Source organism: Lonchura striata, chromosome 1 (genome assembly GCF_046129695.1).
Source record: "Lonchura striata isolate bLonStr1 chromosome 1, bLonStr1.mat, whole genome shotgun sequence".
NCBI classification, from domain to species: domain Eukaryota; kingdom Metazoa; phylum Chordata; class Aves; order Passeriformes; family Estrildidae; genus Lonchura; species Lonchura striata.
In genome coordinates this window covers 74,551,697-74,618,072 of record NC_134603.1, presented here as the reverse complement: position 1 = coordinate 74,618,072, position 66,376 = coordinate 74,551,697, and the positions used below count along the sequence as shown (strand labels likewise).

Genomic DNA, 66,376 nt, shown 5'->3' with positions numbered 1-66,376 from the left:
AATAAGCTGTGGACAGGATGGAGAGGGTCCAGAGAAGGTCCTTGTGTGCCATGTGAGGAAAGACTGAGTTGGGTTTGTTCAGCCTTGAGGAAAGAAGGCTCAGGGGAGACTTTATCACCATGTTTCAGTATTTACAGGGTGCCTACAGAGAAGATAGAGACTCCCTTTCTTACAAGTAGTTATATGGAAAACACAAAAAATAATGGGTACAAGTCACTCCTGGAGAAATTCCAATTGGACACAAACATTTTTCATTATGATAAAAATCAACCATTGGAAATCATCCCCCCCAGGAAAGTAGTGGATTTCCCAGCACTGGACACTTTTAAGATCCAGCTTGACAAGGTGCTGGGCTATCTTGTCTAGACTGTGCTTTTGACAAGAAAGTTTGGACCAACCTGGTATTTTATTCTGTGAAGATGCTGATGTTTTCCTGGAGCTGAAACAGTTAATGAATCTTCAGCTTTAAGGAGCAGCTAAGGAACAGACCCTACTCTCTTCTCTCCCTATCTCCATGCCCTCCCAAAGCTCTAACAACTGACTGCATCAGTTTTGCCAGCTTTCCTCCTCCATCCTAAAGTTTATAACTGGAAATGACATAATCTGTAAGGTAAGGATAGATTTCACAAGACATTGAAGGAGAGAACAGAATTAATGGAAAACCTTTTAAAAGCCTCAAGGCTCTAAACTCTGGCAGCACTGCTCCGTGGGTACCACAAAAAAGCTGAGCAGCTGTTTGTATAAACAGCATGTAATCTTTGTATATCACTTTGACTCATTTTTCCTTATCCTACTCCCAAATTAGCATTGTCAGATTCTCACCAGCCTTCTTTCCCTAGTGTCTCACAAGACTTGAGTATCACTAGTCTCCAGTTGTCTTTGACTACAGCTTCTTAAGTTTACTTCATATACTTTTCTTGTTTTGTTTTCAAGAAAGCGAATTCCCCTGTAGCTGCTTAGCAGAGATGTCCCTTCTCTGAGCCCAGTAGTTTAGGCTGTATCTTATAAGCAAGTTGCATCTCCAAGGACAATTTTTTTGAGGTTTCTAAGGCTGGCTTTCTAAGGCCAACTGTTTGTGCTAGAGTACAGCACCTGTGTTGCTTCCTGCTGTGTCTTGTTTTAGACTCCTGCTTATTAAGGTGAAGAAGTAATTTAGTTCACATTCTGTAATGCAGACCAGACCTGTGAGTCTGGTTCCTCTTTCCCTTCCTCAGCACCTTACCTCAGTGTCCAAAGTTTGTATTAGAAGCAGTTGAATAATAATCCTCAGGCAGAGGATGCAGGTGTTACAGCCTCTGTTGTCTGACTATGGTCGAGTTGAGCTTGACTCTGCAGGCTCCTTCATAAAGCTGGGACAATTGTTTTAATCCACTGCTGGGTTTTTTGAATATATCCTCCAACCTAGCTTTACTCAGTGAGGTTGACTGTAGAATTAGTGTCTTGCAAACAAACAGTGCACATTCTCCTCTGCTGAGTTTTTCTTCAGCTCCTCATCTCCTCAGAGCAGTAAATCACAGCATTTCTTTCTGGGAGTCCTCAGAAAGAAGCCATTAGATTTTTTCAGATCTATCTTACCTGGATAGGTCTTTTTACATGTTTTACATGTTTTTTCTTGATTTTCCAGCTCTCTAGGAACATGAGAATATCTGTACTGGGTCTTATGAAAAGATACTTAGTCTAATATCCTGTTTCCAGTAACAGCCACAATGCTGTGGAAAATCCACTTGAACAAATGGCCCATAGAGCCAGCAAAGGCAAAAGGAAAAACTATCAGGAGTCTGTGAACCTGGCCTTTTTCATTATCCCTCCTCACCTATCCTCAGCAGTCATACCTCTTTTAATAGCAGCACTGAAGATGCATTCCTGCTTATTTCCTTCAGCATCTCTCCATGGTCAATGAGTTTGTCCTTGAGCCTACTGATCCAGTGTGCCTCCAAAAGCTGCCTGAGTTCCAGAGGTTACCTGGGAATAACCTCCACATCTCCAAACTGAAGATCCAGGCTCTGTAATTGTCTTCTTACAAAGGCAGGTGCTTATTCATTTGACTTTTTACTAAACCTTCTCCAGCTTTACTCCCTTTTTTAGATGCAATGAACAGGACTGTAGACAGTACTTAAGATCACTGTGGTTGTGCAGTCTTTTTAGGCCCAAAAGTCTTGTTCTTTCATGATGATTCCCCACATTTTGTTGGTTAAATGTGCAGCAGTCAGTGAAAAACAGTTTCAGTGACCAGTCAGTGGTAACTTCAAAACCCCTCTTTCTTCATAACTGCAGGTTCTAATTTCAGGATCATGCACATGTAGGATTAAATTTTTTCCCTCCAAAATGCATAACATATATTTTCTGATCCTGGAGCTCATCTATCCCTACTCCCACCACACGGACACACGTTTTTACAAGTTCTTTGACATCAGGTGGGCACTTTGCTTCTGGAAAGATTCCAACTACCTCCACCATTCCAATCTCCATTGTGGAGATGTCAGTGTTCCTTTTCCAGGGAATTGATGAAGACATTGACAACTACTGATCTCAGGACCAACTACTGATCTTAGGTGAGCCCTTCAGTAGTCCACATCCTAAGAAGTCACCATTAAGGCAACCATCTGCCTTCTAGCCTTTAAATCCAAAGAAGGAGCTTTTCTTCAGGACACCCCTAAATACACACCACATGGAACGTTATGAAACAATTTTTGAAAACCCAGGTGAATGAGGCCGACTGGTTCTTCTGTATTCATGTATTTATTGACACCCCCACATAAGTCCAGAAGGCTGGACCAGAGGTTTTCCTTGGAAAGCTTATTTTATGGACACTTATTAATTATGTAAGCTTTTCTAGTTCTTACCCAGCTGGTTGTGTTCATCCTGTACTCTAAGAATTTATTTTATAAAGCAGAGTCCTTCTTACCAGGGGTGGGAAGGAGGGTCAGAAGTCTAGTTCCCTGAACCTCCTCTGAGCTGTACTTTGGGGTGGAACCAGCCCTGGCAGGCAGCTCTGTGTATATGCTGCTGTAGTGTTGCAGCATGGCTGGCCAAGATATGGGATATGTTGCAAAGCCACATTTCCACTGGGTTGGGAGCAGATGTCTCCTCATCAGCTTCATGGGCAAAAAGAAAATAAAAGCTCTAACTGAGCTTCTCTGCCATGACTTTTTTATTCTTGAATGTGCTTTCTACACCTTGGTCATCCAACCATCTCACAATTCCTACTGCTTCGCACCTTTGAGTATACATACTTTCTGTCAGCATAAGCATCCATTCAAAAGTGCTCCTCTAGTTCTTATTTTGCCCTCTTAATTTCTTGTTTACAATTGACCCAAATTACTTTATGGCCATTCTTGTTCTTATTTGAGCATTACCATTTTTAAACATAGGCTTTTGTTCATATACATTGCATCCATTCTTTACAGATTATTCCTGTCTCCTAATCTTAACAGGCATAAGTCCCTCCTTTCTACCCCAAGACTCATTCACCTACTGGCATTCAGGATGTCTACTTGCATCCATGGTTTCTCACAAGAAACTGGAAATAGTCTGAAAAAGTCAGGATAGAGGTCTTGGACTACATTCCCATTCTTAGCAGCAGACCTTATCTTAAGCTTAGCATCCTACCCTTCTCTACCATTTAGAGCCAGCATTCCTGCACACCTGGGGTCTCATTCTGGTACCCTTAAGTACCTTCCCTAGGCATCAAACCTCACTGCCTTGGTGCCCAGCAAGCAAGTGTGCATGCTGCCCTCTCATGCAGCCACCACAAACCCAGCTGCTTGTTTTCAGTCAGAAACCCACTATCACCACCTTCTTGTTCTTGAAGGTCCCCTTTACAAATGGATTGTATTTGGTGCAAGAAGACACTAATACGAGCTGAAAGTCAAATCTTGTCAGTGACAATAGCACTTTCCTTCCACTAGGACACTGGTCTTCTTGGAAAAATTTCTAAAAATCCTGACCAGACCATCTTTATCTGTCCTACAATTAACAAACAACCAGCACAGATAACCCATTGTCTTTCATGTCCAGGTGATGAGAGCTGACTCTCTTCAAATAAAGGGCTCTGTGCAGGCTTTCTGGTTTGGATGGAAACACCACGGTGTACCTGCACAGCTCAGCAGCACCTGGGGCCTACTTCAGAGGAGGTTTCATTTTACTAACACAGTACATACAAAGTACTCTTTGACTGATAGTTTATTAAATGCTTTTCCTGTGATCATTGTCCTTGATATCCTGCTCATGCAGAGGAGTGTTGACAGGAGTTTTGTGGGTTTTGTACTGCAGCTATAGATTTTAGAGATATTAATCTGGCAAATAAAACAAGGAATAAGAGTAATTGGGCTTCACAGTGAGACTGTGAAATAAAAATATGTTCTTGCACTTTGTAAGTGTTTTAATAGTATGGAACTTTCATTTTCCCTTCTTTAAAGAGTTCTGATTTCTCATCTGATAACAAAATAATGTTTAATCCTCTCTGTGCATTCATCACCATGGTACCAAAGTGCCTTACAGAGAAATAAGGCAGGTTGTTGGCAGTCTTTTCCTTGAGTCTTTCAACAGAAGTGGCCCTTGAAGGATTTTGACACCCTGTCTGTGTTCAACCTATTAGCATTATTTATTACATTGGCATATACGCATCAATTAAACAAACCCAAGGATTTCTAAGCTGCCTGGATGCCACTGTAACAGATGGATGGGAATAGGAAAATAGCCCAGAAAGCATTTCTGCATGCAGTAGTGCTGCTAGCCGAAACAAACCTCAAAGCATTTGTTCACCCTGAAGACATTATCAGATGCTTTAGTGGATTCAGCTATCACTGACAATGTGGCCAAGTTAGTGAAGCACTAAATTATTGGCAGTTTCAGAGGTGGGTTTCAAATGTCTTGAGTTGAGCTTGTTACTTACTGAAGAGATTAGCATAGACCTATTGGAGTCTCCCTGAGACTGCCCATCATCCCTGAGGGAACAAGTTCCTTTGGACTGACAGGACACTCAGCAACATGTGAAAGTATATATCTACATTCATGAAATCCAGTAACAACAGGCCAGAAATGGAGCCTCCAACAATAGATAGGAACATTTTTAATCAATAATAACTTTTCTAGTTCTCTTTTTCCTTTACCACATTTCCCCACCCTCCACCCCCACCCTCTGCCAGCTTTTCTACCCCAGTGGCTTCTGGGGTGCTGTGCAATCAGTACACAGAATTTATGTAACTCTTCCCATTCTGCTAATTCTAGTTGATGGCAGATAAATGTAACAACCACATTCAAAGAGAGGATTCCGTAATTTATTTTCTGAAAAACATTTTCTTTCTGCCCATCTGATTGAAGGTAGACCTTGAGTTTATAAGTATTTTTATTTATCATTGTACTCTCCTTTCCACCCTACAGCTGTTTTTTCCTCCCAGAAGCCATAGATTAAGTGTCACAATATGAAATCTAATTACAGTTCAGTTTCCAGAAGGTGGAAACAGTTCCGTTTTCAAAAGAAGGTGGATATACTGCTCTGGTGGAAACAACAGTTACTGAGAGAAGAAATATGCACGTGTTCATCTGCAAGGTGCCTTTTTTTAGCTAAGCAACATCAACACAGATGTAAGCAGATACAAGGGAGCAAATACTGTGGATAAAGTTGAGCAACTGATCTGCTATGAAACATGGTGAGAAAAGAATTAGGAGAACAGAAAAGCATCATCTTAAATTTTCAGAGGATTCCTTAAAACCTTGACACCATGTCAGGCAGTGTGTGGTATATATTACAGATAGCTGAGTTGCATCTCACAAACATGTCTTAAGGTTTCATTTTTCCACATGCCACATCACAACAGCTGGCATGTTGGATTTTTTCTTTTTTCCCCCCTTACTAGTACAAAATTTTTAAGTGGGTTGGCTGTGAATTCCCATCTTTCTAAATTAAAAGCATCCAATTCTGCTTTTCTTCCCACATTTTGAAGAGCTAGACCTGAGACACAGTGGGGAACTGAGCTGAGAGAATTACTTTCTGTATCTGATTTTACAGTGAATCTGAGTGTCCCTGTGCAGAGATGAGCATCATCAATATTCCTTCATTAAGTGCTGCTTCTCCTTTTGTGAAAGGAAAGATAGATTAATGGGCATAAAATTTACTCTGGATCTCAGGACACTGAGAATCAGGCATTTCCATTCTTGCCATGCCTACCAACAAAGAGGTTGACACAGAAACTGTACAGAAGAACAATGAGAAATTAGACAGGTTTCTAGCAGAATTCCTAACAAATTCTAGTGGAATCATCTGCAGAAATTATTTCTATCTGAAAGAATAGACAAATCTGATAAAATCATGTCTTTTTTCTGAGCACACCTAGTTGGACTTGTTTATGATCTAGCAGCTCTTAATTGTCTCCCATCCCTGCCACTATCTTGCACATAACAGCATATCTCCTCCTTTTATTAACTTGCCAATAATTTTGTTGTTCTTGTTTCAGCTCTGTGGGCACCTTGCAAATGATGGAAATCAGACTGGAAATCCCAACCTTACCTGAATAAAGACTTACAGGGGAAAAGTGAAGATGGTAAATTGGCTTCAATGGGGACATACAAGCTGGGCACCACCTCAGGTAGAGCAATTGTAAAAACCAGCATTCCAGATCCTGAGGAAGAAATTACAAATACATTAACTGATCCAAAATACTAAGGAATGAAACCAATACTTGGAAAGGGTGGGATGGGGAGAAGAAGAGATCCTGCTCCAATACCCAATCTAGATTGACTTTGACAAGTGCTAATCTGGTGAGTAGTAAACACAATCATATTTCTAAAGTAGAACTTGAAAAGGTCAATGAACATCACAGAAATGTAAGTTTGGTTACTTAGAAACAGAGCTCAGTGATTTACAGCTAATTCTTAAACCAATCTTTGTTTTATACAATCCCTCCTATGCAGGTAATAGAAGAGTGATTCAGTCTGTCTGACACAGACTATCAAGGTCTGTACCCCCGTTCCTCCCCAGAGCCTTAATTTCCTTCTCTGAAGCAATGCTATTTGTGAATTGTGGATTGGATCTCAGCCAGGAATATCTGAAAATGCAGTCTCATATTGCCTAAATCCATAAAGAGGAAACTATTCAGACAACTGATTCACCTTCAGGGCAGAACATTAAATTGATCCTTTGGCAAGAAACACCATGTGTAACTTTACACAGCAATTCCCATAAATACTATGCTTTATACCAAAGCATAGATTATCTTGAGCTGTGGTTGTCTTTAAGGAGTAGCTACGAGAGCAGTTTGTATTGTGTGTAAGTACTTGTCCAGTCTATATGCCCCCCCCCCACCTATCACCCCAAAATCTGTGCCTTGAGAAAAGCTGGTGACAGTGCCTCATCCTGTACAGCCAAGGTGACTGCTTTACTGGAGTATGACAAATCACCCAGGGGAAATAGCACTGTTGGGTAGTCAGAAGGGAACAGCTCAGATATTCTTCTGCCATAATTGAGTGGAAGGGAAGTAGCTGTTGCTTCCTATATCTCCCATTATTTTCTTCCATGTGTTGAGAGATCTCAGGGTAAGTTTTGTGGGGTCTTTCTGGGGCAGACAGAGCCTTGATGTGCTTCTTGCATTTTTTAAGCTGAGGGAGTGGCCTCCACTGGAACACTGTATGTTCCAGCTCCCCCTTTTCAGTCCCTAAAGGTTTTCAGTCAGTTTACATCTCTACATCTCTGGGCCAGCATTATATGCAGCTGTGTGTACATGTAGAGTTGCATGTGTATTCCCATGCACATTCCAGGTCTGATTTACAGTTTGAACTACAGAACAAACTAGGCTATTTTCTGAGTTGTCTCCATCATTCTGCAGAAAGTTACTGCTCCCAAACCATTTTGCTTGGAATTTAAATGTAGTGTATACAAGATTTAAAAAGAGCATTTTCCATAATTTTTTAAAGAAAGTCTTCAAAAATTAGCATATAATCCTGAGAACCCTTCTGGCTGCCACTATACATGATTTTATGGAATGAGATTTTCCTCTCTGAGAGACATAAACAAGACTCTTCAGGTTTTTCAGCCTAATATTTGTGACCCTCTTTTCTAATGCACGTTTTTACCTCTTGGCCCCTCTTTGGTAACCGGTTACCTGTTAAGCAATAGAGTAACCCTAAGAAATTTAGTCTGATGGAACATTCTTTGTGATCAGGATGAGTTAAGTGTTTGTTTTAACTCTGGATGCAGGGTACATTTTTGTATATGCTTGGCTATTTCTTCACTTGTTTTTAAGTTATTTACCAGGCAACAATGACACACAATGTCATCACCCATAACAACATCAGCTGGTATTGAAAAACTCCTCTCAGCAGATGCCTCCAAACTGGTATATGATGACAGTGAAATTCTTAAGATTCAGTGACTTCAGAAGGCAGTTAATTGGGTTTCCTCAGTTCATGTGTATCCCTTCCATGTTCATCGCTCTACCCCAAGAAATGTAGAGATTTGGATCAATTCAGCATGGCAACTGACACTCTTGTGATCAGGAATCTAACTGGCACATTACAAAATCTTTCAACACAGGCTTTCCATTTTGAATGGGCTGGTGATATCTGCATTTTGAAATTCCTGCCAGCATTTGAAATCAGGAATAACATTGCTATGAGATTCCACCTCCAGAGAGCTATCAGATTTCTCCACAAGAACAGCATGAAGGATGAGGATGCCTCTCCTATTTAGATTCATTCATCCTTCCTTAACACAAGGTTCTTAAGGAGTTGAATCCTCAGTCTAGTAAAGATTGTGGTTTTTTCAATATTTTCTCTTTTTTCCTTTTTTTTTTTTTAAGGTGCCAGACATAAAAATAAAGAAGATGTATCAGCACACTTCCTTAGAAGCTGAGTTTCCTGATTAAGAATAAATGCAGGGTGTACAGTATATGCTGAAATGCATTCCCTTCTAGAATTTCATGAGTACAATTAGCCATTAGCAAAATCTCCACACACACACAGGACTCAGATCAGGAAATAATAGAAAAAGCCACGCACTGCTAAAATATGGAGAGGGAGAAAACCACAAAACAAGAGTCAACTGTTGTGTTAGTATTGTCCTGATACTGCTCCATGTCTGTCTCTACCCAGGCTGAAAAGAAGGAATGACTGAGCATGTTGTAAAATGCCCAGCAGGAGCTAAGATGCAGTTTGTTTGTAATCTTTATCGCTGTGCAGTAGTGATGGCTGATCCTGGAGTGCTGCATTTCACCAGTTTATTCCAGGGTACCCGTATGGCACTGCTTCTTAGGAGTACCTCAAACATCCATGCATTAGAATTATTTCAGTGACAGGAAATTCTTTCATCTTTTTGATGTCCAAGTACTAAGAATACCAGTGACAAACCTGAGCATTCAAGTGTGAAAATGAATTTGAAAGTTCCCTACATTTGGTGCTGCTTGGGGCCATCCCAGTGTACAGAAACATGTTCTGTTTTTTTTTCTTTTGTGGTTTCTTTTTCCCTGTAACTTTTTCCTTACTGAGTGTGAGAAGACTTCTACTGGATTGGTAAGTGTGGCATGTACACAACTACCTGATTCTACTCTCTTCATCTTTACACCTGTGGTGTATAGAGAACCTGGCTGCTAGCATGTTTAAGACATTCTTCAGTGCTTGGGGTTAGCTTGGAGTTACCTGAATCTGGTATTTTGAGGAAAGTTTTCTCTATGTTCTTTTTACATTCTACTGAGTGAATTGCAATGTTTTCCATTTTCACGTGTTATAAAAATAATTATTGTATCTTCCAGAAGTACTTGCAAATATTTCTGACACCCTGGTGAGAATACAGGTTCTATGGTGTAAGGGCTAAAATGGGTAGATACATGTTGGATTTGTGACTCTGGAGGTAGCATCCTCTCTTGGACTGAGTATTGTAAAAGGAAAGATACAGACTGATGTTCAGAACATCTTGTGAACCATCCACTCTGCCTATTTCAGGTTCAAAGTGGATGGTTTCAGAGGAGTTCCTGATATACAAATGAATGTGTAGAACTCTCACTTCCTGAATGACAGAGGAACATCTCCCCACATACTTCAGGATATTTTTAAAACCAAGATTTAATATTGTCTGTGTTTTAGTGCTACAGCTGGTTCTAATGCCTGATGCTTTTTTCTTCTCCTACTGTGTCTAATTTCCTCAAAACTGAAAAAAATCATATAACTCTTTCCAAGATCATGCTACAATGATGTTGTCATGATTATTTTTATCTTCCTTTGTACAAGCCATATTAAATAGTGGCTATTATAACGTTTTTCAATTTAGACTTAATTGGCAATCTGAAGCCTACAATTTTTTTTTTTTTTTTTTTGTCATTCATCATAATTACCTTAAAGTGCACTCTGCTTAACTCTGGATCCAGTAAATCAGGAACAGAGTATAGCTCTAGGAAATTTAAGAAGCCTAAGGAGGAAAGTAAAACATCTAGGTAGAACCTGCTTGAGATCCTGCTATGTTCCTATATTGAGGCAAGGATGGAAAGCTTGTTCCCCAGTAATAAATTGCAGTGCTCCATTCTAAAAAAATCTCTGGTGCACGGAGGAGCTGAAGTTATATAGCAAATGTTTGGGAGAGTTTGTGGCATGTATTGAGAATGGACACAGAAACACTTTGCTGAGCAGGACCTAAAGTAGCCGTATGTTCTCAATGTGTCTTTTCTTTCTGCTTGCCTTGGTGAATGGGATTAGCTGTTTTCACATCCTAGTTACACTCAAGAGAGAGCATTTGTACGAGCTGAGCTAGAAAAGCTGTGTACAGGTTAGTAGTGCCATGCCAATACTCTCTAGAAGAAAACATCAAACAGGATACCAATTCCTCTCTAAAATATGTTTTTCTGAACTGGGTTTGATCCTTTTATTTTCCTCCAAAATTGCCCCTTCCTTGTTTTTCTGTCTCCTTCCAGAAATGCTGTGCTTCCCATGCTGGTTCCTACTTGGATCACAAGCTTCTGTTGATTTTCATTCTGATGCTCTTTCCATAAAACTAAATGCAGAGCTCAAGGCCACTGTGTAAAGCAATCATGCTTGCATCTTGAATGGGCACATCTTCTTCTTTAAATGTTCATGATATTGTAAAAACACACACAGCACAAAAATTGTCTGCTTCTCCCCTACCTCCCAAGATCAATACATATGAGACTAGAGAAAGATACAGTTTTTCTAAAATTTACAGTTATAGCTGAAGTTTAATACCATAGTTCAACTAAGTTCAATACCTTAGTTGTCTTGATCTCTACTTGGCTTATTTAATAGATCCTAACATCAGCTCTCTTCAAGGATTTCTGAAATACATATATTAATTAAAAAAAGGTGGTTTTATTTTTAATGTTTCACTGTATGACCTCAAGACTCAGACCTTTATTTACAGACTCTTTATTCACTTTTTTTTTTGTCAATCAGATTTTGCATTAGTTTTCTCAAAACCTGAAAGCAGCATTGAGGATTAGAGAAATCTAAAATTCATCATCTACAGCTCAAGTGTGAATTTAATATGAGAGAAAGCTGACAGTATTATTGCTGCCATAGTATATGGCTCTGAAACCATTCAGCAGGGCCATAATGAATTGGTTTATTTCTGAAAAGGATGCCTATTGACAAAAAACAATCAGCCCATTTCTCAAGGGAAAATCAAAACCATTCTTTTCCAGGATCAACTTAGTATTCCAATAGATTTAACAAGAGGCACCAGTAAAACCATGATTTGACCAGACCAAATTATTTATAATTAATGCTTTGTAGTAGATAGGGACAGGCGAACGGAAGATTTCGGGATGTGACAGAAAGAAAGACCCCCATCCCCCTCTCACCCTGCAACATGTTATCCATTACCCCAAAGAATGTAACCACACCTAACCCAGTAGTTTTCCACTCCTGACTAACCCTAGAGACCCTGCCAACCCCCCCTGACGTAGCAGAGTCCCCCAAGACTATTTAAACCCATGAGATAAGATAATAAAGGCTTTTCAACCATCCACCACATTGGTGTCCTGCGTGTGTCGTTAGCCTGAGTGGCCCAGGGGAGACTGGGCTGCCGTGCTGTTCCTTGCAACCAGGTCGTCGTTGCCTCCCATGAAGGCAACATATCTGGTGCCGAAACCCGGGAAAGATTAGCTCGGGCAGCGGGTGTCGCCTGGACAAGAGCAGCGGCCAGACCGGTGAGACCGTGTTCTCGGCGAGGGAGACGTCCCCAGACCCGAGATCGTCGTGGACGCCATCGCCAGGGTCGTAAGTGAGGTTCATAAGTAATGGGGAATTGAGTGTAAGCTCAAAGACTTTTATCTTGCTATAGCAAGGCTGCTTGAGCTTGGGGCAATTGAACGCCCTGTGGATGTTTTGCATCTGGAGATATGGGAAAAATGCATAGCCATGCTGGCCGAGGACACGAAATCCTCAGGCAGCGGCAAATGCCTTAAGGCATGGGGCAAAGTAGAGAAAGCCCTACGCAAAACAATAGAAGAGCAGGAGACATGGAGCGCAGCGCGTACGTGTTTATTGGTTACACCCAAGCTAGGCGTAGGAGCGGCAACGCAAACCGCCCCTGAGGACGATCCGCCCAGGAGCGGGGATCCGGGGGGGCCCGGCGCATCACCCCCCTCCCTGGACCAGAGCCCAAATCCCCCCGCGGAACCTTCCCAAAAATCCGCGGCTTCCCCATCCGCCCCACCACTGCCGGTCAGTGACCCACTGCCGGAGGTACAGCAGCGCGCAGAGTTCTGTTGGCAGAGGCTGGCGAGGGAAGCCAGAAACGCAGAAACCGTGGCTCGGGAGGAGATCCTACCCATGCTACTCCCATACCCCTTTGAAAATGGCGCCGGCAGCCAAGGGGAGGGGCGGGGCGCGGGCAGTCTCGGCGTGAAGAGCCCAGAGGCGCGGAGTTTTGCCAATGCACGTGTGCGGGAGAAAGAGGAGGAGAGCAGCAGAGGGCTCGGAGCCAATCAGCAGCCGCGCCTGACACTGCTACCATGTAAGGGAGAAACCCCCCCCTGCAGGAGGCAGGGTGAGCCCAGGGGGCAGCAGCAATGCCACCCCCGGGGGGAGGAGCGGGGTCGGAGCCGCAAAAAACGGCACCGAGCCACGGAAGTGCGCTGGCATTCGACTTCCGATTCTGAGTCCAGCAGCAGCTCCGGCAGCTCGGAAGAGCTGACGGAAGTTGGCTGGGACTCTGAGACGGAGGGAACGGAGCCAACGCAATTTAAAACAAAACCAAGTAAAGCTTTAAGCCGCACCGGAAAGCAGCCACAATACGAACCAGCCCAGTTTACCGACTGGGGAGAAATAAAAATAGCCTGTGCTGAATGGTCCCCAGTGACTGCCATACAAGCCTTCCCGGTGAGGATCCCGGCCCGGAAGGGAACCAGCAGAGGGTATATACCCCAGTAAACCCACGTATCGTACTCATGTACATAGCCTACTGGTGCCCAGCGTCTAACCCAGGGAAAAGGTACTGTGACTACCTGGGGTGGGGACATTGCGGATATTGGGGCTGCGAAACCATTGTTACAGATGCCAGACCATGGGGAGATGGGTGGCAACCACAGGAGCCCGACAAATTCTTACAGTTCACCTGGGCACCCTTTGGCTGCGGAGATCACAATGCACAGCCTAGATATCGGGGATGTGTAAGTTATAACATGACCGTTCTACAGCCAGACCACCCTAGTTGGACCACGGGTAGAACGTGGACAGTGGTCCTCAGAGGACCGAGAAGGTGGGTGAATGTATGAATTATCAGACTCCAACCACAAGCACCTCGACCAGTAGGACCCAATAAAGTTATCAAGAATGTGCTAAAAGGGAAAAACACAACCCACCCCAAAACCTTGCCCCCAAAAGTCACCGACACCCCGGCTGGCCATGCAGATACCTTCCAGATAAGCCGCACAGCCGAGTCCGATCCAAACACAATCTTTCGTATGCTAGAAGCTACCTTTCTAACCCTAAACGAAACCAAACCGAACCTGACTAACTCCTGTTGGCTTTATTATGATGCTAAACCCCCTTTCTACGAAGGCATTGCTTTAGACACCCCCTTCAGTTACTCCACAGCCAGTGCCCCCCACCAGTGCAGATGGGACACTCCCCGCAGAGGAATCACCCTGAGTCAAATCACAGGCCAGGGCAAATGTTTTGGCAATGCAACTTTAGCAAAGCAGAAAGGCAACTTCTGCACTAAAGTTGTCAAGCCCAACAGAAAGACCAATAAGTGGGTGGTCCCATCCGCATCTGGGATGTGGGTTTGCCAGCGATCCGGAGTGAGTCCTTGTGTGTTCCTTGCCAAATTTAATGACTCTATCAACTTCTGTGTCCAAGTTCTGATTGTTCCTAGGGTCCTGTACCACTCAGATGAAGAAGTGTACCACCTTTTCAAAGAACCTGACAGACTCCACAAAAGAGAAATAATCACAGGTATAACTATCGCAATGCTGCTCGGCCTGGTAGCAGCTGGCACAGCCACGGGTGTCTCAGCCATCGCAACCCAACAGCACGGACTCTCTCAGCTGCAAATGACCATCGATGAAGACCTGCAGAGGATCGAGAAATCCATCTCCTATCTAGAGAAATCAGTCGCCTAGCTTTCAGAAGTAGTTTTACAGAATAGGCGAGGACTGGACCTCTTGTTCATGCAACAAGGAGGACTGTGTGCAGCTTTGAAAGAGGAATGCTGCTTTTATGCAGATCATACGGGAGTCGTTAAAGACTCCATGGCAGAACTCCGAGATAGACTGGCTCAGAGAAAGAGAGACAGGGAAACCCAGCAGAGCTGGTTCGAATCCTGGTTCAATCAATCACCTTGGCTCACCACTTTTAATTTCCTCCCTGGTAGGTCCACTGGCAATACTGCTTTTAGCTGTTACCATAGGACCATGCCTGCTGAACAAGCTAGTCTCGTTTGTTCAGGCCTGTCTAGAATGGGCAAACATTCTGTTCGTGGGCCAGCAACAAATGCTGTAAACCAAAAACTGTGAACACAGTCAGTTGCAAAAGCCTTTGAAACTCACCTTGCGAGAATTACTCAGGTTTACCAAACCCCTTTTTTCTTTACCAAGTTACAAGTTTGTACCTCACTCCAGTGCCTATATCTACGACTACCTCATTTTATTTATGAAAAGGAGGGGGGAGATGTAGTAGATAGGGACAGGCGAACGGAAGATTTCGGGATGTGACAGAAAGAAAGACCCCATCCCCCTCTCACCCTGCAACATGTTATCCATTACCCCAAAGAATGTAACCACACCTAACCCAGTAGTTTTCCACTCCTGACTAACCCTAGAGACCCTGCCAACCCCCCCTGACGTAGCAGAGTCCCCCAAGACTATTTAAACCCATGAGATAAGATAATAAAGGCTTTTCAACCATCCACCACATTGGTGTCCTGCGTGTGTCGTTAGCCTGAGTGGCCCAGGGGAGACTGGGCTGCCGTGCTGTTCCTTGCAACCAGGTCGTCGTTGCCTCCCATGAAGGCAACAATGCTTACAAGCTAGATTACTTTAGTCCCATTCCTCTCAAAGTGACTGGTTTGCCTATGAGAGTGTTTCACCCATTGCTAACCATGAAAAAGCCACCTTTGAGGACAGATGTGAGTGACCAGCTCCATCCAGAGAGAGCTGTCCATTACACTGCTTCCTACTTCCTCCTATCGGTCTTGGAGTAATTGTAGAAATGTACTTGAGATTTTATGATCTGAACTATGGGATAAGTTATAATTAATGTAAAATTGTTTGTTTCCTGGCAGGATGATGCTACATTTCAGGATGTGGTTAAACTGATCATGATGATGGTCTGTCCCTTTGGGTGAGGAGAACTTGGAAGAAAAGCTGAGGAAGCCACACATGCTTTTATTTCTTCAGTAAACTGTGGCAATTTAAAGCCAGGTAGCAGAGAGAGTTACAGATCTTAAACTAATAATATTGATTTTCCTTTCTGAAACACACACCCCCTCTACAAAACATTGCTCTGAAAAAATATCAGACATCTGCTAAGCTGTTTCCTAACAGAAGTATTTATGTTACGCTTAGACTGAATTAAGCAGGGTGAATATAGCAAATACATAGGAATAGTCATATGATTTAATAATTTTCACCATCACTACAGTTATTCTTCTAATCTTGCATACTGAAGTGCTTTAGATAGATATATATATATAGATTCCTGTCTGTACTTTTGTAGATAGAAGTATTTTATGTATTTTAAATAAACAGAATGGGAATAAAATAATGTAATAAAGAGGACCCAATTTCTTTCTCCATTTGAGGAACCATGGTCAGGCTCGAATGAGCTGTAATATAAGGAGGGATAGCTACTGATCAAAGTAGCTGCAAAATTACATGTAAGCCAGGGAACAGCATGCACTTTTCAAGGACTCTGATATCTTTCATGTTCTTTTATAATCTCTGGATAAGGTGAAGAGTATCCAGAAGGGTGCACTCTCAAGAGTGTAATCTCAGTCAGTTTGCTGATGACACAAACTGGGATGAATGGCTGACATACCCAGAGGGTTGTGTTGCCATCCAGAGGGATTTCAGCAGGCTGGAGAAATGGGCTGATTGGAACATCATGAAGTGCAACAAGGGGAAGTGTAAATTCCTGCACCTGGGAAGGAGCAGCCCCAGGCACCAATATTTGCTGGGGGATGCCTGGCGGAGAAGATGCTTTGCAGAACAGGACCTGGGTCAAATACAAGCCAGCAGTGTGTCCTTGCCACTGGGGCAGCTAAGAGTATCCTGGGCTGCATCAGGAAAAGTGCTGCCAGCAGGCCCAGGGAAGTGGTCTCCCCTCTGCTTAGCCCTGGGAAGGCCTCACCTTGTGTGCTCTGTCTGGGTCTGGGGATCCTCAGTACAAGAGGCCCTAAGACATATTGGGAAGAATCTAATGAAGGGCCACAAACAATACAGAGGGACTGTCTCTCTATAAGGAAAAGATGAGAGAGCAATGGCTGTTCAGCCTAGAAAAGAGAAGGCTCAGGGGGATTTTTTCAATGTGGTAAATATCCAAAGGGAGGGTGAAAAGAGTACAGAGCCAGGCTCTCTTCAGTGGTGCCCAGTGAGAGAACCAGAGCCAATGGGCATATAAAACACAGAAGGTTCCCTCTGAACATCAAGAAACACTTTTTCACCATGAAGGTGACCATGCACTAGCATAGATTGTTCAGGAGGGTTGTGGAGTCTCCATCCTTGGAGATATTCAAAAGCTGATCATGAAAGTAGTCTTGGGCAACCAGCTCTGGGTGTCACTTCCTTGAGCAGCAGGGATTTGACCAAAGGACATGCAGAGGATCCTTCCCACTTCAGCCATTCAGTGATTAAGTGAGAATCCCAGGCCAGGCTGACATAGTCATAGTTAGGATTCTAAAACAGTCCCTTGATTTCCATCTCATTTGAGCAAGTGAATTCTGCTTGAGGGTTCCTCAAGGGAGGCAGAATGAGAGGCAGGAGGAGATGATAGACTGCAAGAACATCTATGTGTAGTAGACACTAAATCACCTGGTTCTTGGAGTGAAAATGAAAAGTGTAGGAGCCTGTGAGAGGTCAAAATTACTGCCAGCAGCTCTAAAGGGGGAGAAAAAGAACTAGATAGAGCCTGTCCACAAGGACTACTGAGAAATATTTCTCATGTGAGTGGTTTCATGAGATCAGATGCCACTTCTCTACACCTTCCCAAACAGCACTGTCTGAATGCTTTAGCGATCTCCTGGGGCTCACTGCCTTAAGACTGGCCATTTCTTCACTATATTGACTATGAAAATGTATTAAAGGAAGCAGCAAGTGCCAAAGAAAAGAAAGACTTGTGGGTGATGCTGTAGAAGCAGCACTAAAGAAGGTGGCAGCAGGTCACAGAACTTAAACACAAGATGAAGGGCATACAAGATTATTTTTTTTTCATTAAAAAGCCCCCAGTGTTTGCCCAGAAAAATCCTTTATACTCATCTGAAACCATATTTACCAAAAATGGATTTCAAAGGGTTGGTGGTACAGGGACTTAAAGAAAAAGCTCCTGCAAACATGAGAACACCTTTTCCAGTGAGATGATTAAGAGGACTAAATTGAGGAGAAAAAAAGTTTTTAAATTTTGCTACAGATGTTCACTGCTCTGCACCTTGTTCTGCTCAGATTGAGCTTAGATACCTGATTTTATCTTCATTACCATATGAATTTCCAGTTATCCTAAAACTAGGAGAAAACTTCCCAGGTGAAAGGATTATGAATGCAGAGTACATTCATAATCCTAAAACTCAGTTTACCTCAGTCTTTGTATAATACATGTAAAATACTGCCAGGCCAGAATGGTAGCTTTTAAATCCAAGCCTTTTGATACAAATGTGTCAAATGGAAAGAACTCACCCTTGCACTTTGATATATCAACATCTGCAGTTCAATTAGGACAAAATTTGACAGTGGAACATTCTTCTAGCATTAATAACTGTTGTAGCTTGGTAACGTGAGATAATATTGCTAATCATAACATGAAAGTTCTACAAGTCTTTCTCTAACTGACAGAGGAGAAAGCATGCCAGGCTTTCCAGCCAATGGATTTTGGGAGAGGAGTGAAGAGAATTAGAGAGGGCCTATGAACTGTCTTTGACAATTAGAAGATTCAATGGAGACACATCTTAGTTCTATATAGATTTTATCAGTGTACAGAATAGCCCATCAGATTGCATTTTCCATATTTTCACCAGTTTTACACATCTTTTTGCAATTAACACATGGTTCAAAGACTAAAATAAAATATCATTGATACTTCATGTTTATGTCATCTGGCATTCATCCACAATTTCTCCCTGAATTGTTCCATGTGGTCTGGGAACAGCATTTGACAACAGGAGCCTTCAAAGGGTTAGTCCTGCAGGAGCTGTGTAAAGCAGATCCTTCAGACTCTTACATGGGTAGTCCTGGTTTAGTCAGATGATGATTAACAAGGAGAACTGATCCAAAACAATTGACATAATGTAATATATTTTTAATAATTTCATGATGCTAAGCTGAAATACCTGATTTTACGATGTAATGCCTAAGAGTTGGGTGTCCATCCAACACTGCAGGATCTTCAGCACTCCACCCAACCATGTTAGACATGTGGAGGAACATGTAACGTCTTTTACCTATAAGAGATCCTTCCACAAAACTAGTGTCTAAGGATGCAGGAATAATGAAAGGTGCAATTTTTCTTAATATCAGTAACATTGAGATTTTCAGTGTATATTAGCTTGGAGAAATTCTATATTGATACCAAATCTTGATTATAGTTTTTCCAATAAACTTAGGTTTCTGACCAATTATAGTGATCCAGGATATTTTATGTTCCTAAGCTTGTTTAGTCATATTTTTTCCATCAGTATTAACCAAAAAGTCATGAAAATTAAGCCCAAAATGATCATAGATAGAAAAGCATCTTCTCATTGAAGTAGTGGCAAAATTTAGCTTTTTAAAAGTAATAAAAATTATTTATGCATTACTGAATATAGTTATGATTATTATAATACTGTATTCCTACAAGCAGGAAAAAATTTCTGAAATGTAAAATATTGATATTATGATGGTGGTTTGTTAGTACTTAGCTAAAAGTTATGGCAAATATAAACAGGACCAGTTCTACATCTGACATGTATTGTCATTCAAGGTTTATGAAAGTACATTGAGTGGAATCAGCCTCTGCCAAAGCATTACTGATTGAATGTCTGCCTCACGTACTCTGGCACAGCAGCAAAACACTGGGCTGAGGCTTGGCCTGAAGTCCACTGTACAGCTCTGCTGAAATTACTTGCAAGACATGATAATGTGCAGCTGCACAGTCACTCTTGTGCACCAGCTTAGCATTGTGAAACAGGGCATTCCCAGGGGATGTACAGAAGTATTTGTGCCATTGTGAGACACATTGGTTTAATGTAGATGTATAATAAATCCAAGGTACAAAACATGCAAAGAGATCCTCATAGGTGCGGCAAACCTATGTCTTGTGAGCAAAAGCTGTGGCTCTGGCTACATTGCTGGTACTGCTCTCTGCTGGACGGCTCCCAGAGTATAGACACTATGCTGGCTCATGTGGCAAACAGTGCTTACATCACTCCACAAAGACTGGTGCTGACAATGTGGTGCAGGTATATAAGGTGAACTCCTCAGGAGTAACCCCATTTCCTATCAGGATGAGCCATGGGTGATATCTTTCCTGTCCTGTATGTCTGGTTTCCTTTGCAAAGACCCAGGAGTGCAGGCAGGAAGGGAGCTGCAGCATAGAACAGTAACTCTTCGATCTGAACAAACATTGGACCAAGAACTGTGAGACACAAGAGTAAGAAATGTAAACAGTAAGACTGAAAAATTAGGGCTAATTTTAGCTTATACTAAGACATTTGCCGTCAGGTGTCCACTTAGGTTTCTTGAAAGGTTGAATGGAAAAAACACAAAGGATCTTGTCTCTGGGGTAAGTAACAGTAACTGCAGTGCCTCTGCCTAGGTAAGTCATGCCTCCATTATTCACTCTGTATGAGAAGGTTTAAATTGCTTCAGTGAAAGTATTGGGCAGAAGGTGTAAAATTAAACAAAAATAAATATTTTTTTTTTACACATGACCACAGCGTAGATTTCAATAATGCAGCTTGGTGCCAGTTTAAGACTACAATGGGGTTGATGAGAGCCTTGGAAAATACATGAGCGAATTAGAAGCTGTCAGCTCTAGAAAGCCTTAAAGAGACCCTAAACAGCTCATAGAAATTGGGAAACTGCAACAGAGGCATGTACAGAGACTTCACATTAATTTATATTTGTCTTGTTTTTATGGTCAGAGTCAGAGCATTGAGTTAATGAACCTTGAAGAGTGTCTGAGATGTATTTGTTCACATCTATATCAAAGCAGACACTTAAAGTGGATATTGAGAAATTAGCATAGTCAGTGTCTTACCTGTATACTTTCAGCCTGCTTTTTTCCTAGTTTGTTATTTAAAAACTCAGTTAAGGAGAATGTCACTTGCCTGAGAAGCATTTAGAATCTTTATTCTCAATGGTACCAAGAAAGATTCCCCAGAGAACTGAGTTGCAGTACCTTGCTGCAGAGTATCACTAGAATACTGCTGGACCTTCATAGAACCCACTCAAAACAAACATTCACACTGACTGTGCACCTCAGTAGTCTGTCTCTCTTTCTGATGTGGATTGGGACAGTTCCATTCTAGATTCATCTACATCATGTGTTCTAATTTACTAAGATGAATGTCATGACCACCACCATCAAAAGTCCTTCTAAAATAAAATAATACAATAGCAATTGCTTTTCCTTTGTTTGCAGCATCTGTTACCATTATAGATTAAAAGTAGATTATTCTGATATAATCTATTCTCAAATACACAGAAAATTACATTGTTTGTACATTCTGTGTATTATTCTCCTGGTAGTCTGATAGTTACTTGTTCCATTAGTTCTATTTCCAGAAACAGAAGCTTTGCTGATTGGTTACATTTTCTGCTTTCTTTTTAAAGTTCTCACCATGTTTACTCTTCCCATTGGATGAAATGCCACTTATTATCCAAAAATTGTCGGAAGTGATTTTTAACAGCTCTGAAATTTCATCAGCCCAGTCAAGATGTGTCCTAGGACATAAAGGTGCCATCCTTGCCTTGGCACTGACCACTCCACTAACCAAGCTAATTAATAGTAGTAAGGCAATCACCTGTCTGATGATGGAGAAGGTCTGTGGAGCCATGCTGCTTTTCATTTATCCATGGACTCAGGCATACCAAACAGAGGATACTTTGAAAATGCTACCATTGCACCTTTAACTTTCAAAATATGCACTCTGATGGTCTGATCATCTGTGCTCTGTGCAACATTTATAGTTCTAAGTGATTCTTTCCGTATGGTGAAAGTTCTGGAGACTGACAGGCTAATTTGTTCAACCAGAATGTACTTATTTATATAATATTACACTAGGATCTTTGGGGCAAGGGAAATTTGCAATGCTATATGTGTTAATTTCTGTGCCAGATAAAATTATTTTAATCCACTGCAATTGTATGTGCTTTGCCCAGGAAAATTATACTCTTGATATCTTATTCTCTCTGCTGCATTTCTGAACTTCTCAGACAATGGGAATGCTCATCTGTACTTGAATAAAATATCTATTTGTTAGTCTCCATCCTTGCTTGCTTGATTACTTAGCATGCCACAGAAACAGGATCTGGTGGTGTTTGCTCCTTACCAACATTTGCCAAAGAGGATAATGCCAATTTCAAAATTGGTGTAATTTTTGGTTGAAGACAACAATATTTTTGTGTCTCTTAAATAATTTCTATAAGGAAATAAAAAGAACAAAACAGACCTGTCAGCTGGCTGAAAACACTATTTGAGTTATAATAATGAATTGTGAAGGTGCAAGCTAGGGATTGTGAGACTGTTTGGACTGAGCATGTTGGATATAGGAGGACAATCCTTTGTATCTGTCAAGTTCTCACTGTAAGCCCCTTCCTGATAGCTGAGCAGATGTATGCGGATATTTGACTATTAGGTTTGACAGGAAAGGGAATTGAAGCTGACTACTGAACTCTACAAATACTGAGCATAACATAATTTTGGACACTGTCAGTGTCTCTATTAAAAATCTGAAAGTACTGTTGAAGTTAATGTAGGATTTGTGATTTATTTTGCATCAAACACACAGGTGAAGAAGTCTTCACAAAGTCAGTTTTGACAGTGAATGTAAAAGCATCTGAAGTGAAGACTGTCAAGATGCCTGAAACCCCCTGTAAATCATTGCTTTGGACACCTTTCTCTCCAGCTGGATACCCTCAGAAACTCCTTAGCTTGAAAGAATTATTTGGTCAACTTGCTTCCAAAGCCTATTTCTTTTTTTCAGTGTAGCTGCAAATACAATAAACTTAAGCATAGTGAAATGAACTGGCACTTCAGATTAATGTCAACATCTGCATGAAAATACTTCCTATCATTGGATAATACTATTAGCTATATCTAGTTTATTTGGATAGCTGCATTTAGTACTGTAGAATTCTCTCCAGTGCAGCTGCAGGCTATTAACCTAGAACATGACCTCGTTTAGTTATTACTTAAGGCAGTAATAGTAGTGATACAGATTACAATGAAGATCCCTTGAGAAAAAGTACAGAAATTAAACTCTATGTCACTAGAATTTTTCATGTCCGATAGTGAAACCAGTGTATTAATGAAAAAAAAAAAAAAAAACCAAACAGGGAAATAATGTGGAAACACTTAGCTAATGGAATCTAATTTTTTTGGATTGACTTCTTTACTAAGCATCAAAGATGAGGTTAAAGGACCAGTGTGTGGGGGCAATAAGAAGAGCAAACATATTAAAATGATTTAGGAAACCAAATCAAATGCTTTAGGGCACAAGCTGAACACCCCTGTGACTAGGATTTGAAACATAAATTTCAGGTAGGCTTTACTCAGTATGGAAATAGGCCATATGAACATTCTTTGAAAGTTAATTATGGACCATTGGAGGAAGCAGGACATTTCATCATTTGGACTCTTGATATTTTCTGGCTTGTTGAGATCTATGTTCCTATGAACATCTGAAGTTACCACAGGTTTCTGTTCATTTTCTTGCCTCAGAATCCCCTAGGATTTTTGTGCTGTAGTTTCATGTTTATTCAGAACACAATATCAAATTTGATAAAAATTCAGTAATGGTGTTCAATTGGACAAGAATGTATGCGTCTATTTTTTTGTTTGTTTGTTTGATATCAAAGTTACTAGTGAATGCATATGGGCATGAGAAGATAAAGTATATAAATAAGCAGAAAGATCAGTTAGTTGCTGAGCTTTGCTCCCAGGACCTACAGCTTTAAAGTGCTAATTAATGGTAGCTGCTAACTTCTCATATGTGTATCAGCTGTGTAACATTGCAAATTGGGTATGCTTTGCAAGGGAACATTTCCTATTAAAGACAGTAAAACTCCTTTTCCCTGCGATTCAGAGGAGCATGATCCCAACATAAAAATATAAAAATCACTGAATATTACTTTTTACTTTGGACATGATCATCTTGCTCATTCCACTCTCTGAATGATTCATTGCAATATTATCAAGAGAAAGCTGGGAATGTGTACCATAAAGAAAAGACCCATTTCAAAAGAGGTGATGCTATCAGGAGAAGCATCTAAGAGAAGAAAATACATACAAGGATGAAATTTAGAGTAACATATTCGAATATCTTTCTTCAGATTTTAATTAAATACCCAGGTTTATCTTCCACATAGTGCTATGCTTCCAGAACTTGGCTAAAAAGCGCTAGGAATCTCTAGGACATGCAAAATTTTAAAGTTCACAGCCAGACATAGAAGCTTTATAAAGGCTGCCCTATTTCACCTGAAGACAGACACAGCTGTCCATGCATATTCATGCATTTAATTCAATAAAAGGTAGTAATTAATTTATACTGTGCACAACTTCCGGATGCTCTCCTTCCTCTCTTGACTGTAAAAGGCACATGCTTACCATAAATGATGAAAAAAGCATTTTAGTTAATCCTGAGGCATCCTACAGATTGACTGCTTTGTAAGTATCCCTCATCTACTATAGCAGGTGAAAAAAACCAAACAGCCATCTATGGTATAATACTTCCCTCCTGCACCATGACTCCATAAATATGTAACACAGCCAGAGCAGCTTGTGGCAGCCTTTCAAGCCAGTGAGAAAAGTTACCCATTTCTTTAGTGTGTGCTGACCAAAAGCCACTTTCTTTCCTGCAATAGAGCAGGTTGGAAAAATAACACTTTTTTAGTTAATTCTGCATCTTCCACACCACAACATGATTTGCTATTTTCCAAATATTTAGGATTGCTCCTTGAGGAGACATGCCCTGCAGGGTCCTTTTATCCTTGGCAGCATAGCTCTTCAAGATGGCATGCTGCTATTTGTGGCTTCCTACCACAGCTGCACATCAAATATACAAAGCAGCAGCCAGACAAACTTTGGCAGTAGGAATAAAATTATAATGTGAAGCCTGGAAGAGAAGTTACTTGCTTTTTATTGTTCTGGTAAGAAATTAGTAATCAAATGTACAGAAGAAAGTAATTGCTTGCTGTTCTAAGCAATTGTTCCAGAAAGAAGAGTTTGTTACCAAGAGCAAAAGGGTCAAATTCACTAATTGTATATTCATGATTAGCATTAGGCTTAATCTAAGAAAATTTTGAAGCTGTATCCAGGATCTGTTCATCCAAGTTAGCATTTTCCATTTATCTGTTTCTCCACCATCACCACCCCAAATGACAAAGGCAGAAGAGGAACAGTGACAAAACAGAAGTGGGAGTGGTAATGCTTTGGTTCTTGAGAAGTCTAGAGAAAAAGTGCAGTCTGACTTTGCCCCACTTCTATTTTTGAGGTGATTGATTAAGCTTTTATATAATTACATGCACATTTGTTGCCATTTTGAATGCCTTTAGGTACCCTGCCTGATCTCCAGATGCTACCCCAAAAAGGCATGGATTTCCTATGGCATATCTGCAAGTTCAGTGTGAATGCAATCTTAGCTTGCATCCAGAGGACACAGGTTTCAGATGAGCACACTTAAAGTTTTCACTGAAGTGTCTGCCACTGTGGCTGAGATCGCTCCTGTCCCAGTGCCTCCACAGTTTCCAGGCAAGTTATATTTTGCAGTATAACTCGGGCAAGTTATATTTTGCAGTTTTAATAGTCAGGGACTATTCAGACTGGTTGCAGGACAATCCTGCAGTCTATCCTTTCTCTGCAGCCCTTCTTCAAAAGGGTCACATGTCAATAGCACATTCCTTCATCTCTGCAGGAGATTTTGTTCAACTGAGTATTCAGGTTCAAGTTTGCAGTAAGCTCAGTGGCCTTGCAAACTCTAAGTGTGAAGCTACATCTGGTAGTGAGAACATTCATCACTAGCGTGCCTTCCTGTAGTGAACAGAGTGTGCAGTGAAGGAGGCAAGTACCCCATGGATGTAAGCACACATCCATGGGTTACCTACCTCCTTTGTGTACTTAGTGTGTTGGAATGTCATGTCAATGAAAGAGACACTTGCCACAGGCCAGCCCTGGATTTTATGGCACTGTAGGCATTTCCATGGCTCCCTTTTCTGTCCCTGCCCTGTCCTACCTTGCTTGCAAAGTATCATAGAGCCATAAATAAAGAATCTTTCCTAAAAACTATCCTTGAGTTTTCATATACTCCTACTCAACACCCATCTCCAGGAATCACCTCCTAGCAAGGTACAGAAAATCCTACATTTCCTTTCCTACATATTTCAGACCTTGATTCAACACTCATGAGCTTCCACCAACCATTTTCTTTTCCTTTCCCACACTAGATAACATGGTCCTGCATTGCCTCACCTTTTTGCAAGGTTTTTCAGAGGAAGAAAATGAACTAAAAAATACCCCTAAATAACCAACTTAGCCAACATCTCAGTCATCTGGCAGGAATCTAGGAACAGTGAGAATGGAGTATTTACTGTTTCCCCTTTAAGAAGCATAGAAGATGTCACTTTTGTTATATATAACCTTCTAAAACAATTATTTCTGAAATAATATAATTTAATTAGCAAATACAGTGGATTTTGTAAGAACTAGATGATCCTCTTCAGTGATGTAACACCTTCCTAATATAATCCAATGTGGCTCATGGTGACTTTATATATTTTCCTACAAATTTATCACAAGAAGAAGAACTTTGGCTCCCAGTACATATGGGCAATCTTGCAATCTCATGAGATAGCATTTTATCTTTTTTAAAATTCTTTTTTGGGAGGGCTGGGGGGCAGAAAGATAAAGAGAACAAGAGATTGTTTCATTGGAAAATGCACTCAAGCTGCAACCTTGAAATTATAAAGTCTATCTCCAGATCTTCTATTGAATCTCACTAATGTTTTGGAACTTTTAGGAAGGAAAGGCTTTTTTAGGAGTTAACAGATAACTGACAACTTGCTCAGGTCCCTTCTGGCAGTGATGGAAAACTCTCAGTCCAACCAGAGCAAAATCTGTCAGCTTGCATTTTTTTCTGCCACAGTTTCTCCAAAAACACTAGATTAGGTAATTCTGTAAATTATGCTGATTCATCTTAACTGTGACACGTTCTATGGCTGAGATCACATGGGCTGCAACAATTGCTGCTGCATCAAGGGTGGCAGACTTGGTCTCTTGTTCAAATAACAGGGTCTTGTATTTTTAATTTTTAATTGAGACTTGGAGACAAAACAGACCTACCTGTGGTGTGAGAAATAACCAGAGCACTGCTTCTTCTGCCAGGAATGAACATCTCAGACCCAAGTGGATGCCCTCTTCCTTTCACCATGTGAATAGCAGTAAGGTATGTCAGCAAAATACTTACTTAGTTGCCCTTTGTGGTTTGGTTTATCAAGAAAAATTTTCATTCTCACTTAATAGGTATTTTTACTTGAGTTTTGGCATCACGGTATAACTATGACAAGCTCCAGTTCCCACCATCACAAAGTCTCTGTTGTGAAATTCTCACCCTGCCCTGTGTGTACTGAGGAGCTAACCACACCAGGGTTCAGCTCATGGTGGCATCCCCCAGAAGGTGTTTCCATAGAAGAAGCCATATTTCACTGCCTTGTTACAAACATTGGTCAGTTTGCAGTTTTTCAAGTCATCAGACATAGGCTGGAGGCATATTGAATGGACTAAAGGACAACTATAAGGATCTGGGAAGATGTTACATTATTTTTATGTCTCATCACTACTTCTCAAGATTTGATGTTGCCTGTACTGCATATTATAGATGCCTGTACTGCATATTGCAGTCATTCTGATGTTTACAGACAAAGAAATGCAAAGAAAATGTTTCAGCTTTTTTTTAAAAAAAGGTGGGGGTTTTTTTGGGTTTTTTTTGTGAACATGTGAAAAAGGATTTGACCACCTGATACTAAAATAAATTCACTTTGGCCTTGTATAGTAGCTTTTCCTCATATATCATCTAATGGAAAAAATAATTGACATTCTGTCATTTCTGTTTCAATTAACTGAACTCACTGATGCCGCCCTCTAGAATTCGTGATCTATTTCCAAAATAAACCAAGTAACTAAATTTATTTGCAAACAAAGATTATTTCATTCTGGAATCCATGCTAAGACTTTTTTCTGTCCTCATCAACTAGTACAAGAGAAAATGTTAAGAAAATGCTTTCAAACAGTTAAAGATCAAAAGGGAGACTATATGTTACAGGAAGATCATGGTTGAGAAAAATTAATCACAGGTAGTTTCAAATGTTTTAAAAAAAATCAGCACCTTTGATAAAAAAAGAGCTTACTGGCAATTAAGACAGGAATTGCAGCAGAAAAGCATAGCAATTATGGATGGTATGATATAATTTCAAGAAGAAAAATTGTAATTACAATTAATTATAATTGTATTATATATAAATATAATACAATTATATAATTGTATTATATATGAATTATATATGAATTATAATAAAAAATCAGAACTTTTATGTCATCGTCCATGTAAGCATCTGAAAGCATGCTGGAATAATTAGGGAAGGAAGGGAAAAGAATGCCAACCAACATTTCTCGGACAATGCAAACAGAAAGCCCTACAGAGATCTGTCAGGACACCACAGACTCCTGTTCCAGGAGTGCTGAGAGGTCCCCAGGTGCGTGATGGTAGGATCTGGCAGTCAGGGCATCCCTCAGGCTCTGGGGCAGCCATAGCCCTGGGGGAGGCTGGCACTGGCCAGGCATGGTGGGAGCTGTGGCTCAGGTCAGGGCCAAGCAGCAGAGGCTCATCTTAAAAGCCCCTCTCACAAAAAGGGGCTGTGGTTTCCCCAGTATCCCCAGCAACAGAAGAAAGGGGATGTTTTCATATTTCCAAAAATTTCCATGTTTCCTTCATGCACTTAGAGCCCCAGCGTGTACAGAAGTTTGAGAAATGCCTCAGTCTTCTGCTGACAATGGATGCTTCTGCCTGTATAGGGATGTATCAGTGTTGAGCAATACTGGGTTGGATAGGAAACTAGGTATGCATTTCCAAAAATGCAAGAGAGCAGTGTGAAAATAAAGATTGTCATTGGACAAGTGGTTTCTGCCTGCATGAGATTTGAATTGGCTGACATAACTGTAAAATCTTCCACCGCAGGATGAGTATATGTGTTTATAACAAAAGTCAGGCACGCTTAGTGAACCAGCAAATAATCCACTGTCACTAGCATGGCTATTAACCATCTGCAGGGATCTTTTAGTGTAACAAAAGCTGGACATGGAAATGTGGGAAATGGCCGTATTACTCAGGAGCACGTTTTATGTTGCATTAAACATGCAACATTAAATATGCAAAATGTATTTAAAATTAAACACATTCTTACAGCCAATGCTTCATTTTTGTTTATAGGTGATCTCTACCAATCTGTTTCATTGTGAAAGGGGTGTACATGTGGTATTCAGCAAATAGAATGATGTGCCTGTATTATTATCTAAGTAGATTTAACTTTCTACTGTCTCATTAGTATTTTGTTTTGAATGCAATAAACTGGCAATTACTCTCTTTGCTCCCTTATTAATATTCTAGGACTATATCATCTTGTTTTCCTCAGAGGTACAGGAAGCAGCAAAAAGGAAGAAACTCATCATTGAGTTGTTTTGTTCTTATATTTCTGGCACAGGTCAATGTTTTATGGATTTTTTTTGAGAAAAAAAAGAAGAGTGGTGTTTGGCTTTTCAGCATGTGGTAACATTCCTATAACCCCCCCTAGTAGTTTGCTACCTGCACACCTCACACCTTATTCCTGTTTAACTTCTTCTATACATAAAGATTTCCATAATGTGTTCATCTTGATATACAGTTAAAAAAAAAAAAACAACAACAAACAACAACCAAACAATACTCCCTTTTCTGTTTATTCCCTGAACATTTCTCCTCCATCCATTCAAACACTCCCCTCATATTTTTTTAATTCCTGGATGTTCTACCTACAGTTGATTCTCCTCAGGTAAAAGAATTGGTATGAGCTTCCATTATTTTATTTGGAGGAAAATATTGCACAGTGCTGAGCCAGTGTCATGGAGAAACTAATGTACCTGGAGCAGAACAGAGGAAAATAGAGGAGCAACAAGTTCTGTTCCCTCAGGGGTTGTACTTCTCCTGCCTGTTCCATTGCCTGCTGGAAATGCAATTAATTTCACTATCCCACAGTCTTATTACTTCTGTGTTATTTTTTGGTGTCACGTTCCTTATTATTTGTCTTAATTCCTAGATACTTCTGCCAAGATCAAGACTGTACAAATATGTCCTGAATCTTCCAGTAAAATGTCACATATTATAGTGGAAGCGGTAGGAACAAGAACAGAGAAAGCGAACATTATTGTTTCAGTTTTATGTAGAGAATAAGCCAATCTAAGGGAGATGTTCTAACATCTGGGAGTCTAGTGCTGCTTTGAATGTATGTCCACTGTTCCCAAAAGGGATGGCAGATGTGACAGCCACAGTCCCCTGGAGGCTGTTGGACATATGTCTGGGAGTGGAAAGAGCTGCCTGTGTTTAGGCAACCAGACGCCTCTGAGCAGCCCACTTGAGGTCACTTGTTCAAGGTTCTTCAAGAAATGCATAGCAAAATGTGCTTCAATATAAATCCCATAAGCTCCAGGTCACTGTCTTAATCACAAATTAATTATTCCTGGTTTCACCTTGTCTTTTTTGCATTCTCCCAACTACCTATACTACTGCTGTTATGAAGTGAATTATCCATACTTGCTTGAAATTTTTCTTCTTTATGTTTCAGTCTTTGATTTTGGCTCCAGTCCTCCTCTCCCACTCAGCAGAAGACTGAACGCTGCTTTGGTTGGAGGCTGTGTTACAGAATGTCCTCCACCCCTTCTACACTTTTGTTGGCATCTCTTCCCACCCCCAGCATGCCAAACAACTCCAATGTTCTCTGGAGCACAGGGATTGATAGCCTTTGTAATTCTGTTTTAGCCAGCAAGCCAGTAGCTGTTGGTAGACAGGCAAACAGATGATGTATTAAAAAACTCATGTCTGTGAAATACCCACTCACAATCAGCTCTCCAACATAATTATATATGTGTGAAAAAAATATTCTGATTCATGTCAGATGTATTTCCTTTAAAGAACCATGTTAGACATTTATTTCAGGCATGATTAGGTAGAAAAGACTGACCTTCTTAAAGCACTCTATTATTTTCTACAGTCACATTTTTCTTTCTTTTTCTGCCACTAAGAAGTCATTCCATTTGTGTTGACATTTTTATCTTCTTTCTATAGCCTTTCCAAAAGCCATGTCACTTGCTGAACTTTTGCTGACAAACAAAAGGAAGAGAAACTGTCATAAACCTCCACATACAGCAAATGGCAAGGGCATGCTGTATTACTCAGATATGGTTGAGTAACTTTTTAGCATTCATTTCTCATTTCACTCCTTTAGTTCCACTTTTCCGGTTTTGCTTTAATTCTCTTCTACACAGTATTTTTGATTCATCTGTTTATTCTGACACTTCCTTTTTTTTTCCTCATCATTTTTTGTGATTACCACTTGCTTTTTTAGAATTAATCTATTTGATTAGTTCTGTCTTCACTTTTGTTTAGCTTCTCTGCCAACCCCTTCAGGTATTACATTTCTATGAAAAAAATCATACATAGAGAATTTCCTAACTTCACAGCATCTGCTGTTCATCAAAATGTCTCTGTCAATGTGCCATTTTTTTTTGCTTTACATTATCAAATCTGGACATATTCATGTTATTTACCTACTTAACGACCACCAAATGTAATTTTAGGATTGAAGTATCTTGTTCTAATGCCAACATAAATGTCCACCACTGACTTAGCTAATGTAGAGCTGCCAGAAAAATAGATTTTCATGAGAATTGGAATTAGTGGCTGATGAGAAAAGTTACAATGATACTTCCTATTCCAGTATGAGGAGTCAACCTCTGAATATGCATTTTTAGAGCAATATTGTAAATAACATTGGTGTCCTTTGTCCTTAATTTATCTGTTGCATAGCCTCCATAATAGACGCAGACTCTAGGGGGACTGAAACTGCTTTAACAGCACCTTGCCCCAACTGATTTTGAATGTCACTCTCCTGCAATATGGGTCTGATGCTTTTCTGCCAATGGCACATTGCTGAGCTGGTCTCCAGCCAGGCCAAAAGGTTGGACCGGGTGTTTGGAATATATTTGGCAAGCCTCTCTGAAAAGCTTGAGAGCCACGCAATGCCGTGAGATTGTGGGCTGAGAAGTGCTGCTTTGGTTCTGTCTGCTGCTTCCATCTTCTGATAAAATATCCACACCGAGAAAGCCACTACTATCACAACACAGCCAGAGAAAGCACAGGCTGAGCTCACCAGGCACTCCCTCTAAGTGGCCAATGAGGAAGGTGTGTGATTTCATCACACTTTGGATCTAAATGTGGCTATGGAAGAGCATATGGATTCATAATTGGTTTTAGGTTTTTTTTAGGTTTTATTTCTCTCTCCTTCCCTGCACAGACAGTTGCTGTCATCTTCACGAGATCAAATGTGCACTGGTGTCATACTTGATGCTGAAATTCACACCTACTTTCCTTCAGCAGCCCCAGCCAAACTTTAAAGAATTTCTAACTGCTGAGGATTTTTTTTAGAAGGTATTTGATCATTATGCTTTTAGCAGATTTAATTTTGAAAATGAGGTGATGTAATGAATTAAAGAAAAGGAAAAAAAAAAAAAAGAAGAAAAGGCAGCCACAGAAGACTGAGAGAGCTGTTTCACACCCAAAGAACAACTGTTGAATATTCGTTCTGCAACCTCCTGCAGCCAAAACCTCGACAAAGTAGAAAGATCTGTAGGTGTCCTCTGAAGGGCCGCATCCTGCGGTGCTGGGGGCCCGTGGTTAAGGAGCCCCCTGAGCACTGGGCACCGGGAGCAGGGCCAGGAGGTGCAGGAGGCGGCCACGAAGAGAAGGGAAGGCAGTGCCCGCGGGGCAGGGGGCCGCGGCCGCCGGGCTGCGGAGGAAGCCGGTGCTGAGGGCAGGAGGGCAGTGGCGGCGAGTAAGCAGGCATTTTCGTCACGGAAAGGGCCAGGGGTTCCGCCCGGCTGGGCAGGCGCCAGGGCGCTGGCGAGGGCGGCGGCTTTCTCGGAGCGGCGCGGGGGCAGCAGCGGCGGTCCCGGTGCCGGCCCCACGCCTCTCTCCCTCCCTCCCCCTCTCTCTTGCCCTCTCTCCCTCCCGCTGAGCGTGCCGCCCGCCCCGCCCCGCCCCGCCGCCGCTCCTCGCACAGCGCAGGGCAGTGAGGGAGCGGCCGCGCCGGGTCACCTTCCGGCCGCTGGCAGCCCGCAGCCGCCCCATCCCCGCTGCCATCCGCCGCCGCGGACCGTCCCCGCCCCGGGGGAGCGTGCGCCCCGGGGCATGAGCTGCGCCTCCGGGAGCGTCGAGCTCTCTGCCGGAGAGCCGCCGCGAGCCGCCGCCGCCCCGCTGGAGCTGCCGGCCGGGGCGGGAGAGGCGAGCGGAGACACCCCCGAAGAGGGCGAGGGCCCGAGGGGTGGCTCGGAGAGTGGGGCTGCCGGCGACGACAAACCCGAGACGCGCTCGGTGTGCAGCAGCAGCGAGAGCGGCAGCGGCGGGCACGCCGGCGGGGCCGGCCCCATCTGCAAGATCTGCTTCCAGGGCCCCGAGCAGGTGAGGAGAGGCGCCGGGGCGGGCGGCCGGCATCCCGCGCGACTTCGCGTCCCTCGGCTCCGGCGCCGAGCCCTGTCCCTGGTACTGATCTCGGCGTCTCTCCCCGGCCGGAATCGCCCTGCCCGGCTGCCGCTGTGCGGGCTGGTTGTGGCGAAAGCCTGGGGCGAATCTGAACCGGCGCAAAGCTTTGGGAGAATTCAGGGATTTTGCCGTGTCTGGCTTGCACGCTCGGTGTCCTCTAGCGCTCGCGCTCCCTGGTTCACCTCTGAGGGACTCTACACAGTACGAATTTCTCAGGTTTCTGTTGGACTTTAAAATGAGAGTGTTAGTTTACAGGTAATGCTGAGAAGACCTCCAAGGATCATCTCTGTCATGGCGTTACTGGGCATAATATCAGCAATGGATTTGTAACTAGCGTTTTATAGCTTGGAGTTGGAAAGAAGAGAATAGCTATTTATATAATACAGAAACTACTAGGGGAAGTGCTTACTTACGTTATTTAAGGTCCTGGCTGACAGCTGGCTAGTTGGACAGCACAGAGCCCTGCTCCAAGAGCAAGGTTCTCTTGGAATTGTGACATCACACATTTCTTTCTGAGTGATGACTTCAAATAGCTGTTGTAGAAATGTATCCAACCACTTTTGGTACCTTTTGAGGTATTTGAAATGGCAAATGGTATTGTTTAATGCATGGTAATATTTCAGTTGTTTCTCATAGGTATGTGAACACGTGTAGACAGCTTTCTGTCTTTTCTCAGTAGATGCAGCTAGGTATTTTTAAGACAATTATATTTTTGAGTATTTCATAGCCAAGAAACCATACTTTTCCACATAGTGAAATTGAGACCAGGTCATTGTTACAGACCCCTAAAGATTTTGGTATTGAGTGTACATGTACATGAAAGGTTCCTTTAAAGTTGATGTTTCTGTATTGCCTTTCCAGGGTGAATTGTTAAACCCTTGCCGCTGTGATGGCTCAGTACGGTACACGCATCAGCTTTGCCTCTTAAAGTGGATAAGTGAAAGAGGGTCATGGACCTGTGAACTCTGCTGTTACAGATACCATGTTATAGCCATTAAAATGAAAAAGCCTTGTCAGGTAATTTGTTCTTTTTAAAAAAAGTATGTATTTTCAGTCTTTTTTTTTTTTAATAAAATTATTCTTCCTTTTACTTCCAAGGTTTTTTGAAAATGCAGCAAAAGATCCTGTATACCTCACCAGCTAGTACTTGCACCCACTTGAAGCTGGTTTTAAGACCAGTTGCATACTAAAATGTGTAGTGATTTGGTTCTGTTCTTCTATTTTCTGGCTTGCTATAGAAATGGTCTTTAGACGTTGGTAAATTCTTTAGGTAGTCAAAGCATGCTGAGACGTGACAGAAAACTTGGATCTCCCAGACTCACTTTCTAAACTTTAAACATGTCTTTATTGTTTGTTCAAGACTCACTCAAAGGATGATTTTGTTCTTTCTTCAACTTGGGATCCAGAGGGGAGAGGTGAAGAAAGCTTCTCTTGTCTGCGTATTAATCTACTGTAAAAATATCAAAGGAGGTGAATTATCAGTCTTGGCACAATTCAGAGCAGTAGAACACTCTTAAAGTTCTGTCCACTAGTAGCTCTTTCAGAAGCTGAAATGTGCAGTAACAATTTCCACATCTCCATTTCAGCAGCATCAGAACATGAGATGGAAGTTAGAGCATTGCAGTGGTAGCATGTTCAGGGAGAGGTGGGGGGAGAAACTCAAAGCTCCACCAGATCTCATAGGGAAGCCTTAATACCACTTTGCATATCAGAATTTTTAGAGGTCTTAAATTCCATCTTGGAAATTATATTTTATAACATCTGAGGAACACATTTAGTAAGATAATTGTATCTTTTTTTAGTTTTGATCCTAAGAGCTCAGAGATGATGGAGCTCTTAAAAGCCAGAGCACTCAGGTCATTTTTCTATGCCTGTGTTTGATTGGAATTTTATAGAAAAGACATGGTTGGATGGTAATGGCAGTTGTGTGAAAGTGATAAGCATTCACATACAGAATATCTGGAGCATTTGCTTACAGCTGTTCAGATTATGGGCAAGTACTTTCGGTGCCAGTAAACTTCAATTCTTTTCCTTTATAAATCCTCCAAGGAAAGGTTTTGGTACCCTTTCCTGGATAGAATCTTTATGTAAAAAATCTTTATGTAAAAAAGTAAAGCATTTGTAGAACACTCTGAAAAATTAAGGTTGTAGATTCTGTTTGTACACAGACATGGTTTGGCATGAGGTTTAATCCTTTTGGCTTTTTCCAGCCTTTTAAAAAGTCTTTATTTCTTGCATATCCAAAGCAATCTCATCCTTTTCCTCACAAAGATAACAACAGCAATAGTTGCAATTATAGTATCTGAAAATTGTTGTTAGACAGGAAAGACATGACACACAGTTGCCTGCAAAGAGGCATCTAGTACTATTTGAGATGGCCTAAGGTAGCCGAAATGTGTACACAGAATAGCAGATATGACAGAATTTATGAGGGACTCTGGAACTGCAGATAGAGGCCAAGTGGATATTAAAGGACATCTGAAAAGTCATTAGACACCTATCTGTGGACAGCAGAATCAAGCCCAAATTTGAAGAATAGTTATTCAGTTTCTGTAGAAAAGCGAAGCAAAGAAGAGTCAGTAGATGACACAGCAGGCAATAAAGTTTGGCCAAGCTTACAAAGGAAGTAGAAAGGAACTGAAGAGACAAAAGTTAAATGCCACTCACCTCATTAGTTGTCACCTTTTCTCTATTTTTTTTATTGTGGGGGGTGGGCGTGGGGAGGAGGGAAAGAAACCAGATTAATGTTTCTCATTCAATAGCTTAATACTTGATTTATTCTTAACCATGTTTTTAATTTTTTAAGTAAGCCATTTAAGTCTGTCCTTTCTTTCTTGACAAAATAGCATACAGAAAGATTTCATGGAGTTGCAATTCAGTAAGTTGGACATGCAATCCTGAGGTCAAATTCCTGACACCCAAAAGATCACCCATCTCTTTGAGGGAACACAGTAGTACCATTCTCAGTCTCCTACACAGAATATTCCTCTTGTAGTAACAGAATCTAAAAGGAAGTCTCAAAATGCAGTCATCTGTGTAATTTTAGAAGGGAAATCAGTCTTAAAATGTACACATTCCCCTATATTCTTGACTGTAATAATATTGGCCATTTTTAGCAACTGTCTTGGCTTAAACCTTTGGACAGGTTCTGAGTATTCTACACGGCACAAAAGCTCATTTTAAGGTAACATTTTGGTTAGTTTTGGCAAAAAGCAAAGAGTGAGACTATTTCAATAAAGAAAGAATTTAAAACATCGTCAGCTGAAGTTGTGAATGTACTTAGAAGTTCCCAAAAATGCAAGACTTCTTGCATTATATTAGGTACAGTATTTGGACAGGAGTAGTTTATTCTCTCAGCAACCAGTAGTCTGCCTCAGTCCATCTTCCTAAAATTGTCTCTACCAGTGTTTTATTTATTAGAACTTTGTAGGCAGTGTCATCGGAGAGAAAACTGGTGCTATTAACAAAAATAACTTTTTCTCAGGTGAATGCAGATTTGTACCAAGTCTATGCAAACCTGGTTTATTTACTCTCATCTATGCAGATTTACAGCAGCTCTTCAGATTTGCTTTCACCTCATGTATTTAAGGAATGTAACAATGTGTAGAGACTTAAGAAAGAAGAGATTTCTCTATGTTTTCCTTCAGAATGTTGGAATAGATGTGAATATTCCATTTAATATCTAACATGTTCTGTGGTTTCCATTGCTTCATGGAAGGCAAAGTTATCTCCAAGGGGTGTGTCTCCTAGGGCAGTACATTCAAGAAACAGAATATTTCTATTTTGATAGAAATTCTTTCAGTGTTAGTGATTTTCCAGATTCAGCAGCTACTACATAATTAACTTTTAAGAATCTAATCCTGGAAACATAGATTTTATTATGGGAATAAACCTTAAAACATAAACAAAACTCCAAATTAACCCATGGGCTAGCAGTGGAAGATGAGCACACAAACAAGTTGATGACATTTGATATTATGTATAACAGAGATTTGGAATTTGTCAGTATCCTTCTTAGGATCGTATCAGAAAGATGTATTTAACTTTGCACTAGTCAATTAATGAAAATATACGTTCATGTTGCTGGACTTGCTCCAATGGCAGGATGGAATTTGTCCAGTAATAGACAGGGCTATGTTAATTACTAGAAAATTCCCTTACTGCCTCTCAAACTATGACGAGGGGAGCTGGAATAAAAACTGCTTTGGGCAGGATGTTTTGGAAGGACTTAAAAAGGAGAGAGAAACTTCAAATGTGTGACTTGGAAATTAAACTCATTTACAATTATATTTGACGTTAACAAAAAAGAAAGAAGTGCAAAAAGAACTATTTTTTATTAGTTTGTTAAGGTTATAATTTGTACAGATTTCCTTCCTAAACAAAATATATTCCTAAAAGAAATATAAACACGTTGTTTTATTCTTATTGGTGCTATCTAATTTTTATGCTGTTAGGAGATTAGTTCACTAGACTTGCACTTAAGTATGAATGTGTATTGAAGAATGTCAGTGATCTTGTAAGATTCAGAATTAATGTTTAAAAGTGAAATAGAATCATGCAAAGGTTGAGAATATATACTTTGGTGCTAAAACCTGTCACTTCTGTAAGTCAGTAGTAAAGATATTTAGAGAGGAGCCTTTTCTAGACTGTTAGTGTAGTCTGTCATAAAATAGTGTTATGTTAGATGTTTGATAAATCCTGTCCATTTGGTGAATTCCAAAAGTGATACAGGAGATGAATGTGCTAATTTAAAACTTAATTGTGTGGCAGTTCAACACCTTGTCTGATACCAGAAAACTCACAAAACTTATTTAAATAAGTAAATGCTTACTTGTTAGGCCTGATTTCTTAAAACAGAAAAAAATTAAGGTGGTACTTTTCAAAGGGTAAGGCTACGCTTTTGCAAATTTTGTTAATGTGTATAATTCTCACTCATTTGAGAAAGCTCACTGGCATCAACTAGATAAGCATGAGCAAAAATGTGTAGCAGACTGCAGGTATGTGAATGTGTGTTACACTAAAATGTGCAAAAGTCAAGTTCTTCAGCTACTTCATTATGGAGGTCAGTGTCCAGAAAAAATTGTAGAGCAAATGTTTAGTAAAAGTTTTTGCTGATGACTGTGCTCAGCTGGATGACCGCATTAAGTTCTTCTAGGCATAACTAAGAAGGGGAAAGGGAAAAAGCTGAAATCTCCAATTATGCATTCTAAACTGCACAACGTACTAAGAAAAATATATTAATGTCTCTCTCTGTACTGAAGATCCAGAAGAATACATTGTGCTATTCCGTATTTGTCAGTGGACAAAAAAGAACAGAAAGGATTGTTCCAATACTGGACAATTTACAAAGAAATTTGAACAAGAGATAAGGGACAAATCTATTATACACTAGCCCTGGTACCAAGACACTAGCCATTTCTAACTATAATTCAGTTTTTGGCATCTCAAATGGGATGTGTCTTAAAAGGCCTCTTAAAAAGAAAATAATGAAGCTTTGCAGGCACCCTTTGAATATGAAGGCACTATGTAAGGGCTGTTGGAAAATAAAATACTTGGCTGAGACAGGTATTAGGAACTGAATAGAAATGAGATTCAATGCCTGAGTAGTCATTAGAAGGTAATTAATACATCAATAAAAGCCTGGAAAGACTTAAAAAATCAAATCAAATCAAGTCTTTTTAATTTCATGTGATGGAGAAGAGAGTCTCTCATAGTGGAGAAAGTAGGCCAGTAATATGGTCAAAGTAGTGGAATAAATGAATTGTACTTGAAGCAGTTTGTACTTGCTGAGAAAATTACTTTTGTCATGAGCTTAAAATATGTGTTACAGTAATTGAGACATATAACAGAAGTGCTGATGATAAATTAATTTTTTATGTATGAATAGACTTGGACATACTACATAGAAAGTACATGGTACATGCAAGCTTTAGAAATATTGAGAACAGGAAGATCCAAATAAATATTTAAATTTAAGATAATTCCTGATAAATTTATGATAATTCTGAGAAAAAATTCATGTACTGGGGTGACAAAACTATAGGCCTGGGACATGAATATCCTAGAGATTTTAATGAACCTAATTGAATGGTAAAATCCATATAAAAAGTGGTAGAAGCAGACTAACACTTTAGTTTTGACAGAAGAGAGAAATCTGAAACAGAAAACCCAATGTCAGTCATCAGTATAGATGCAGTACCTGTATTTCTCACAGTCTTTTTTTTTTTTTTTGTAAGCATCTTTTGGCCACTTCTAGGGAGAATTTACTAGACTAGATAGACCTTTTAATCTGATCCACTCACAGTCAACTCAGTGACTGCACTGGGTAGATGGTGATTATGATCAGTTCTAAATATCATGCTTAATGAGTTTAGAAACAAAAGGATAGCAGAGCTGTTGAAGAAGGCAGCTGAGGGTTTTTTCTGTGGTGGGAAAGGCAAAATACATTTTATGTCTACTTCCTGTTAAACATCTGAAGGTAAATGAGAGACTGAAAAAGAGAATTGAGTGAGTAAATGTCAGTGGTGCAGAGTACAGAGAGTATAAGAGAGAGGACATCAACTTAAAAAACTGAAATGCAAAAAATGGGAGGGATCAAAGAGAAAATTCTGATGTGATAATAAATTCCATGTTGTGTTTTCTTTGTTTTCTTGTAATTAATGCACAGAAAGACTTGGATATAAAAGGAGTAGAGAACTGGCAAATAAAGGCAGCAAAAAGGTGTGGAGACAAAAGTCAGTTTAGCTTGAGAAAAACATTTGGTTAGCCATTCAGATGAGGGAGCACATTTTTCACAGAGGAAATAAGCAGAGCACTGGTGCACTGCTAGCACATTAGGAGTTGAATATTTGGCTGTTAGCATGCAGAGCTGAAGGAGTGTAAAGTGGACATTACAGTGTAAAAAAAAACCCCAAAGCTTTATAAACTTTAGGAAAATGGATATAATTGATAATTAATGACAGGTGAGAAAGAACAGGGATGGAAAAATATAAGTACCAATTATCTGGAAGTCATGAAATAATGAAGAATAGTAGTTGAACAAAGGAACTGATTCTATCATCACAGTAGGGATAGGGAAGAAGTAATAGCAAAATACTAGATATTGACTACAAATACTGAAGCATATTTGTAAGTTATAAGAAGAAATAAAATTCATCTTAAGAGGTCAGAGGAGACATCAAGTGGGAGCAGAAGCCATCAGGAAGGAATATGGGGGATTACAGAGAAAGTCAAACAGTTTAGCAGTTCTGTCCAACTTCTAAGTATATCCTAAGGTAATCAAGTAGAATACAAAAAAAAAAAAAAAAGCAGAGCATACTTTAAAAAAGGAATAGTATTAAAAGTATGTGGATGCATGGCCCTCATACGTTACAGTTTTATTTTCTGTAGCTTATTAAAAATTCAGTTGTTTTTTGTTTTTATTTTGTGAGATGCATAGATTGTGCTCAAGGCAGTTTGACTGCTAGAATAGTGTGAAAAAACAGTGCAATGTAAACTGTGAATGGTACTTGGAAATAATTTTTTAATTACAAGTGTCATCCTACTGATTTAGTGGTAAGACATATAATATAGATTTAAAGAGTGCCATTATCTTAGTATATTAAATAGTGGGTTAACTACTTAAAGGAAAAAAAGGTGGATTCCTTCAACCCAGATTTTCATGGGGCAGAATGACTTGCATGAGATACAATGCCAGGTTGTTTTTCAGAGGAAATGGATCCAATTACAGCTATTGCTGGAAGTATAAGCATGAATTACATATTTACAACAGATTTCATTATAAAAAAACATCCAAAATTAGAAAAGAGTTTCAATGAGAATCAGGGTCGTTACATATACATAGATGCTGCCATTTGAAATGCTAAGAATAACAATTCAAGGCTTAAGATATGGTGTGAGACCTGCATTCACAAACCTTTGTGTTATTGTTTTTTTTCTCATTTTCTGTTCTTGGGCATTTTCCCAATGGCTTGGTCTGCAAGAAATTTGTTTAGTGATCAGAGATTTTTGAGCTTTCACAGTACAATATTTTTTTGTCATATGTCAAAAATCCCGAATATTCAAGTCTTTAATTCCTATCAAAAGAGATTAGTGGAAAAATACTAAAAACAATAAGTGGTTGTTTCAGGAGGCTTCTTCTATTTTCTAATATGAAAAAATGTTAATATATGACGGTGTACTGCTTTCATACTGTGTGTCTATGATTCTTTACCTTATGCCGATTTGGCAGTGCAAGTAGCCTGCTTTGAGCACCAAATACTGTCAAGACATGCTGTCTTCTCTACCAGTCTGTGTTAGTTCTGAAGTATCCCTGTACTGTTATCCACAACTTAAATTTGTCAAAGAAAGTTTTATTAAATTAATTTTGAAATTTACTTTTAATACTTCTTGGATTTGAATGTTGGTGTGCTCTCACTAAAGTCTTCAGCACTTCATCCAATGACTGGCAGTCATGCAAACTTACTTCTTTCTTAATTTGCTGTGTTGGGGAAACAGATTTTGCACCTACTGAACTTGTATTTTTAAAATTTTTTGTCCCATGTGTAGATTCAAATTGGATGTTTGGTATTCACTCTGAAGACGCTTTCTTATTGCTTTGGTAGGGTGCAGCGAATAGCCCCTGCCTGCTTTTGTGCCTACAATGCAATGGTGAAAGAACACTTTGACCTCAGTTCCTTTGAAGCACTTGTCTTGAGTCAGAGCACCCTCATTGTGTGTTTTGCCTGCATGATGCTTTTGCCATGGAGTTCTTTGCTTCTTTTTAAAATTTATTTCAACTTTCCTTTTTATTTACTTTTATTTCTTAATTTTTTTTTTTTCTCCTCTTTCTGTTTAAATTTCAGTGAAGCTCGTGGGGATTGAGTATTCTCATTCTTGGCCACATGCTATTTCCTTACTCCCTACTCTATTTCTGTGTATGTGTCTCATTTTTACATATTTTTCTGGCAGTGTCTTCCCTCTAGGGCAGCATTAAACTTCACTAGTTCTGTGTTCCCAGTACAGGACTGTACCATACTGTTACCTTCACAAACCATATTAGTGGATGGAGGCTATTCCCTAAGCTCAGGTTCATTTTTCTCATCTTTTATGGCTAAAGAAGGGATATAATAAAATAATTCCTTAGCAGTTTCACAAAGTCATGTACCATGCCACCAAGATGAAATGCTAGCTAGCTTTATGTGCATTTAAATACTCTCCTAAAGCTGGAAGCATATTATTTGAAGCACTACAAGTATTTTGGGAAAAGCAAATTCCATGAAACTGGCAGCCAGGAAGCTGTAGCTGAAGAAAATGAGAGTAAACTTCAATGCCCTCTCTTCTTTCATGCTAAGGAGGCTCCCTCTGTTCCATGAGCAAGAACAGACAGATTGAGAGTCTACATCTTAATGGAACATTTTATCTTATCTCTCATTGCTTTATCTGAGCAATCTGCAATTTACAATCCACTAGAGCTTGTGGTTACTCCCAGCACATTATGTTCCTCCTTGGATGACTAAAGTCCACATCTGTTTCAGGGCTGCTCTTTCATAGGAGTAGAGCAGTAGGACAAATTTTACTTGAAGGAATGGGTGTAACAGCTGATGGGAGCTCCCTGAGTCACATCAGAGTAACACAAACAGAATATGGGAGACTTGCACTTTCAGCCTTTTCCTGCATCTGCAGCACTGTTCCTCCACATAGCCACTGTCTTTAGTGACCACAAGAATCATTGTAAGCTCAAACAATTTTATGGCACTTTCCAAAAAGGACACTTTGATGTACAAGCTGACTTAAAATCCTCCTGAGACTTAATAAAGAGGGTGACTTCCTCCTTACCCACCACTTACAGAGTACTGCATATCATCTCATTGCCTTCTGGATGCTTGCCCCAAACAGAAATTTGATTAATAACAGATGCTTTTCTGATATATGTAAAACTTACAGAAAAGATTTTCATATCCTCCACTACCCAGTATAAACAGAGGGACCTTCAAATACATCTTGTAGAAATGCATTCATGGGTGTATCATCACTCTCTAGAACTACCTGAAAAGATTGTAGTGAGGAGGGTTTGGCCTCTACTCCCAAGTGAAGAACAAACAATAGACCAAGAGAAATAGCCTCAAGTTGTGCCCAAGCAGATTTTGATTTGAGATTAGCAAAAATTGCCTCATTGAAAGGGTGGTCAGGCACTGAAACAGGCTGCCCAGGGAAGTGGTGAAATCACCATGTCTAGAAGTGTTCAAAAGGCATGCAGATGTGGCATTTGGGAATATTGTTTAGTATTGAATGAAATTGTGCTAGGTCAACAGTTGGACTTGATGATCTTAGACATCTTTAACAACTTTAAAATTCTATGATCCTATAATCTCTCGAATTTCAAAATTCTCTAATTCAGCCTGTCCTTTTCTTCCTATAGACTTGGTTAAAAATCTAGAAAATATGTGAAATTGATGGTTGTTCTGTGGAAATGCACCTGCTTCAGAGTTTCTCCACTGAGAATTGATGCCATGTACTAGACTGTGTTCAGAAATTTGTGGAAAATCTATTGTGCATTTAGTGGGAAGTTTTTATGGCTGCTGGGATTTTAAAAGCTTATCTTTGCCCTGGGCCTTACCCTTGTGCTTTTGTAGATGTCACTGATACAACTGTTGTGAACCTAGTCCCAGCAATTAAACCTACAAAATCTAAGGACTTCAGTCTTTTAGTCTAGATTGTTTTCAAATAGAAAGCACTTTCAGTAGTTTAAGAACTTCCAGATGTGTTGGTGGTCGTCATGTGACACAAGTGAGTCTTTGTCTTAATTGTACAACTCCCATGCATCAGGTCTTCAAGATAACCTTCAAAATTCTTCCTTCCTTGATTGGGTTCAGATATACAGGCTTCCAACCTGCTTACTTAAAAATAATCTAGAATTCCTGCAGTGCTATATGCTACAATCTTGCATTAGCATATCTGAAGTGTGGATAAGAAGCCATGTCTTTATCCCAGGGTCACTCTCTGTTTTCACCACTGCTTCTCTGGGCAACCTATTCCAGTGTCTCACCACTCTCACTGCAAAGAATTTTTTCCTAATATCTAATCTAAACCTACTCTCTTTTAGTTTAAATTTACTAAACCTCATCCTATCACTATGCTCCCTCATAAAGGCTCCCTCCCTGTCTTTCCTGTTGTCCCTCTTGTAGGGGAAGAGAGTTTTGTATAATATGTTTTATGATAATGAAAAGAAAATTACTTTAGAAAGCTAACTTTTATTTACAAACTCAAATTCATACACAAATTTGCATGCCTCCAAAGGGATGGTTAATTTGCACATCTCATGTTTATTTTCATTACTAAAGGACAAGCACTTTCAAAAACTTCTGTATGTGCTGGAAGATGCCTGGAATACTGTTCAGACTGTCAGTGGTCATCAGCATCTCTAAAGGATGTGGGTCCAAAGTTGCAGCTACTTAGCTTCCTACTGGAATATTCCAGCACTGGACTTGTTTATCTTGTTGGCTGAGAGTCTGGGCTGCTTAATTTTGGTGGACCATGAGCAGGCATTTACCTAGTGCCATTTTAAAAGCACTTTTATTGGAAAGTTGCTTAGGCTTGTTTTAACAGTCACAAAAAAAATACCAATCTTTCTCCTTCAACACCTCATTCCAAGTTCCCTGACTGTAGAAATTCCTTCAATCTCTCTTCTCCTTTATAATCCTCTATTAGTTAAGGCAAATACAACAGAAACAGTTCTCTTCAGTGCAACATAGCAAAAAACTGGTGTCACTATACTGGCCATTTAAATTTTTTTTTTTGTATAGTTTAGGATAGTGATTCACAGTCCGTTTTCTAAAATTCAGAGTTGGATGCTGGATAAGTTACTAAGTTAGCCAGGCCTGACTGGGCAAACCTACCTGAAGAGTATTAGGTCCTTTCTTTACCAGATGTCTGAGCCACTTAACTCTTTGAGTGCTTTGAGCTATGAGATCTTACACTACCTGTTTCGCAGCCCTTAGACATGTTCCATTAGCTCTGTCTGCAGTCACGAGTCTTAGATGCTCTGCACTTTCTCAGCTCACAGGCTTGATGCTACCCAGAGTCTAATGAGCAAGTGAGAATTCCATTTGAGATGGAGAAACCTTCCCTGCTTTTTCACTAGACATCATCCATGTAAGGATGAGTTGCCCACAACTCTGGATATCAAGAAATGTTTGTGTGACCACAGTGGCAGAACCAGGGCCTATTGAAGATCTTAATCCCTGTTTCTTTCCATTCAGAGATGGGGAAAAGAATCATAGGATCATAGAATGGTTTTGGTTGGAAGGAACCTTAAAGACCCTGTAGTTCTAATCCCCCATGCCATGGGCATGGATGCCGCTCAGTAGATGAGTTTGCTGAGGATCTCCTAACCTCATCTTCAACCTGTTGCAGTGCTTCACCACCCTTTGAATAAAGAATTTCTTCCTAATTTCTTTCATTTTTTTTCAAGTGGGTAGCAAGTTGTTTCAGGGTTTATATGCTACAGGAGCACTAAGGTGTTTTTCTAAGAGTGTCCTAAACTAGTTTAATCAGAACTCAAGTGTTACTGTTAATATTGGTAAGGAATCCAGAAACAGTGCTGACTGTAAGGTAGAACAATATTATTCTGAAAAGATCAATAGCTCCATCATATGTAATTAGTGAATGTAAAGAGGGGACTATTGTCTAGAAACAGCAAAATGTGACTGTGTTTATAGTAATAAATTTAAAAAATGACAATTCCAGAACAATAAGCGGTTCTTCTGTAAGTGTTTTCCATATGAACTTATCTTTCATTCTTTTTGGTGCATTTGGTATTTGGGAGAAATTGATGGAATTTTTATTTTATGTCTATGTTTGTACTGCAAGAGATAGTACATATGTTATGTGTAAGCCATATAAGCACCATTAAGCCAAGAACTTGGGAACTTTCAAACACAGTGGTATGAATGGATATTTACAGTTTTGTTATTGCAACCATTGTTTCTTGCAGCACTATGATTGCTGATGCACAGTGTAACGAGTCAGACAGCTGGAAATGTTCAAAATAATATTGGGCAATTTAATTTAATTATGCCAAGGGATTTCAAGCATATTCATGATATGTTTAGAGAGAAATAGAGAGATTCTGGTATAGTGTATACTATAAAAGCAGCTATTATCTTTTTTCACAGATAGAGCTGTAGTATTATATGATATGTAGTATCTAAATTGCCTCTCTCTGTAATTAAGTACTACAGCTTAAATGTGTTTTGTAAAAATGGAATCTTCTAAGTAAGTGAATGATCAAAGCAATGGCTACTAAAACTAATAGAAAAAATTAAGTACTGATTCAAACAACAGGACCTATTAGTGTGTAGTTGTGATTATTCAGCAGTACCTGAAAAATCAAATGCAATTGACTGCTAAAATTTTGCTGCTTAATATATATTTAAATAATAACTTAATAAAGAAATACTTATTAATAACAATATTAACATTAATCCATTATACTAATTCTTATAAATGAATTATGCATCTTTTTAAAGCCTTTTAGTTATTATACATAATGTGTGATATATTAGTTAATAAATTACTTAATTCTTCCACTAGGCCAAATTTTCAAGCAGTGTATTATTTACCATATTCCTTTGTTCAGTCTAAAATTATATAATTAACTTCTCTTTAAGTGAAGATTTATTGCTAATTTAATTCACTACAAAATCAATCTAATTGATTTGTTAATCTAAGAAATTACATTCAAATTGACTTGTAAAGCAGATTCTGCCAGATTTCATACAACCCAGAACCCAGGATTGTCTTCTTCATGATTACATGCTAGCATATAATAGCTCAGTATTCTTACCATCCTGCCTTATAACCTTCTTCCAAGATACTCATTATCTTGCTTCGGGATTAGACAGGACAACAGCTCAAACTCAGGACATTTTTTTTGAGTCTTTTTGTTGTCATTAAAATCTGAAGTTCTCTTTGTTTCACACCTTACAAAGAAACACATGAAATTAGGATTGCTTCTTCTCTCATGAGCATCCTCCATATTTTCATATGAAAATTTTGTGATTCATATGAAAAGTCTGTGAATTAGATTTTGCTCAGGGCCAAAAGGAGCAGAGGCCAGTATTTGTACTCAGTGGATTTCTGGTGAGGTTGTATCTTTCATTGCTGAAACACATCATTGCCTTATAGCAACAGGAAGAAGACTGAACAGGGAAGGTGCACCTTCCTAACTAAAAGCAGAGAGTTGCTTTGTTCCAGAACTACTATTCCATTATTGTGACTAATATTGCTGCAGGATGTAGGAAACCAGTGACAATACATGGTGATGTTACTTGATTGCATGTCTTTGGATTCGTAGAGTATCTAGAAGCAGATAAATGATGATGTACTTTAAACAAAATTATGCTTTTACAACTAAATCGTGCTTACCCAATCAAATGTGTTTGTGCATCTACATTCTGAGGGTCCTCTTTCAGTCTTCTTTCAATGAACTGGAAACATTAAACTCTGAAATTTCAATTACATGGGAATTCTTTCACTTTCAGATAATTTCTATGGTTCTTTTCCATTAAAGCCTTTCCATAGCTTCTGTTCCTGCATCCAGAGCCCACTGAAATATGCCAGTGTCACAAATAGTTTGCAACACTTTCTTTGTACCATGCTAAAATCATTTCCCTACTTATCCCTATGGAGATGATATGAATAATCAATTTAATTTGCTTTCCCTTTAATTCAGTGAACATCTATGTATTGTATGGGAACTGGAAGTGTTCCAATAAATTACTTGGAAGAAGTTCTTCTATTGAATATCCTGAATAACTCAGAAATCTCAGTTATTAAAATAGTATCCTTAGAGGTGAAAGTTTAAAACTTTGCTTTAATTCAGGTGAACAATGAGTTTGAGGCAAGGTTCTCATAAGGGAATGGACCAACCATTATGGTGTAGAATATTCTCAGATAAACTCTGTATGTTTCTTTTTGCATGGGTTGTAAAAGTTATTTAATTATTCATAGAGTCAAAAAGAGAAAGAGTAGCCATCACATTAGGAAAGTCGAGCTAGCAAATGAAATGTGAGTTTCAGTAAAGGAACCAGAATTAATACTTGAATACTTTCAATGTGATAGACAAAAAGGCATCAACAGAAATGATCAAGAACAGATGATCCCTCTGTATAGTGACTAATGTCCATGGCATTTTTGTGGAAGAAGCTTGATCTGGCCCCCTATGCTGAGCAATTTTTTACATACATTTGGTGAGTGCATCAATATCATAATGAACTGCACAATCTTAGCCTCATGCTCAGCTTTTTTTTTTTTTTTAATTAATAGTTATCAACAGTTTTAGCTAGAATTTACAGACAGTTCTTTTCCCGGGAGAGAAGGATAAAGCAAATCCTTGTATATTCATGTTCAAAAAGCAAAATACAGAACTGTATAGGCAAAACATGGTTAACCATCCAAAGTAACTACATGGCATGAAAATTGTTAATACATCCTTCATATCACTTACTTATGATCTTGCTGAGGTTTACTTCCTTGGTGCAATTATACTGAATGCTTTTTCTCTTACTGTTCTTCCAGGAATGTGGACCTGACCATAACAGGACAACCTATGTTTGAGCTAAGCTTTCAGCTTAATTTTGCAGATCATCTTTAGGTTGCAGAGCCTGCAACAACCATGGCAGGCATTCATTTCCTCCAGTCATTAATATTTAATTTTCAGATAATGTTATCAAAAGTACAGTAGGTTGTAATGAAATTCAGTACTTCCAATACAGCTGAAACAGAAATTGAACAGTTCCTACTTTACAGTAGGAATACTATTTATTCACATAGAATGGCAATTTCATTTTCATCAAATATACACATCCATGGAATGTGCAAAATACCGATGAGCTACACCACTAAGCTAAATGTAGTTAGTTTGAGTCTCATAGGAGTTAAAAGTTAACTTGAGAATTATTTACCTAACTGTACATATTTCTCATTTCCTCCAGGAACCCTCCTAGACTGTTTCATCTTTGCTGTGTTGTATATCTGCAGACATTTGTTCTTGCTTGTTGTAGTCCCCCATGAGAACAAGAGCTAGCAAGCATGAGACTCCTTCCCACCTTCCTACAGAATACCTCATCTGTCTTCATCCTCCTCGGATGGCATGTAACAAACTCCCACCAGGATGTCTGCCTTGTCCCCTTTCCCATAGATCTTTACCCGTAAACACTCAACTCTATCAGCACCATCACTGAGCTCTAGACAATCATAACGCTCCTAATGTTCAGGGCTACCTTGCTGACTCTTCTTCCTTGCCTATCCCTTCTGAAAATTTTGCAGCCATCCATTGCTGCACCCCAGTTGTGCAAATCATCCCATCATGTTTCCATGATGTCACAGTTTTCCTGCTGCCCAATGGCTTCCAGCTCCTCCTGTTTGTTGCCCATGTCACATGCATTGGTGTGGATGCACTTCAGCTGGGCTATTTGTCCCACCACCTTTTTGGGAGGGAGAAGCCCTAATTCCTACATGACCATTTTCAGGTGTTTATGTGCTTTCTAATGTATCAATAACTTGTACTGCTGCTGACACGTACATAGATCTTCATTCCTGCCTTACTGAGATGGCAGACCAAAGGACCTTCATAGCTCTCTGCCTCTCCAATACTGGTGTGTTATCCCCAGGCTGATCTCTAGCAAACATGGATTTATCCCTTTTCCCTTCAAGTTTAGTTTAGAGCTCTTTCAGTGAGCCCTGAAAACTCCTGTGGAAAGATCCTTTTCCTTCTTTGTGACAGGTGCACCCTGTCTGTCACCAGCAGGCTCAATGCCATGTAAATTGACCCATGATTAAAAACCCCAAAATTCTGCAGGGCAGGAGTTGCAGAGATTTGCCTGCTGTGCTCAGCAGGAACTTGTCAACATTGTCCTCTGTCATTTAGGTTGCTACATTGGACAGTGGATAGGGAATCCTCCATATCATGCATTCTATCTGCTCCTTTCGGCCTGTCCCAGGGAAGGTAGTTGAACTCTTTCTTTGTGTACTCTTTCTTTCTTACTCCCTTATTCCTCGACCTGTTTGCCTGCTCCTGGAGCTCTGTCAGTAAGTGGAGAAGCTCCTGGGCCTGGGCACGTCCCACACTACAGGGATGCTCACTGCTGCTGGCCCCTATGGCGCAAGAGCAGGACACTCTGCAGCCTGGCACCAGGGTGTCAGCATATTCCACTGGAGCTCTGCCTGGACAGCTGCCTCAGGTGGTCACACAGTCTTGCCTAATTACTTTCATTTTTTGGCCATCAGCAAAAGATAGATGCTGATAATTTCTCAGAGAAAGAATAATGTAAGACTAATGTAGTTGACAGCACAGCTCTCCTTCTGGTCTCAGATCCTAACATAATTCTAACATAATTTTAAAAATTGTAAGATAAAAGGTTGAACTGTTCTGCTTAGTAAGTAGTAAGATTTTGAAAGGTGAATGTAATAGAATATGAAGATTTTTTAGATTGACTAGGATGCCCAAGCTTCTGGACAGTCAGAAATCCAGGGTGTACCCAGTGTAGGTGTAGATGTTCAGTCAGCTGTGTACATGCAGTAAATCAGCACTTCCAGGTACTGCCAACTTAATTGCTTGAGTGGTGCACAGATGGACTGGATCTGCACAGTAAATGTTATGTTTTCAGGATATCCCTAGTAAAATACTGGTGCAGCCCTCCAAGCTGACGGAGAAATTACATACACCCAAACTGTCTGTATTGATGAGCTCTCTGGCAGATGAAAAGATAATGGACATCATGATTCCAGACACTCTATGTGTTAATAATGTATCAACATAGGCAGCCATTAATGGTGTGCTGCAATTTTTGTGACATTGATTCTTTTAAGAAAAAGTTATAAAAACAGAAGTCTATAGCAAAAAATTACATTTCTGATGTTTGTGTGTGTGTGTGTACTCAAAACGACACATTTTCAGTCCAGACTGGTCAGTAAGTTAACTATCATTTTATACCGAATCATGTAGTCAGTGTGTGCTTACTGCAAGACATTTTAGAAATACTAGTTATCTAATTACATAGACTACCAACAAGATAAAGTAAGGAACAGTCATTTCAAAGATGATTTGTTTGACTTAAATCAGTGTGTTCTTTTGCTTCTCTGTAAGTAGTATTCATATGTACTCGGATTTTAAAACCTGTAATGGATAACGAATGACAATAGGAAAGAACTTGTTCTTGTAAGAATTGGTTCTAGCAATTAGAGCAAGCTAACAAAATGTTTTTGAGGTTGTATATTTGGTCTTCAGCTTAATCATGTTATGTTACAATAGATCACAGCAAGACATTATTACTGTTATGTAAAATATTCATTCCAGAATGAGTGAAGGGATTGAGAGGTTTTCGTCAGCAGTGCCCATAATAAACTGTTTTTCTGTGAGAGAGAACAGAGTGAGATAACCCCATAACAGCTCTTTGGCTCAAGGAATTTTGATGGATTATAAATTGGTACAGTTGAAGCTGATATGCATTTGGGTAGCCACAAGGAAATTTCATACGTTCTTTATGGAGGATGTAGGAAAACTTGTAGTTTCTTTGTAGATGTTTTTAATGCAAAGTATTCGAAGTACAAGCAGAGTCTCAGTTCTTTTGGGATCACTTTTCTGTCCTGTATTATACAATAATAAGTGGATTTTACAAGGCATTATTAAAACAAAGACAAGTTAATATTGATTTATCTCAAAGATGACAGACCTTTGAATATTTTACCCACATTTATGTTAGTAAGGATATTAACATAACTGTATTAACTTTATCCTTTAACAATTATTCCATCAAAGAAATACTTTTCCTTCAACTTCTGAAAGTCTCAACCTGAAAAATAAGGAATTATTTCCTTATATTTGTAGTTTTGTTTGACAGAAACCTTAGAAGAAAAGACGAGCAATGTTTCTGGGATAAGAATTTGAACTCTAGAGTACCATTAGTGTACTGTACTCCCAAATGATTTATCAGGGGAAGACCAGTGATAAATAAAAGTTTAAAAGAACCAAACATAATGAAGTGTCAGTAGAAGTAAAAGTCTAGAAAGTTTTCAAGGGCAGACAGCATTACATTAAGATCAGTAGCATTAATTATATTTTGTTTAAAATAACATTTTCAAAGAAAGTTTTTGCCATCATTGTCAATTAAAATAAAATGCTTTTTTTTTCATGGGCAACTGAGATGGCATGATACATCATAACACTACAGATATTATGGGAAGGAATATATAATGGGATTTTATTTCATAGAAATTTAAATGAGGTTTTAAAAATTATTATATCTGAAACCTAGAGTATTATTATAGTTATCTAGATACAAAATATTTAACATTTTCTTTACATTTCTAGTTATTTAGCAAAAATTACAATCTTTCTCATAATATTTCTTTTTTAGGGTCATCTACTTCGCAGAAGCTGACACTAAAATCCTGCCTAGATCTTTCCTAACTTGACAAAATACTTAGCTAAAATAACTTACTGATTGTGGAATGTATAGTCGGCAAATAGCAAAAACAAATTAGAAAGTCATAATATTATTTATAATCATGAATGATTAAAATTTTTGAGTCAAGTTACATGAAGAAAAGGAGAAACACACTAGTGGAAATAATGGATTTAAATCATGACACACTAATAATGTGATCATTCAATTTACAATGTTAAATAAATCAGTATGTTATATTCTAAATGTAATTTCTCAACATTAACTATCACTGAATTATTTTTTATTATTTTGTGACCTTGTAATCCATTAATTTGACATTAAAAGGTGAAGGATTATAACATAACATTGAATATAATAAGGAAAATGACTGTGAGAAATCAAAGAAAATATATCTGACTTTGATGCTATAAAAAAATCTTACTCTTGGAAAGCGCTTTCTTTTACTGGATTTCTTTCAGTTGTATTCTCACACATGCTAGCCATGCTGTGAGTGAGACTTCAGGCACAAGCAAACAGTGTGACCACAACTCCAGTTTCTCTTCACAAGCCTTGTAATGAAATGCAAAGCAACCAAATAATACAGCCCTATGCAGTTCATCTCATTGTCTAATGGCTAATGCTGGCCATGTTTAAGAAAGGACTGAACATTGTAAGCATGTGAATAACATGTTAGCTACAGAATACCACCTTCATTATGTAGAAAATATACCTGTGCCAGGAACATCTGCTTGTTTTTTTATAATTTCTAACCAAACTCATTCAAATATATGGGGAAAAAAAATCAAGACACTCATTTCCCAAGACACAATCTCAGATTGTTACAAATCCAAACATATTGGAGAGGGGCAAGAAGGAGGAAATTTCAGTTGGGGTAAGTTAACTGTCAGGATCATCCACAATCTTCTTGCCATTAGCACTAAGGAATAACATAAAAGATGAGATCCCCAAGCTTATCACATGTTAGAGCTGAACAGCAAACCATCCCACCCCATCACTTCTGGGGTGCTGGATTGCTATGGCAGACTACCTAACCTCAAGGAGGCAAGTTATAAGTTTTATATAAATTTTCTAGGCCACTAAAATGTCTTCCATCTTACACACACAGTCCTTCCTCACCCATCTACTATGGAATATCATCAAATACCTTAACTTAATAGGGAGGAAAATTTCCTAAAATTTTTGAATTTTTGAATTTCTTGATTATTGCTGACCTTCATACTGAAGAAGGTGGAGGACTAAAATTTCTTTTGTAGAACAAAGACAGTGAATACCACAAAGGTTAAAGTAGTTGCGTAATAGAAGAAAATAGCCAACCCTATTTTGGTTTTGGAGTTCTTGTTTTTTGTATTGTTTTGATGGGGTTTTTGGTTTGTTGGTTTGGGTTGGTTTTTTTTTTTTCTTTTTTTTTTTTTTTTTTCTTTTTTTTTTTGGAACTGTTCTTTGATTTTTAAAGGCAGAAAAGTTAGGAACAACAGCCTCTGGAATGCTTGTGTTTTTTCTCAGTAATTGTAGTAATTTGATAGTATGCTAATATTCTGAATCTTTGGAATTACTGACTTTATTGAGGTTGAGAGATTCAATTGTTTGCATTGACAGATCAAAGGAAGAGCAAAATAACAAGAATACGTTCTTTAGAAGAGTCTAGGAAGAGGTGAGGATCATATCTATGTTTCTTAGAACTTTTCAAGGTCAGGTTTTTATAGGAATAAAGAATTAGGAAAATCTAAAAAAAGTCCTCATGAAATGGGTAGTAAAGTGGTTGACACTGAGGAAGAGACACTGGTTTTCAGGCAACACCAGAATAGAGTATAAGCTATCTAGACTGCATGCTACATTATTTATCCCAAATGTTTGGATTGCTTTTCCTGTTGTTCATCACTCTCTTTGCAGACTATGAGCAATTTAAGTTTAAAAAAAAAAAAAGGAAAATAAAAGAAAATCAAAATAAACTGAAGTGAGTTTAGGAACTTCTGCATTACTGAAATTGCACTGTGACAGAGCTGCTGTTTATTTCATTTATATAAGTATTTTCAGTTTATTGCCAGCTTCTTCTGTGAATTTGACAGTGTAATGTTTTGTGACAGTTAAACAGTTTACTTCATGTAAATGGACTTTGATTTCAGGCATTCCAAAGAAATTTAATACAGTTCTGTCTCACACTGATAAAGAAAGAAGGATAGACATACATAAGCAACAGCATTTTTGACAGTTTTCTGCCAAGTCATGCTATGTAGCTTCAGCTGAGAAATGAAAAATAATTTTGTCTAACATTACCCTATGGAGTCTAAAAAATGTTCAATGAATTTCAGTCCTGAACTTCCAATCCTGTATATTGAGTCATGAAAAGCTCACACCATTCTGCCATGCATCACTTGTTAATGACCTTCTTTGACCTTTATAAAAAGACTTAACAAAGGAAATGAGTATCCATTGTTGTTTTACTAAAAAGGTAGTATTCATCATTAATAGCCCCATTCCAAACTGTCAAGTTCCATGAAGAAGCTATTATGCATTTTATGAGTTCATTATAAAGGTATAGTATTTCAAGATAGACAATTTACAAATTGTTATATATCTATCTTTTTGTACTGTTATATTCAGAAGGTTGCAAGAAGAGAAGGAATGCAGCACCAATTGTGCATATTAGGCTACAGTAGAAAAGTTAATGGGAAAAGCTGAAAGAGAAGAAAGGGACAGAGGACCAATTGCTCACTCAGGCTCTTCACAGTGGTACTTGATGGGAGGAAGAGTGTAAGTGGGACAAAAGAGGATCAGAATTTATATAAGAAACCCAAGTACAGTCAAGAAATGGAGCAGGTTGCACAGAGAGGCTGAACAGCCTCCATACTTTAAAGTTTTCAAGGTATTACAGAATAAACCCCTGAGCAACCTGGTCTGATCTCATCCCCTTATCATATTTTGGGCAGGAAGTTGAATTAGAGGGCTCTCATAGTCTCTTGCCACCTGAATTATTATTTTATCCTATGATTATATGGTACTGTGTACCCAACAGTGTAAAAAAGAGAAGGATTTAGGGAAGTAATAGGAAAAGGGAAAAATTATTGCCAGATGGGAAAAGAGGCAGGAAAACCTTTATTGCAATAGCTTTCTCCACTTGTTCCCTATTGCAGCTATAGAAGGGGGCAGGTATATCCAAAATTAGGAACAGAAAAGATGGCTACATCTACAGGAAAGATGTCTACAAAGTCTTCACACCAACCCTGGAAGGAGTGATGGGGCTGGAGTGGGGACTCTACCAAAGTAATTTACATAATTATGTCCAAGAAAAGCCATATATGTTAAGGGTTATCTAGAACAATTAGTTCCTTATTCTGTGTTTTGCTTTTGTGACTTAAACAGAATTGTATTTCTCTAATCTTTGCTTCTACACACTCTCTTATATTTAAATCTTGTAACACCATAAACCAGAGTCACATCACATATGGAAGATAGCCTTCCCTGGAATGATGGACATAATTGGGGTGCACTGAAATGAAATATTTGTGCTATCTATATTCAGGGCTCCTCTTGAGTTTTCATGTTGCTTCCACACTGGATTGCAGGAGTCTTTTTTGTGCTGTTAACTCTGGTTTATGCAGAGAAAGACAAATCCCTTGGTTTGTCTGGAACTTCTTTGATGAGAAGCCTGAAAGTGGAAAATGGCTTCACACTTCAGGAGTGAGGGATGGAAAGGAAACCTGTCACACTAACATAACATAAATTTGAAAAAGTCTTCTTCCTTTTTTCTTCTGTTCATTGCCCTCCAAAGATGAAAGCCAGAGTTCCATTCCTAAGACTTAATTTTTTTTTTTTTTGCCTACATATTCAAAACAGAAGTAAAACTATTAAACTCTTCGGAAGTTCACAGCTACATCGTTTTGATAGTGACACTGGAGGAAATGGGGAAACAACTATTAGCTTCACTTTAAAAGTGAAAGAGGAAAAAGATATATAAAATGTCAGCGTCAAGGATATTAGTAAATATCTATGAAGATATGTGTAAATATTAAAATAATTTCTGATTTCAGGAAAAAAAGATGGAGTTGAATGTGCAACCATGGACAATAACATTTTTATCTTATACAACTTTGTTTCTCTTTTAGTGGCAAAGCATTACTATAACACTGGTTGAGAAAGTGCAGATGGTTGCTGTAATCCTAGGAGCTCTGTTCTTAGTAGCAAGTGTGACTTGGCTTCTATGGTCAGCCTTCAGCCCTTATGCAGTATGGCAAAGAAAGGACATCCTTTTTCAAATCTGCTATGGAATGTATGGTTTTATGGATCTAGTATGCATAGGTAAGCTCAAAACATTTAAACAGCACAGACTGTGGTTTAAGACTGTGACTATTTCTATTTTTCTAATTAGTCACTCTAAATATCACTCCAGTTCTTTGCAGATTTATTCTCAGCTGATACCTTTGGCAAGTTCTGCTTTTTACAGTGTTGCAAATAGAAAAGAACCAAAAGAAGCTTTACTCTCAGATTCATCAGTGTATTCCCAAAATCTTAGCGGTGAGAGCAGGATCTGTTTAAATTTCTTGATAAAATGACTAGCAAAGTTCAGGGAGTTAAACAGATGAAAATATGAAACAAGTTATTAAAATAATTAGCAAATTTACACACTATCATCTTCTGATGCCAGTTTGAATTAGATTGTACAATCATGAATCACAAAAGAAGCCCTTGAAGATGTCATCAAACTGCACACCCAAAATTAGGTTGCACAGATTTATATAGGTCACTGTGCTAGAAATGGAGGAGAGCAGAGAAGGCAGGCATGAGTTCTTTGCACATGATAAGCAATTATGAAACACTCACACAGTGCTAACTATAGTAACTTGCTTTACCAATAAAAAGCCCCAAGTCATTTAGCTGAAATCTTGTAAAAGAAAATAGATTTTACTGCAACACTGTATTGACTACTTTTGAAATTTCTGAAAATACACTGGACCTGAGAATATTTGAATAAAAATCCCTTTAGGATTTGGTAAAAAAACCTGATTTGATTGTTAGCATATTTATGATTATTTGGAGAGAAAATTTACATTAAATATTACATAATTATATAATTTAGATAATTAAATTTACATAATTAGTAATAATGATTTACATTAAACCACATTCACAGAATTTTAATTGCAAGAAAATCCAGAAGTTAAATGCCATCTGATGTTTGCACTGACATTTCTGAGATATAAATGTTATCTGAATCTTATATGTGGGAATTGGAACAGTGCTGAATTCTGCTTTGTAAGGAACAAAGAAACAGAGTGATTCCTAATATCAAGGGTTTTGCTTCAATGTAAAGCCACATCATCTTCTATTGAAACCACCCCATTACAGTGAAAGTATTTAAATTTCAGGTACATAAGCAGTTCTGTTCATTTTGTAATTTTTGTTAGAGAAGCTTGCTCTGGAATATTTAGAAAGCCCGCAACACAGATTTTCTTCTGTGAACCCAAATCTCAGACAGAAAAGTGAGCAGAATCTCATACTTTGGACAAGTGCTCATCTTTTAAATGAATAAAAGAACTCAACTACATGTCCTCTTAGATGCTGATTTCTGAACATCCCCTCTTCAGGCTTAACACTTAATACTAAAGGCTTTTCTTTTGTTTAAAAATGCACTAAAGGAAGATAAAATGTGCTTCAGGCCCTCCAAGCATTTAATTTATATGGAATTCTGGTTTGTTTGGGTTTTTTTTCCCAATTAAAAAAAATACTTTGGTATGCATCAGCTAGTTGAAACAACCAGTTACTTCAAATTATTTTCATTTTTCTCATTTGTTTTACTGTTAAAACACCTAAATCAGATTAAACTCAAAAAATATCTGTGGGTGATCAGAAATATTACTGTATTTATCCATAGAAGTAAGTATTTGGAAGGTGACCTTCCATAAATTGGTTTATACATTACCTGCCTTTCAAGCCAGCTAGGCTCAAGCCACTGCTGAAGTGGAAGCTGCTGAACAAACGTGTACCTTACATGGAGCTTCTGGCTCAATTACACCCTGCAGGAGCAAAGCAAGCACACAGATAAACTAACTTGCCTGTCATTTAGTCAATGCATATTTTATAGAACTGTCGTAAATAATACATGAAAATTTAAATGTAAAGGTAACTACAATTAAATATATTTGGACACTGTAATGTAGTTACAAAATTCACTGCAGATATGACTTAGGAATTTACTAAACTGTATCTGGAAATTCAGAAAGCTGTATAAAGGAGGTTTTGTAATTGACAAATTTTGGTAATCCAGATAAATTCAGACCTACTATTCTGCATATAGTTTCAAGTAATTTGCATTCTGTTATCTGGTTAAATCAGGACTTCTTTTAACTCTTAAAAGTATTCATTAATATAGTCAACCTCATTCAACTTAGTCTTTTTCTTCCATGATAAAGTAAGTGGTTTAGATTGATGATTTTAATTTACAATTTTCAAATAAAATTCTCTAAGAGATATATGCAAGTATTACTTATAAATTATTTCAAAAACCCAAAATACTTTCCATTATGCTGATGACTTCCAAAGGCATTAATTTATTTTACCATTATTATGTATAATCTTTTATATCATGAAGCTCGTAATGCTTCCAACCAGCTACAGGTCTCACTTAGGATCTCCTCTCCTTTCATTTGTGTTTAGTCATCCATGGCATTGTCTTAGTTTTAAACAGGATTTACAGTGAGCAAATATCTCTGCTCCCACTGTAATATCTCTTTATTTCAATGAAAAATTTATGCAGACATACAGGTTTTCCTGTGCATCACATATTTCAAGATAATGCTTGAGATACTGGTGGTATGACCAAGATTTATTCCACGTTCTTTCAGTTATGCCTCCCTACACCTTTGCAGAAACAATACAAATACTTTTTGGTTGTTTGTGAAGTGTAGATATCTTCACACAAAAAGTGTGAAGCAGTTTTTAAAATGTTTTGCTATAATTTTTAAAAGCAGTTTGCCAAAAGGTACTGACATATTTTTATGACATATTTCAAAATGTGCACATAACAATTCATTTACTAAACGATTGACTTTTATATCACATGTTGCACACCAGTCATTTTCTTATTAAGTAAATTACACTTAATTTGTAATTTACTTCTTTGTTTTTATATTTCAGCAAAAGAAAAAGCCTGAAGGTTATAGATCACCAGAATACTATGTTCTGTTCATTCTAGTGTACATGTTTTATTGGTATCTGCTGTTCTCTTTCTTCTAGTCTGAATTTTCCCAGAATTATTCCTGACAAATAGGATTGTTTTTATTTATCAGTGTTGGTCTTAACCCTACAAGTCATCACCTTCTAGCTTTCTGCATCAAGGCTGAGCATAAAGCTGTTCTCTTTGAAATTTGCTACTGGTTGAAGTATTCCTAAAGCAAATCTTGAGTATCCTAATTAAGCAGAACTACAGTCTGTGAAACCCAGAGTTATTCCAGTGATAGTGCTAGGATCAGACCATCCATGTAGGGATTACCAAAGGGAATGAGTTCTTGAAAGGAATGAATAATATAAATCCCTTATCTGCCCACTGAAGGACAGTATATCAAGCCTTCACCATTCTACTTTCTAAAATTTGCATAACAGAAAAGTAGTAAAATTTTATATTTTTTTCCCTCTGGAAAATAGTTATAACTATTGGTCATAAATGGTTCTAACATGAACAAAACATCTCACAAATAGTAACAGCTGACTTGCAATCCCAGAACAACAGTGCTGCTCCTTTTCCAGCAGTGAAAGGTAGTTGTTGCATTGCACTACACACCTGAGTGGTGCCAGTAGTACTGTGGCAAGGCAGTAAGAGATGGGAGCCAGTGCGGGGTGTGAATTGCCCTCTGAAAGCCTCTTTCTTCCCTGTTAAGGAACTTGATGCCTTGCAACATTCCTGTAACTCCTTGATTGTAAAAGGGAACAGACTGAAGTTACTTACAATGAACACACCTAGCTGCACTTTGTGTTTACTCAGAAAGTTTTTTTTTTCTCCAACACTGGGTCTAATTCTAAATAGTTTATAAAGAATTATATTACTATTTTTAGCATGGCTATGTTTCACTTTAATGCTGTAAGCAATTGATTGTTTTTTTATATATCTGTGGGCCCTAGAATAGTTTTAAGACATGACATTACTCCAAAGGTAAAGTCTGTTTCTGAAAATGATCTTTTCTCCCTGGATAAAATCTTGTGATGTTACTGGGAGGACCATTCCTAAATGATTATTTATAATATTAGTATGATAAATAAGATACAGTTTTAACTTGTAAAGACATTCAGTAGTAAAAAATCTCAAATATCTTGTGAGTCAGGGTAAGAAAACCTTTGAATACAGTGAAAGAATAGAATAATAATTGACAAAAAGATAAAAAAATAAAATAAGATTCTTCATAATCCTATTGGCTGGATCCCACTGCAATCCCTCCATCTTAGAGATAAAACCTAAAGTCTAAAGGTAAATTCTTCTTAGGACCATATGACATTTAGATAGGTCCGTCATCCAAAAACTGCTCTTTGTAGATATTAATTGGACAGAACATCTAAACTTCTAACAGTATTGAATTGTAGTATTTCTTGAGATCACCTGAATCAAACAAATATTTTTCCCCTACAAGTGTTTTGCTGTGTCCTCTGTGTTGTTGAAATCATGGTGTTTGAAACAAATCAGTGTTCTTCAGGGATTTGTTCTTGTTTCCTCTATCATAGCTACCTTCATTGCTGTGAAACCCTTAAGAGAAAGGCAATTACTTGCCATTTTCTTACAGCTCCACTCCAGTGACTAACTACTTATATGTTGAGTATCAGAACTCCTCTGGACCTGGAAAGTCTCTAAGCATTTAAAATGTACCTGGAGTTCCACTTGTTTGTGGTCTTGGTACTGTTGGTGCCAAGAACTTCCCCTGCCCCAGTTCTTTTGCCTCATCTATGTAGGTATTTTTCAATCTATAGCTCTATCAAGAAGGGAACTAATTATTTTTATGAGAGGAGTTATGAAAGTGATACTTTTTTCCTTCAGCACTGCCAAATCTGACAACTTTATGCCAAGGCTTGCAATATTTGATCCTTTGTTTTGTAGCTCTTTAAAGTATATGTGACTGACAGCTTCCACTATAAAGGAAATTTCTCATCCTTGGCAATGTTTGAAAACTTTTAAAACATAATTTCAATAAATCCTGAAAGCCAAAAGACAGTAAAAAAGAGCTCCCTGAAAGAAGTCATCCTACAATTTCTTGTGTTGCAATTTTGGAAATATATTTTGACTGTTTAAATGTACTATGTACCTTAACGATCCTTTCTCAAATACTTCCTTCTCTATTCTGAAATATGTTTTTCAGGTGGAGTGTAAATATGTATCTTTACTTTGGAGCAAATAGATTGTTTTAACTTTACTTCATCACAAACTTGAGAGAAGTTGGACCAAATAATGTTGTGTTCCGGGAATAGGTTGAGGAAGATTATTTTCATCTCCTTTATCAACTTTATAGGAAATCCAAAAGAACACAAATGAATTAATCTTTGTCCCAGCATTAAAACCATGGCTAATTTGGTTTGTAGAGTCTGTACAAGATCAAATACATTTATTCTTTTTTGTATCAAGCCAGTCTTGAAAGTACAGTTATGTATCAATTAAATTATTATGATAAATTTTAAAGACAGGTTACTTTACCTATATCTGAGAAGATAAAGATAGAAATCTTGCAATCAGGAAAAAATTCCATTAAAATGCTTTGCTGCTACAAAATATATTTAGAATATTTATTATTTAATTAAGTTTGTTTTGTGCTACTTTTTCTATATTGGACACTTCAATGAATTCTAGGCAACTTGAAAGCCTTACAGAGATGCTGCATTCACTATCGTGTCCTTCTGAAAGAAAGCTTTGTATTTCTCCATCATTCAGTGTAATGACCTTTAAAAACATGTTAGAGTAGGTGTTGCTATCTGCAAATCATTGCACTTGAATGTGAGGTTTGCTGTTTGTGTAAATATTTTTACTACCCTTTCAGCTTTACTACCCTGTCATTTTCTGTGAGCATCTCCTTTCTGATATCAGTTAGTCATGCTAAAGGACATCAGATACTTAAATTGCAATTTTCTTGTGTAGAAACAGGTGATATACAATCTCTTGGGCTAAAGGACACCACAGATCATATTATAGATGTGGCCATGTATAGGAAAATCTTAGGCAAGGAGCACACTGCACAAAAGATTTATAAATGTTTTTGGCTAGGCAGATTGCTCTCTTCCCAAAGCAAGAAGAGAGAAAAAACAGGTGGTGCTGCTCACATGTAAGTGTCCTCAACCAGGCTGGCTGAGGAAATAACAAGTAAGAAGGCAGAAGTCCCATGTGTCTCCCCAGTAGATCCCTATTTGAAATACTCAAATATAAAGAGTGTGAGTATAAACATATACATTCATACAAAAAGTTACGAGCTTCATTTCTTTAAATAAGCTGCTTGAATGCAAACAATAGGCATAAATATTAGCTACATGGAAATTCACAAGTAGATTGGTCTCTTGAGGACTCCAGAAATTCTGTATTTTCCTTGAAAGACCTTTTAAGAGATTTCTGGATCTCAGGAAAAAGATAATTTACAACTTTTTCCTATTGAATACTGAAGAGAAAGAAGAAAGTCTATCATCTTTACCATGCTCATTGTAGTTAATAATAACATTTAATTTCTTCTTGTTCTAAAGAACAAGACAGGAAAGTAATTATATTTTCAGCTTTTTCATAAATCTTCTGTGCTCCTAAGTTGAACTGGGAGTATGAAAGCAGTTAAATTTGTCAGGATCTGTACTGAATTCTACAAAAAATTCTTAAATTAAGGACTATCTTGTTCATTGCAGAAGGTCTAACCTACTTAAAAGTCTAATTAAAACAGTACAAATCTCAGTAAATAAATAGTACTTACCATGAACAAGGGCAGCACTAGCATAAACAGTCAATATCCAAATCTGCCAGTTTTGCATTGGTTTTCTTAAATCTGAATAATTTATTTAGTTAGGCATGCTCAGATTATTCCAGAACTGGTTATGTTGAGCTTTTATTCAGAACAACTTTATTTCCTCTGCCTGTTCCTACCTCCCAAACAAATGAATAACCAGTTGAATTGCATATGCACAGTTTATTTGAATTATTAATGTTATGAGTAATTTAATTACATCTGGAAATTGCCAGAGCCATTAAAATGTGCTCAATCTGTATTTGCTCTCAAAATGTTATCCACTGACATTTTGTATATATGCTCTTTTTTTCCTCTTACTTTCAGGACTGATAGTCCACGAAGGTGCATCTGTTTATCGAGTGTTTAAGCGCTGGAGAGCTGTGAATCTACACTGGGATGTGTTAAATTATGATAAAGCCACGGACATCGAAGAGAGCAATCGAGGAGAATCCTCAGCAGGGAGGACATTGTGTCTGCCACTGACTGCATTTAGAAACAGAAGTTTAGTTCATCCAACACAGTTAACCTCACCGAGATTTCAGTGTGGCTATGTGTTGTTACACCTGCTCAACCGCGTGAGACCTCAGGAGGATTCATCAGAGGATAACTGCTCTGGGGAAGTAGTGATGAGGGTGACCTCAGTGTAAAGATTGTGCTCACTGTGCTACACAGATAAGGATAGTGTGCCCTGGTGTTGCAGGACTGTGGAATGTAGTTATGATGAACGGTGAAACCATTAACACTTGAAAAAATATATACACTTCTTTTTTTTTTTTTTAAATTTAATGTTTTTTATATGATCAGATAAAACACAAATACATTTTTTCTGGGGGAAAAAAGTATTTTGCTTTTTATATAGTCTGATTTATTGAATCTTTTTTCAATTTGTACCTGAGGTGTATGTAACATAGCTTAACTCTTAGGTCTTTGAATGATGAGGAAACTCATTTTTAAGTAAAAAGATATATTTAAATGTATTTTCTTAAACTCTGGCTTTAATCCACTACTGTTATTTTTTTCCACTTTCATGAGGATTAAACTGGACAACATTCTTCCAAAAAGAATAAAAATGTTAACATGAGTCAAATATTTTTCCTTTTCTGTCTTTATTTTGCTCTTGTTTATATCTCAGTTCAGGTGTGTGAAAGTAAGGGAGAGATATATTGTCTTTTGCATTTAAGCAGGAAGTCCAGTGGGTGTTCTACAAAACCTAAAGGAAGATGGGAAGTCTTTTCTTTTAGCTCTCCCAGTTGTTCATGCCAGATATCAGACACAAGTATGACACAGGAGAAGAGTCTTGTACTGCCGAGTCTCTTAAGATCTGCAGAGGGCTGGTGCTGTGCCTGTGCACAGAAGTGACATTACCTTCTGAGCAGCACTGCTGGAATTAGCAATGTGTGACTCTTTAGTATCATTCTAATTATAGGTCATTGACATCCCTTTAAAAAAAAATAAAAAAAGAAAAAACGTTCATTGCAACTTCTGGAATAATAATAAATCCTGATAGAATTGGATGTATAAATAATACAGAACCTTAATTTTGCCAGGGAACATATCCTCATACTAAAAATGAGCCAATATTATGACAGATCAGTGCTGTGAAGTTTGCTTCTCTTGTTTCTGTTTCTAATAGAATTTAAGCAAATAGTAATGGAAATTAAAATAATTTTAAACTTAATAATAAGCCTGTTGAAGATCGAGATAGAAAAGTAAGGCTGAAATTAGCCTGTGTGCACTAGCTTACTCAAAACAGTTTTGTAGCATCATAGAATATACTGATTTGGAAGGAACCCATCAGGAGCATCAAATCCAACTCTTGATCCTACACAGGACACCCCAAGATTCACACCGTGTGCCTGAAAACATTGTCCAAACACTTCTTGAACTCTGTCAGGCTGGTGCTGTGACCACTTCCCTGGGGAGTCTGTTCCACTGCTCAGTTCACCTCTGGTGAAAAATCTTTTTGCGATACTCAGTCTAAACCTCTCCTTACTCAGCTTCAGGCCATTTCCTTGAATCCTGTCACTGATCATGAGAGTGAAATGGTACCCGTCTGTCATGGTTTCACCCCAGTCCAGCAGCCACTCACTCAGTCCCCCACCAGTGGGACATGGGAGAGAATCAGAAAGATAAAAGCCAGAAAACTCATGGGCTGAGATAAAGACAGTTTATGAAGGAAAGTAAAAGCCACAAGCACAAACAAATTTTAACAGGGAATTCATTCACCACTTCCCATGGGCAGGCAGATGTTCAGCCATCTCCAGGAGAATGAGGCCTCATCACACATAGTG

General features: G+C 38.7%; 1 protein-coding gene across 1 annotated transcript; it reads left to right on the top strand.

Moving 5' to 3' along the window:
* The first annotated feature begins 33,301 nt into the window (after window positions 1–33,301).
* On the top strand, window positions 33,302–65,172 carry MARCHF11 (membrane associated ring-CH-type finger 11). The gene is made up of 4 exons (XM_021545705.3): window positions 33,302–33,607; window positions 34,550–34,705; window positions 57,240–57,432; window positions 64,410–65,172. Exons 1-4 carry the CDS (start codon window positions 33,338–33,340, stop codon window positions 64,730–64,732), a joined length of 942 nt encoding a protein of 313 aa, XP_021401380.1. The 5' UTR covers window positions 33,302–33,337; the 3' UTR covers window positions 64,733–65,172.
* Window positions 65,173–66,376: the final 1,204 nt, after the last annotated feature.

Coding starts and splice junctions, on each gene's coding strand:
- MARCHF11 (XM_021545705.3), top strand. CDS start 33,338: ATGAGCTGCGCCTCCGGGAGCGTCGAGCTCTCTGCCGGAGAGCCGCCG. Junction 33,608..34,549: donor GCTTCCAGGGCCCCGAGCAG/GTGAGGAGAGGC, acceptor TTGCCTTTCCAG/GGTGAATTGTTAAACCCTTG. Junction 57,433..64,409: donor TATGGATCTAGTATGCATAG/GTAAGCTCAAAA, acceptor TCTTACTTTCAG/GACTGATAGTCCACGAAGGT.